General features: G+C 44.9%; 1 protein-coding gene and 2 pseudogenes across 3 annotated transcripts; all 3 read right to left on the bottom strand.

The window, feature by feature from the left end:
• Positions 1–39,402: 39,402 nt before the first annotated feature.
• Positions 39,403–40,080, bottom strand: LOC307096533 (claudin-34-like; the record flags this gene model as incomplete). Its single annotated transcript, XM_079766181.1, has 1 exon — positions 39,403–40,080. One exon carries the CDS (start codon positions 40,078–40,080, stop codon positions 39,403–39,405), a length of 678 nt encoding a protein of 225 aa, XP_079622307.1.
• Positions 40,081–47,797: 7,717 nt separating this feature from the next.
• LOC307096532 (claudin-34-like) lies at positions 47,798–48,532 on the bottom strand (annotated as a pseudogene). Its single transcript has one exon. The product of its transcript is annotated as a claudin-34-like (transcript).
• Positions 48,533–53,964: 5,432 nt separating this feature from the next.
• On the bottom strand, positions 53,965–56,959 carry LOC307096531 (claudin-34-like; annotated as a pseudogene). The gene is made up of 2 exons: positions 56,257–56,959; positions 53,965–54,008 (listed from the first exon to the last, which is right to left on the bottom strand). The product of its transcript is annotated as a claudin-34-like (transcript).
• Positions 56,960–72,089: the final 15,130 nt, after the last annotated feature.

Below are 72,089 nucleotides of genomic sequence, written 5' to 3'. Positions count from 1 at the left end.
TCCTGTTAACCAGTTTTCCAAAATTCAAAGATTTAGTGTCCATTTGTGATAATTGGGTTTGTGACATTTCAGGAGAAATGTCCTAAACTGTTATTGCAGCGTTTGTCTGAGATGAAGGTGAGTGTCCCTGTTTTTCCCACTAAGGTGATACTGAGAAGCGTTTGCTAGTTTGTATTTTGCCATATATGAGGATGTTCATACTCTTCTTTCCCAGGACAAAACTACCGAATGGGAGCATAAGCCTGTTTTCTAATTAGAAATGGAAACAGTGATTTTTAATTATTCATTATTCAACATGTGTTCCTTAAATACTCTTAAAATAGAGCATATTATTTTGATCAAAAGATCATTTTATAAGTGAACTCTAAGAATTGTATGGTAACTTTGATTTATATGATACTTTTTTCTGATGTCTCATGTTTTTAATGTTTTTACATTTTAATTGTTAACTATGACATTGCACGTTTAAAAGCTTTTACTGACATGACACTTATGTGAAGATGGGTTGAGACTGTTTTCCTTGTCCCTTTAAGAACTCTTTTTGCATTTACTTTATCTGAATTTTCTGCACCCCAAATCATTTTCTTTGGCACATGTATGAAATGCTGCTTGAGTTAATGATTTTCCAATAACTCTGTGCACTGTACTGAAGACATGTAAAGAACCAATTTTATCATTTTGGGCTAACCTGCGTGCTTATGACAATGATACTGCTTAGTAAAGATTTATACACAATAACCCCACTTGACCATTTAACAAATGTTGACCATACTCAAATAGGATGATGTTATTTAAATACAGATGATGGTGGACATACAATTAATCTCCACAGAAGTGACTCCAGGGGATCCCTTCCACTTAAAAGGGATCCATCTTCAAGAACTTGGGATCCCCCTCCTACAAGACCTGCCCATTCTGTTCCAAGGCGAAGCAATACTAGGATGGGAAGTCAAGGTAAATGCTACAGTCTCTTATGGACTAGCGTAATGAGCTATTTGAACAGGAATGCTGCACTTTAATTTCAGGAAGCCAAATGGAAAGTGAGTGGTGGATGGGCATCTGTACTGAACACTACCTTATTGTGTGATTGTCAGGAAATAATTCCTCAGCTTCTAATTAGTGAGGCAAGAAGTAGGTAACACCAGATTTAGGATTGCATTCCTTTTATCCCATGTTGATACAGTGTCCTTTCTATATTTATTGTTTAATATTTTAAGAAAAATGATTTAGTATAATAATGTTATATTCAATAAACATTAATATCCCTAGAAAAACTATATTAAGTGTAATAAATTTACATGCAATAAACATTAATATTTGAAGAAATATGATTTTAAATATAATAATATTTGAGACACAGTGCATGAATTTGTCCATGGGTGGTGTCCGGCCGGCCACCTCTGATCTCTGGGCCAGCCAGGGGTAGGGGCTGCGGGCTGTTGGCTGGTCGGCCCCACCCCGATTGAGTTGGGGGTCGCAGATCAGGGGAGTGCCTGGCAAGTAGGAGGCACCACGGGTAGCTTGTCAGTAGTCTTGGCCCAGATCGGTGTTTGGGGGGCCGATTTAAGGCAGGGCTAGCCAGAAGGAGTGGCCACCAGAGGTTTGCCTGCCAGTCCTGCCTCCTTGTCGAACTTCTGGACTAACTCCTGGTTGAGGGGACTATATGCATATTAGCCATTTATCATACAGCATTACATGCAATAAAAATTAATATGTTAAGAAAACATGGTTTTAAATATAATATTACCAAAACTATACTAAGTAGCATATCACAAAAGTTGTAGGAAATATTAAAATCTGGAAACAATAGGATTTCTTATATTATATTCTAAATTATTTCCTATTACTCTGACTCTATTTTGGTTCATCATTTTATGTTGTTCATTATATTCTACAAATGAGTGAGATCATGTGATATTTATCTTTTTTCCGACTGGCTTGTTTCGCTTTGCATAATGCTCTCCATGACTATCCAGGCTGTTGCAAATGGTAAGAGTTCCTTCATTTTTACAGCAGCATAGTATTCCATTTTATAGATGTACCAGAGCTTTTTAATCCACTCATCTGCTAATGGGAACAGACTTTCTAAAGCTTAGCTATTGTAAATGGTGCTGGTATGAACATAGGGTTACATACATTTTTCTTGATTGGTGTTTCCAATTTCTTGGGATATATTTCTAGAAGAGAGAGTAGTAGGTCAAATGGGAGTTCCATTTTTATTTTTTTGAGAAAAAAATATTAAGTTTATTCCTTAATTATTTTGTTTTCCACAGTGGTTGCAGCAGTCTGCATTCCCACCAGCAGTGCCCGGGGGTTCCTTTTTCTCTGCATCCTTGACAGCACTTGCCCTTTGTTGATTTGTTAATGACAGCTATTCTGACAGGTGTGGATGGTACCTCATTGTCATTTTCATTTGCATCTCTCAGACTCTGAGCATGTTTTCATAGGTCTATTTGCCTTCTGTAAGTCCTCTTTCAAAAAGTGTCTATTTAGGTCCATTGTCCATTTTTTATTGGACTGTTTATCTTCCTTTTGTTAAGTTGTATGAGTTCCCTGTAAGTTTTGGAGATAAAACGCTTACTGGAGATAACATTGCAAATATGTTCTCTTATGCAGTGGGCTTTCTTGTTTTGTTGATGGCTTTGCTGAGCAGAAGCTTTTTATTTTGATGTAGTCCCATTTGTTTATTTTCTCATTAGTTTCCATTGTCTTGGGCTTTGTATCAGTAAAGATATTGCTAAGACATCCATGTGATATTTTGCTGCCTATGGATTCTTTTAAGATTTTTATAGTTTCCCATCTTCCATTTAAGTCCTTTATCCACTTTGAGTTTATTTTTGTATATGGCATAATTAGGGGTGTAGTTTCATTTTTTGCAAGTAGCTGTCCAATTTTCACAACACCATTTATTGAAGAGACTGTCTTGCTCTGCCCTCTTTTGTCAAATATAAATTAAGCATAACAGCTTGGGTGGATTTCTGGATTCTCTGTAACAGTCAGTTTTGAGAGCCAATAGCTTTGTAATATAGCTGAATATCTGATATTGTGATACATCCAACTTTGGACTTCTTTCTCAGGATTGCTGTGAATTTTTGGATACTTTGTTCTAGGTGTGTGAAGTATTTTCTTGTTACCTTAATGGGGAGTGCATTGAATCTATAGATTGCTTTGGATAATATGGCCATTTTAATGATGTTGATTCTGCCAATCCATCAACATTGTGTATTCATTCTCATTTGTTTATGTCTTCCTGTGTCTCTTTTTTCAATGTTCTGTAGTTTTCCAAGTACAGTTCTCTTACTTCCTTCCTTAAGTTTATTCCAAGGTATCTTAATTTTTTTTGTTGTTGTAATTGTGAATTGGATTTTTTTTTTTTTTTGGTTTAGTTTCTCTTTCTGTGAGTTCATTATCCTACATAATAAAAGGGAAGTATGCAAATACATCACTCCACTACGCCCACGATTGGGCCAGCAGGAGGCGCGGGGGCGGGACTTGGGGTGCCAATCGCGCTGGCAGGAGGAGCTGGGAGCGGAGACTCGCGAGTGATCCCTGGCAAGCCAAGCTGGCTTGGGCTGGGGGATCTCAGGCCGCCAGGCCTTGCCCCCAAGCCGAGCCAGCTTGGGCTGGGGGTGCCTCAGGCTGCCAGGGCCTGCCCCCAAGCGCAATGGCTCTCAAGCCAGGCCGGTTTGGGCTGGGGTCTCAGGCCGTAGGCCACGCCCCCAAGCCGCGTGATGGCTGGCAAGCCACACCTGCTTGGTCTGGGTGAACTCAGGCCTCCAGGCCTTGCCCCCAAGCCGCGCGATGGCTCTCAAGCCCCGCTGGTTTGGGCTGGGGTTTCAGGCCGCCAGGCCTCGCCCCCAAGCCGAGCCAGCTTGGGCTGGGGTCTCAGGCTGCCAGGGCCACGCCCCCAAGCCGCACAGGCTTGGGCTGGGGTCTCAGGGCGCCAGGCCTCGCCCCCAAGCCGAGCCAGCTTGGGCTGGGGGTGTCTCAGGCTGCCAGGGCATGGCCCCCAAGCGCGATGGCTCTCAAGCCCCGCCGGTTTGGGCTGGGGTCTCAGGCTGCCAGGGCCACGCCCCCAAGCCGCACAGGCTTGGGCTGGGGTCTCAGGGCGCCAGGCCTCGCCCCCAAGCCGAGCCAGCTTGGGCTGGGGGTGTCTCAGGCTGCCAGGGCATGGCCCCCAAACGCGATGGCTCTCAAGCCCCGCCGGTTTGGGCTGGGGTCTCAGGCTGCCAGGGCCATGCCCCCAAGCCGCGGGATGGCTGGCAAGCCACACAGGCTTGGGCTGGGGTCTCAGGCCGCCAGGGCCACGCCCCCAAGCCGAGCTGCTTGGGCTGGGGTCTCAGACCGCCAGGGCCTGGCACCCAAGCCGCATGATCCCTGGCCGAGGCGGCTGCCTGGGCTGGGGTCTCATTCCTGCAGGGCCGGGCACCCAACTGCATGATCACCCAGCCAGCAGCAACGGCAGGGTGGTGCACCCCCACCAAGCTATCTTCAGGCCAGTGAAGGCAGCCTGGGCTGGAGACGCACACCCCCACCGGACTATCCACAGACAGGCTGAGATGGCAGCCTGGGCAGGGGTCTCAGCTTGGCTGGACTGAGGCAGCAGCCTGGGCTGGGGTCTCAGCCTGGCCAGGGCCCCATCCCCTGCCAGCGGTGGCAGCCTGGGGTCCCAACCATTGAGTCACATCAGCCAGGCAGATATGGAGGAACCTTAAATGTTTCTTTTTTTTATAATATATATTTTATTGATTTTTTACAGAGAGGAAGGGAAAGAGCTAGAAACATCTATGAGAGAGAAACATTGATCAGCTGCCTCCTGCACACACCCCACTGGGTATGTGCTCCCAACCAAGGTACATGCCCTTGACCAGAATCGAACCTGGGACCCTTGATTCTGCAGGCCAATGCTTCATCCATCCGCTGAGCCAAAACAGGACTGTCCAATATGCTAAAGAAAAAACCCTATCTAATAAAGAGGGAATATGCAAGGGAGGGCATTTGGGGGTGACCGGGGTATCAGGGACTGGCAGGGAAGTGGTTAGGGGGTGATCAGGCTGTCAGGCATAGTGGTTAGGGGCAATCAGGAAGGCAGGCAGGCGAGTAGTTGGGAGCCAGCAGTCCTAGATTGTGAAAGGGATGTCCGACTGCCTGTAATACTGGCTTGGTGGTGTTGTACTCCTTTAACCTTTATTTGTCTGGAAAGTTCTTTATTTAACCATCTATTTTGAATTACAGCCTTGCTGGATATAGTAATCTTGCTCTCAGATCCTTGATTTCCATTACCTTAGTTACTTTATGCCATTCCCTTCTGGCCTGTAGGGTATCTGATGAGAAATCAGGTGTCAGCATTATGGGAACTTCTTTGCAGTAACAGATTTATTTTCATTTGCAGCCTTGATTCTCTCTTTGTCTTTACGTTTTGGCATTTTTAATATAATGTGTCTGGGTGTGGGCCTGTTTGGGTTCTTCTTGATTGGGGTTCTCTGTGCTTCCTGCACTTGTGTGACATTTTCCTTTACCAGGTTAGGGAAGTTTGTTTTCTGCCACTGTTTCTTCAAACACCTTCTCTATGCCTTTCTCCCTTTCTGCCACATTGGGCACACCTACTATTCTAATATTGTTACGTTGCAAGTAGTCCTACATCTCCTATAAACTGTTCTCCTGTTTTTTAGTTGTTTTCTTTTTTTTTCTTTCTGGTTTTCTGATTGAGTGATATTTTTAAGTCTGACTTCCAATTCGCTGATTTCATCCTACGCTTCCCCTAATCTGCTGTGTATTTCTTGCCATGTGTTCTTTATTAGTGTAATGTCATTTTGTATCTAGGACTGTTTTTTATCATATATCTTTTTTTCATTCTGTTGAGCATTTTTTCCATCATTCCTCTAAACTCTAAGTCAGGTAAATTTCTTATCTCTGCTTCATTTGTCTCTTCTTCTGGAGAAACCTCTAGTTCTTTCATTTGGAGTTTGTCTTTTGTTTTGTTTTGTTTTTCCTCATTTTGGCTTTCTGTTTGGGTTTGTGACAATGAGTTATGAGTTAGGTAGGTCTTCGACACTTCTGACTCTCTAGTGCAGGACAGTGTTAAGGACTGTTTCTCACTAATTAGGTCAGGGCAAGACTCAAAGTCTCCAGAGACTGCCTCTGTGTACAGACTGATAGGATTCCAGCTTGAATTATCCCCTTGGAGGCAATCATCCTCAAGTGTGGTGAGAGTTTTTTTCAACAAGGTGTGGCAGTCACTTTGCCCGGAAGCCAATTGTCATTTTTAATACCTTAAATGGCCTCAGGGCACAGTGTTTTCCAATAGGGTTTTTCACTTGTCTTACCCCCAGACAAGGCAAATGTTTGTGTGGGAAAGATGTTCTCCTCTGCATGAGGGAATGGCTCCAGTAAGGAAAGTTGTGGTGTCTGTCTTCTGAGTTCTATCCCCCTTTTACCCAGTCCTGGCTTCTACACTCACAACTCCAGTCCACTTCACCCTCCCTTTCCCAGGGCACAAGGTGTTTGTCTTCAGAGGGAAATTTGTGTATTGGCCCTTTAAGAAGGTGCCTCAATTTCCAGCCATCTCTCTCTGCCAGACAGAACCCTGCAGCTTTTCACAGACAGATGTTATGTGGATACGCTCCTAAGTTCTGGTGCTCTCTACTGGAGGGCCCAGCTTGGGGATTAGACCCCAGAATTCTCAGTGGCAACCCCCACAGCTGAGATATCTCTTTGGGACTTCAGTTGCTGTTTGTTAATATCTTGCCAGCCCTTTCTTCCCTCCTCCCCTTCTACCAGTGTGTATATGGTCTCTACTTTAGGTCCTCGGTGTCAGGGTTCTCTCCTGTGACTTTTCCGTTGGTTATTCAGGGAGTTTTTCTATGTTTTAGTTGTCCTATCAGTTTCTTCCTGGGGCCATGTCCCTGCAGCATCCACTTTCTCTGCCACCATTTTTAATCCTCTTCAGATTCCCTCTTAATTTTAAAGTTCCTGCTAAATTTTTGTCCAATAGGCTTCTTTTTCACTTGGTTTCAGGATGGAGTTTTGCATGAAGGCCCTAATGTCCTGTGAGTGCACATTCTGAACAATAGCACCATCAGGAAATGTGTTTTGAGGCATGATCAATAGGCATATAATAACGGAAACTTGCTATGTCTCTTCCTGTTTCTTTCTGTGTTTGAATCATGATGCCGACAAACTAAGGCTCTTGTTTCTAGTAGAGTGTGGAAGGATACACTCTTGATTTCAACACGTGGTCTTCTGAGGAAACCTTGATAAAATGGTGTCCTTCCCTAAAACATATTAGGATGTTCAATAATAAGGCCTGAACCCTTTGTAAGGACAAGACATTATTATTGGTTGAATGAAAATTCTAAGAAGCCCATAAATAAATAAAGATATATTGTGTGCTTCCAAGAATTGTATACTTGCTGAGGAAATATGTACACTAAATAACTAATCTTAATCAATAGAATATAAGTATTTTTCAACAGGCTGAAAGTGAACAATGTGGGTTCAGATGGTGTGTTTTTAATAAAAATGAGGGTGGAAAGGCACACTGGAAAGAATCAGGCATTGCAGGTTGCCAAATCACAGTATGCAACTAGTTGTGGAAAATAAGGTGAAAGTGACTCTTAGAATTAGTACAGAGATGTATTAAATTCTAACATAAATCCCTCACATTAAAATTATGTTGGAAAATTGAAAGTACTGAGAGCATCAGTGTAGTTAAAAAAAATATGCCTCTGCACTTGAATATAGATAAGCAGCCTATCCATTTCAATTCTAGATGATCTAGTAGGCAAAGAAAATTAGTGAAAGGTTCACTTTGGGGAATTAAGGGTAAGAATTAGCACTGAAGCATAGTAATATTTATTGGAGATATAAAATTTCTCATAATTTGAAGGAAGTTCAGTGCTCTTCACATGAGCCGTTAAATAATACAGCTAAAGAGCAGTATAATCTATATTGCCATCATTACCAAAATTAAGGCTATACCTTTAAGTCATTCAGCATTAGGAGGGAGCCATGTTAAACTGGTAATAAATTATAAAATTACTAGAGTCCCAGTGCACGAAAGTCAAACACCAGTGGGGTCCCTCAGCTTGGCCTGTGCCCTCTCGCAATCCGGGACACTTTGGGGGATGCCAGAATGCTGGTTTAGGTCTGACATCTCCTGAAGGGTATAGCAGTGCGCAAAACGGCAGGCGGCAGGGAGGAACCGAGCTAGAGCCAGGTGCCTCGCTATTCCTGCTCATCCCAGCCCCACTGCACCTGTCATCCCTGCTCAGCAGCACTGTCGCATAAGTGCCTCTTCTGCCACAGCTGCACTCTCCAGCCTTGAGCTCGGCTTCTGGCTGAGTGAAGCTCCCACTGTGGGAGCGCACTGACCACCAGCGCAGAGATCCTGAATTGATCTTCGGCCCCCTGGCCATCAGTGCACATCATAGCGACCAGTCATAAGGGCCACTTAGGCTTTTATATATACGTATATATATGTGTGTGCGATTAATTGGGCATGTGCTGGCCCAATAAAATGATATCTTGCCCGTATTACAATACTAGTGGCCTGGTGCAGGGATTCGTGCACATTGAAAGGAAATTAATTAGAGGAAATATTTTAATATCGCTATTTGCCCTTTATAATAGAAATGTCAACAAAATTCACGATTTACAGTGACAGATTGAAACACACGCGTGCAATTGGCGCCAGCGAAAGCTTTATATGTATTGCGCATGCACAAGTCAACTTAGCCTTATGTATATAGAGAGAACAAACTTGCTTAATTAAACCTGCTCTCTGATTTAGCTAAACTTTTCCCAGCCCAGTAAAGCACGCTGACTTCTCTTTCAGGTAATTGTCAGCAACACAGCAGTAAATATTAACACAAAACAGATCATTAATGTAGGTCATGCAGGGAGAACCAATGGTAAAATATTTAACTGCAGCAGTGTTTGACTACATTCTGCGCAGTGAGAAACCCTCAAGTCATTTCCAAGTTCCAACATTTCTTACTTATTTTTAGTCTGGTCAGGTTTCTAAGCTTTCTCAATCTCCATTTTCTTGCTAATGAAGAGAAAATAGGATTCCACCGAGTCTCCTATCTACCTATTCCAGGATTTCTGTGAGGACCAAATGAGATGAGGCACTGGAGAATGCTTCACAGACATTTGGTTAGTGTAAACTGTATCCGACTGGCCATAAAGCAAGTCATGGTCCTGGGATGCAGAAACTGCAAGGAGGTTAGTTGCTAGGAAAAGAAAGGTGGGCATTGCTATTTGATGTCATTACCCAAACAGACACTTAGCATATAAGCTGAGTGTGTTTTTGTATGTGTGTGTGTGTGTGTGTGTGTGTGTGTGTGTGTGTGTGTGTGTCAGTATGTATATGTATATATATACATATATACATACACATATATATACACACACACACATACATTGTTCCCCTCTTTCTGTTAAATTACAGCAGGAAGGTTTGGGATAGGGGGTGAGATAACAGATCAACCTAAGAACTTGTATGCATGCATATAAGCATAACCAATGGTTAGGACATGTATGGGAGTGAGGTGCACGGGCAATGGGAAGACATGTACACATATAATATCTTAATCAATAAAAAATTGAAAAATTAAAAAGTTAAAAAATAAATAAAAGTGTTTCCCTCTTTTATCCAATAGCACGCTGCAGCTGTTAACTTGGACACAGTTAATTCCGTGTTTTTTACCGTAGTGATCGTGATGGCTGTGGGAGCAGTCCTGGTAGAGATTATCTGAATGTCGAACTGGAGGCTCTTATGGACATTTATATGAGAGTTATGGTAAGTGTCCAGATATACTGTGTGTATGTGACAGGATTGGATTTAATCAGCCGCCTTGTGTTACTCTATTTTTACTTCCATTTGCCAAAGGGAGTACTATATGCAGTATGGCTGTTGCATTATCATGGATTACTTGTATTCTTTTTTTAGTATCTTATTTGGAACAGTACACACTTTCAGGGATGAGGGATCACAGTCATTTATCTTCCTTATTAAAGAAACAAACTTCTACGTTTTCTTTTTTTGGATTTCCTCACCTGAGGATATTTTCTCCAATTGAACTTGGGAAAGTGGGACGGAGGGAGTGGGGATGAGAGAGAGCTACATCAATGTGAGAGAGATACTTTGATGTTTTCCTCATGTACAATCCTCAACCTGGTCCAGGAAGGGACGCTGCAACCCAGGGGCATGCCCTTGACCTGCAAACAAACCCAGGATCCTGCAGGTCCAAGGCTGGTACTCTTCCCACTTATGCATACCAGTAAGGGGATATTTTACCATATTTTCATAAGAAGGAGCGGTTGACAGCATGAAGCATAGGAACAATACAATGGTTAGAATTTCAGCCTGTTTTCAGAAAAATGTGCATTCATATTTATTCACAATCAATTAATTGAGTTGAAACATTATTCTTCAGCTGTATTTTAAATAAATATAAGCCCCATTGCCTACCTCAGCATTACTGATATATTTTCAGCACAAGCAGATAAACTTATATGTTTTCCTCATATTTAAGACTTTACTAAGGTCATGTCATACCGATGTAAAATTATTCAATAAGAGGTTCAAGTATTGTTATTTTGTCACTGGTTTGACAGGAGGCTCAGGTGGAACACCTCCAGCATGAAGGTCCCTTCTGACTTACGGTGGAAGCAGTTGCTGAGATGATTATTATAGCCACAGAGGAGATGTTTATGACGGGGGACATGATAATTATTGCAGCAGAAGAGGGGACACCTCTGTAATGGGTCCCAAGCCTGGTGCTGGCGGAGATCATAAGATTCACCATCTACGCAAGAGAGAGTGAATCATGTTGTACAATAGCTCAACTTATCGGGCTCCTCTGGGAGAGTCAGGAGAGAAGCCCCTGTGACAGAGGAAGTAGACACTGAAATTAAAAATGATGCTAAGGTATGGACGGCATTTAGTTTGTAAAGGAATTGTCTTCTGTTAATTAAGAATGACCAAAAGCAAATGGTGAGTTTGGGGAAGAGGCAAGAAAACAGGTCCCTTTATGAAGTTTCTGCCTAGGATGCAAACTTTGAATTATTCAGGGTTATTTCATAAGTGTTGATTTAAATTGCAATATACTTTAACTGTTTAATATGAAGGTCTGCATTGTTAAAAAATTCAGAATAAAGTTTTCCACCAAATGGAATATCCTGTAGGATTGTACTACAAACAGCAATGTGTATGGAGAGTTGCATTCTTGACTCTAAATCTCCCAATGTGTCTTTGACCATATGTGCATACCAGATTTTGAACAAACTGCATACAAAATGACGCAGTGTGCTACTTCTTTATGGCATGCTGCCCTGTTTTCCAGTTAGGCAGGGTAAACAAATTACATATTTTCTTTGGAAAACCTAAATGGAAAAAAGGATTGAGGCATCTCCAACAAGGCTGCACGACAATTGTTTGCCTCCTTCCTATGAGATTTTGTATGTCCTCAACCTTTAAAGGAATAGGTTAAGAAGGAAGAAAAATTACATACAGAATGATATAAATGTTTGAAGAAGTCTAAATGTAAGCATCCTTTTGCTTATTAAAATGACATCAGCATCTTTCTGAAGTGCGAATAAGATTGAAACATAAATTTTCACTTAAACCGAACCAGTTAGCTTTCCTGACTATACCTCTGAATGAAATGAACAAAAGTGACCCTAGGTAGTGATATGTATTTTACTGTAGAACTACTCATGCTCTTTCTCTTCAACTATTTGACATTTAATGTACCACAAAGGGTATGCTCTCCTAAACATCAAGTTACCTTGAAGCCTCAGTATTTTTATCAGTGAATGTAAAAAAACATCATGATGGGAAAGGTTTTTAAAAACTCACCTCTTGGCCTGTTGAGTGTAGAGTTATCAACAAGCCTTCCAACTTGAATTTTAAAAATTACCACAAAAATGTGTGGTTTCTTAAAATTATTTTTATTAGAATACTGTATGTGAAATTCATTGAAATATTTGGAAGCTGGAACCACAGTTGTTTAAAGACTTTAAAGTCTAGCATGTCAGATTGGGGGGCAGTGAGGGAATAAGCCCTATTCAGTTTGGCTCAGTGAGCCCCTTTTTCATTGCCACCTGGTATGCTGCTGGATTGGTGAAACACTTAATAAAGCCACTTGGACGTCACATTTACTCAGCAGAATTTTACCAATGTAGGTTTGAATTGATAACGTATTTTGGTGCAGAGAAATACAAGAAATCAAAAAATACAAAACTTCCCAGTATAGAATCGAACACATTATATACAATCCTCTTGTCAAGTGGACCAGAAAGGAAGATTAAGTAGAAGAAAGAAAAGCATAAAAATTCTGACCATGACAAAGGGCTCCTTCTTGTATTTCTTAAATGGATATTGTGGATATCAAACTAAGCTATTTACATACTTTTATTTTTACTGTTTTCAGAGAGGAAGGAAAGAGAACCGCCAATGGTGAGAGAAAATCATGGATTGGCTGCCTCCTACAAGACACTTACTGGGCTTGGAGCCCACAACCCGGGCATGTCCTGGACTGGTAATTGCACCCTAACCTACTGGTTCACAGATCAAAACTCAACCCCTGAGCAAACCAGGCCAGGCTTTGGCTCTTCTCTATTCAGAGTATTCCTTTTGACATCTGTTTCCCCCAGTTGTCCTAAATCCAACCTGCCTGATTGCTGTGCAGATGGGTGGACTCTGGATACATTCAATAGTAAGCAACCTACTATGTGTGCCTTACTCTCCCTGCTTGCTTTTTGATGGCCTAGAAACCCCCATCCATAGGGCCTTCATGTACAGGATCCCTGTGCACCACCAGTCACCAACTACCCAAGGCCCTTGTATGCCCATCTTCACAAATGATGTCTCTATCTAAACATGCACTTTCTAAGCCTCATTGCCTTGGCACTGTGCCTTTTTGAATATTTTGATGGAAAAGTCCAGATTCCAATAAAGAATTTTGCTGGATTTCTCAGGTGTAGTCTCCAGAACAAATAAAGTTTCAAGTGCAGGACACCCTGTTGAGAGACAACATGCAGCAATGAGTTTTCTTTTGTTTTGTGTTGTTTTAATGTGGTAGGCTTTAAAATTTATTCTTTAGAGAGAGATGAATGGAGAAATACAGACAGACAGAGAAGCATTCATGTGAACCAGAAATATTAATGGTTGCCTGGGGACCAGACCGGCCACCTGGACATGTGCCCTGACCATAAATCAAACAGGTGACCTTTTTGATGCACAGGACAATGCCTAGCCACACTGGCCAGGGTGCACTGTCTTTCACTTTTCTTCCTTAACTTGCATCTGGTAGCTAATAATCACTATTAATGCTAATAACAGTGGCCAATTCTATAACAGGACATGCTGACAAGGGCTTTACATAAGTTAGCCCCCCAGGTGAATCTCACCACAACGTAATGGGACACGGTCACTATGTGTGGTGAGGAACCAACACCAAGATCATGCGATATTTAGCCCATGCCCTTCCTCCCCCAGAACCTACCCATTTTTATACTTTTCCTCAAATTTTAGAGGTTCTGATTCCCATCATGGACACTGTTCCCTGTCAAGCGGGGATGGGATGACAAGATGCAAGTTGGAGAGAGAGAGAGAGTGTCTGATATAAGAGAGAAGCATTTTCTGATCCTTGATCTCTGATACTCTTTTGGGGTTTGGGCGGCTCACTGTCTACTATAGATATTACAGCATTTTCTCTCTCCACTAGAAGTAGCAGAGTGTGCCTGGCTGGTGCAGGTCAGTAGACCTATGATCCAAGAGGACGTAGTTCAATTCCCAGTTGGGGCAGTCTCCTGAGTTTAGGCCTGGATCCCAGGGGGGTGGGGACATGCAGGAGACTGCCAACCAATGATTGTATCTCATTATTGAGGCTTCTATCCATCTCTCCCTCTCCCTTTCTCTGAAATTAATAATGAATATACTTAAGAAATGGTAATATATGCTCCCAAGCTGATGGGCCCAAACTAGAAGAGGGGAAGGAAGAAGAAAATAAAGTAACAACAATAAAAAGAAAGAAGGGCCAGGTGCTGTGTGTGGCAAGCTAGGAAGCTGCTTACACCCAGCAGAGAGCAGCAAGCACGTGAGTGGCTGGCACTGAATGAGAGGCAGTAGAAGGAGAAAAAGCATGACTGAATCCCTCATCTACAGGGAGACAAGATGCACAAATGCAGCCCTGCCCCAGGGCCTGGGTGTGTAATCTTCTCCCCTGGTTTTCCTCTGGCAGGCCACTCAGTGAGCCAAATGAGACAGCCCTGGGCCAGAATGCAGTGGCATGTGGGCAGGGAACCTGTTTCTTGCTGGGTAGCTGACTCTCCGTTGATTATGGGATCCAAACGCACATTATGACATCTCCATTTCACTTGATTGTATTGCCCCTTAGGGTGGTCCTCCATACCACCAATTCCCCAGAGTTACCTTCACCTGTGTCCACCTACGTTCTCTCCTGGAACTGGCTTGGGGTTGGCCACACTTCAGACCCAAAACCCAGGGACTGTCACTGGCTCGTGTTGATTTACCACCTCCTTGATGGATGAGAAGGAGTGTCATGTGGGGAGAGTCTTCTCACATTATGACCTAGCCTCCACAAAGGGTTTCATATTCTTAGTATGGGACATGGATAATAAGCAAAGGTTTATGCCAGCTTAATATTGTGCTGAAAGGAATGTAACTGTTTTTACTGGCCACAAGTATTGGACTGTAAGCAGGGTCTAGATCCAGGGGGATAGCAGGTGTGGATTTGTGAGTTCAGGCCTCTGACTAGCTGGTAGGATGATGTCCCTTTGAGTACTGGGGTCTGACTTGTGCACAGGGAAGCTCTACCATGGAGCGGCCAAAGGCCAGTGATGTAGGCTCCCAGTGCGGAGGAGTGTTTAAGTCCATGGCCGCTAGGAAGTTGTAGTTCTGTGGTGATCACAGGAAGCCACTTGTTCCAGTTTCTGTGGATGCACCCTCTGTGGGCTTAACCACTGAATAGTCACAGAGGTAAGGGAGGAGCTACTAGTGCCCCAGAAAGAACCACCAAACCGGAATGGATAAAATGGTGATGTGATCTACTGGAGCCAACCTCACCAAGCCTAGTATCTGTGCATCACAGATGCTCATGTCCTCTTATTTAACCAGTAACTGAAGATGAGAGAATCAGGTTAACATATCATAGAGGACACCAGATGGTTCACATTCAGTTCTCTTTATTACTGACATTTATTAATAACTATTCAAGCAAAGGTAATCCCCGCATCTACCTCCCAAGCCAGAATCCCTCCCCCCCTAGAGATTCAGGTGCATATCTCTAACTCCTTAGGACCCATCTCCCCAAAGAAACCATCTGTCCCCCTGTCAGCATTTCCCCACATCACTGAGTAGTTGTCTGAAACTGGCTGCTGGGATCCTTTAAGATACACTTATGTCTGGGCTTCAGTGTCCAAGAGCCCAGAGTAAAGCCTAAGAGATGTGTACTCAGCTAGACAGACATGTATCAGTGTCACAGAATGGGGTTTGTGTTATAGAAAGTTGTACAGCCACAGTGAGGACAGGGGTAAGCACAGAACCAGACCATGCTGGACCGCCCAACTCCTGAAGCATATGCTTCAGCTAAGCATGCACCTGAGCAATTCGACCCAGGCGGATGGTGCTGCTCCTTTCCTCATAACTCTCCAGGGGGGGCTGCGTACAGCACACAATTCAGCTTGCTCAGCGCGATGGTGTAGCGAAGCAGGTCCTCCAGGATGGTCATGGAGATGGCATTTTCACAGAAGCTTAGGGTCATGAGCTGAGAGCAGTGGCTCAGGGCAGGCAGGAGGTTCATGAACTTGGGGTCCATGATCCCACACTCATCCATGTTCAGGTCCTGCAGGGTGCGGGAGGCTCTCTCTAACAGAAATAGGAGGAGCCCAGAACTGAGGTTGGTCAAGTTGAGCCTCCTTAAATTCAGGACTTTCAGCTGGCAGATGTTCAGGTGATGGGATAAATGTCTCAATTCACATTCTAAAGCGGGCAGTTAATGATGTACAGAGTCTCCAAAGGGGTCTTCAGGCAGCTGGGAGACATAGAACAGTTAGATGAGGGGGATGGACCTGGGGAGCAGAGCATGGTGAGGACGAGCCAGGCCTTAAGGCAAAGAGGTCCATTTCACCAAAGCCTAAAGTTTTCCAGATAATGATCAAACCCAGGATGTTGCCCAGTGAAAAGAGTCATTCAAGTCAGTGCAAATTTGAGTGGAATCCTTTCTCCATCTCTTATCTGCTCTGAGATGGATTCAACTGGATGAGACCTCACACACTCCATTTGTTCATCTGTTATGTGGAGCACATCATACACCCCCACCCTCATACACACAGGTGTTGTGAGCATGAATGATGGGAGGTAAAGTTGGTGGGAGCTCAGAAAGAAGCCTGACCCAATGTCTCAAGCAGGAAGCAACCAGTGAACTTTAGTATTGGAGACATGACCCGAAATCCCTTCAATTTGGGCTCCCTTCCAGCCACAGCCTGGGTACCTGTCTCCCTCATCTCTTAGCCCATGAAGCTACTGGCATAATTGCAAAAATGGCTAATCTGGACAAGGTTGAGCAACATCCGCGGGGACTGCCACCCTGCAGGAACTTAGTCCACTGCATCGTCTACAAACTACCTATCCCTTTTCATGATTCCTCCCTCCAGAATCCTGCATTTACCAGGCATTCCCTTAGCAGGAGCCTTTGGCAAGCCTTGGCAGACAGGTGATTCAAGGGAGGTTTGGATTGAAAGGCTGCCATCACCAAATCGGTAAGTGGGGACCTTAACCCCTGAAACCTCACCTCTGATGGGCTTTCCTCTCTTTACTGCCCTCTCCCCTTAGTTCTATTGCATAATATTCCTTTAGACAATCCTTATAAGGATTCCCAATCTACCATCACTGGCCCGAAACCCCCATTACTTCCATTCCCAGCAAGGAGTCTCGTTAATAGCATCTTTCTGAGTTCATACATCCTACCTTAGTCTGTGGGGGTGTTACTTGACAACATGCAAGGGGACAGAGGAGTGAACAAGACATTGACTGTATGGACCCTCTAGTGACTCAGGCTCTCTATCACTGATGATGGACAGCACATAGGAGGTCCCTTCACTGTGGACTGAAATGAGAAGTGGCTCGCGCTGGTCTGCAGAGAAACCTCACCACACCTCACCTGATGTTCTGGTCTAGGCGGCCTTTGAGGAAGGAGACAGCATCCAAATAGAGCTCCTGGAGGTAGAACTGGCTGAGGAACTGAGAGGTGACCAGGTTAACACACTACTCCTCCTGCTCCAAGGTGGTGTGAGAAGACATAAAGACATGGGAGAGGAGGAGCCGACGCAGATTGAACTTCAGGCCCAGGTAAGGAGCGAACTTCCTCAGAGTGGACAGCCTTCAGGTACAATTTACGTCCAAATCCTGGACAGAGTCTAGCTGCACCATATCCAGGATGTTAATGTTTTGCTTCAACACGGCATAAACTGTCAGCTTCTTACAGCAAAGGTGCAGCAAACCTCTCGTCTCGCTGACTTTCTTAATAAGGTAGCTGAGGGACTCATCAAGAACACCTTTCTTAAGGCAAAGGTCTACTTACACCTCCATGGGGGCCAAGGGTGGATTTGGCCCTGCCCTTAAGCTGTCCACTTTCCCCCTCTTCCTCATTGATGTGGGACCTCAGGCTCCAGCAGTGAGCAAACATCAGCTCTTGTTCTGGCCCACACGATTCAGAACTCCTGATGAGCTCCCTTCTGTAAATTCAGCATCTGCATTTTCCACCTCCTGTGGAGAAAACAGGAAATAGACTGGGGTGCATTAAGATAACAGGGAATGAGACCCTGACCATGAGTCTGGGAATCTGGGCACCTGGGCCAGACACCAAATGTGCCTGTTACTCCATACCCCAGGAATCAGCTGCTCCTTGCACTACTGGGACCCTTCATGGTCCCCATTTCTGGTACCTTTGGGTGCCACCAGGAAGGGTGGGCTCATGTCCCTTCGGTCACCCTCTGCATCTTCATCAGCCCTATATACGTGATGCCTGTTGCAGATGACGCCAGCAGTGGCTCCAAGGCCTCCCTGAGCGCTCCCTTTGGCCCTGTACGCTCCCATATTCCAGATGTAACTGCTAACATCCCCAGGGCCCAACCAGGCTACTGAATCCCCCTCACCTGGGTCGAGTCTCCTGGGCAAGCAGGGCATGGAGCCCATGGAGCACAGTCTGAACGATATCATGGTAAGGCTGCCGATGGTTCATCAGAGCCCCCAGAGGGAGGCAGGGGAAGGGCCAATCCTGCACCTTGGCCTTCAGGACTTCACTGTGCTTCCCTGCCAAGGCTGCTGTGAACCAAGGTGGGAAGAGCTCCATAGGCAGTCACTCCACAGCATCAATAGCCGAGGCTTCATCCCTCAGCAGGCTCTGGCATGCCAGGTCCAGGAGTCTGCGTGGAGCCTGGAAGTTCATCCTGATGAAGTGGCTCTTAAAGACATCCTGGGAAATGGCCGGAGCAAGGCATCTTCTCAGGCTGAGCATGAGCAACCTGGTCCTTCTCCCTTCAGAGGAACCAGCTGATGGCAAAAGGCACTGCTCTGACAACAATTGGAGCATCCCAATGAACCCCAATCCCGTTTTCTGCTTAGGGGCTACAAAGCCACTCAGCCCTGCCTCTCCTTGACTGGTGGCAAGACAAGCACCTTGCCAGACACCAAGGAATGGTGAGATGTCCACTGGACCCCTCCCACATCTACCCACTGCCTACCTGTAATTCTGCTGTGCAATGAGTACTGAGAAACCAAAGAGATGGTCCCACCCTTTTCAGGAAAAACCTTTCTAATTATCGCTGAAGGACTGAGAGCACCTGGAGTAGGCAGCAGTGCCTGGCCAAGCACCACCTCTTGCTAAACTCCAACAAATAAAACAGATGGGGAAGATTAAGGAACACCCACACAATGCGTACCTTCTGGCCTTGGAGACATTTTAAATTAGAAAGAGTAAAAGCAGCACAAAAGATTTCTAAAGCATGGGGTAGCTAGCAATGAGAAAAATAACCATAAATTTTGAGATGTTCAGTTTATTGGGTGTCCCTTAATCCATGACCACAGAGGGCTCACATGTCACAACTAAGCCTCCCCTGAAAAGAGACTGCAAGCCCTGGTCAGTGTTGCTCAGTTGGTTGAGCATCCCCCCTTGCACACAAAGTCGCTTTCAGGCTCCATTCCCAACCCCCAGTAGGGGGTGGGAGGAGCCCACTGATGGATGTTTCTCACATCAATGTTTCTCCCTCTCTTTCTCCCTTCTTCTCTTTCTAAGCATCACTTGGCTTTTATTAAAGAACTCCCTTAAGACCTGCTGTCAGACACACAGCCTGGCCAATAAAATTACAAATAGAATTTTGCCAATTTGGCCTACAATACATTCCTTAGGAATATTCAACTTTCTGATAGCAGGGAAACTTGCTCTGTAAACCTCTATGAATGGCACACATCAGAACAGAAATCAAAACATTTTGGATTACGGCTAATCTGCATCTAGATGCAAAGGCAAAATCTGCTCATTTGTAAGGAAAGAAATGCCAATTCTCTGTGGGACCTTGGCCTGCATGTCCTTGAGGACCACCTTAGGCTCCTGATTCACGAGAGTGGACATGGTGCAGGAAGCCCTCTGCTCAGACCTGGGCATGACTCTCATGCTCTAGCTTCTGATCCCTCCTGAGCCTCCTCAGAAACTATTATACCCCATCTGGCCACACCTTCTTTTGAGGTCCTAGCTGAAATGGCAATTTCCAACTGAAAGCTGAACCTTATTACTAGAGATCTCCAGGCAGTTAACCTGATTGGGTTTTGCACTCTTCACACCTCCAACTGAATCCTAGGTCCATTCTTGAAAGGAAAAGAAAATGAAACCAACATGGAAGTAACTTGATGGGTTGTTGGTACCACATCTAGATTCCCTAATGTTCATGTTAACACACGATTAGGCAGACAAGGTATCCTCTCAAGAGAAAAAGGAATACAATGCAACTGTATTGAGTACCAAATAGTCCCTGACACTTGATGTTACCTCAATTGCACATCCATGCCCATTCAAAGAGGAACAGAGGGAAAGTTGGTCTTCCAAATTTTGAGGATCAAGCCTTCCCCAAAGGAGGTAGGGCCCAAATCACATCTAGGGATTAATCAGGAGAAGGGAGGGGCTGCAAGTTTGTAATGAGACCAACGGAATCACCCAAGATAAGGTGCACACTTGGGAAACTCAAAGGCTCTGACTGGATAAACTTGAGAACTTAAAAGGCTGGTGGTATAGAAGAAAATATGGTGCATCCCTTAAACCCAAGCTGGTGTGGAGTATAGGCAGGAGGTTCAATCACCCTCCCTCTGTGGAGGTAAAGGGCATTTCCTCCAGAAGAGCCAGATGAGCTCAACAAACTGGCTTGAGAAAATTAAATGTAAAAATGTGGGCTGTGCAGAGGCCAGAGGAGAGGTGTGGCAGGGGAACCTGGGAAGTGACTTATTCAATTCTGAAAGCCATTAAGGGGCGAGAGTCCTGGGCTCTTTGGAATCTTGGAGGCACAGAGAAAAATACACGTGGGCCAAAACACCTATGTTTCCTTATCAAGGAGCTGCTCCCAGAGGGCATTTTCTTTGGTTCAGGCCTCCTTTTTCACATCCCGACCTTCCACAGGAAACATATTAGGCCCAGGCAAGTTCCAGGGGCCTGGCCCTAAACATGACTGGCAAAGTCTGTATGGATAACTAATGTTTGCTCAACCCTATAAAACAACCCATGCAAATTGGCTTCAAAAAGGTACTTCTGGGTCCAGGCCTAAAACTCTCACTCAGATTGGGAGGGAAGAGTGTCCTCTCTCAGGATTAAGCACAGTGCACAGATACACCTTCGCATTCAAATGTTTTCAAGCTGTATTTGTATTTGACATGTAAGGATCTGCCAAATTTTTGGGATATCCCATGCTGCACTGAGTCACACATTGGATCTTTTGAAATTGAGAGAGGCAGACTGTATATATATATATATATATATATATATATATATATATATATATATATATATATATAGAGAGAGAGAGAGAGAGAGAGAGAGAGAGAGAGAGAGAAAACTTTTCTTCAGGCTCTTATCTACCCCCTGCAATGTGATGCCCAAAAATCTCTCATATTCCAGGGAGAGGGACCATGCGAGAGATTACCAAAGCGGTGTTCACCAGAAACTTTCAGACTGGTTGATTAGATTTCTGGAAGAGCTTCAAACTGTAATGTGATTAGGAAGTTAATCTGGAATTGTATTATGGGCTCTCAGAATGAGTGGTTCCACCTGGGGAATGTATTTCTCTTTAACACTGACATTGCATGCACCAGGCAGAATCTGGAAAATTGTAGGGGTTCAAGTTCAGGCAGCTTCTATGAGATCCCAGTGCCCCGGAGATACAAGGAGGTAGGAGGGACCTCTTAGAATGTCCTAGAAACAAAGTCTCAGCTGAACATGCCTTCTTCCTGAGCAAGAACCACTCCTCTTCCCACCCACATGCAGAGCATGCTTTCCCAGGGCATGATCTGTGGCACTGGAGGCAGGGGCACATTTGCATCAAGGGCTTTCCTTCCTGCCCAGTATTGGACAGGCCCCGCTGACTCCCAGCACCCATACATGAATCTGGGGGATGTTTTTACCACATCCTGGTCACCTACCACCTGCCCTCATTATGGCTGTCTCTTATGTGCAGCCCAGAGCAGTCTCTGTGCACATGATTCCTACTGGAATCCAAAGGCATATGCTCTTTCAACAATTTCTTTTTTTGGAGTGGGACGGTGGTCCTTAGAATGTGTTCCCAAGGCTGGGAGCCCTCTTTATGCATTCCTGGAATGTCAGCCAACCTCTCATGATCCTGATGCTGGGGACACACACTGTTGACAGAAATCAGGAGTTCCCCCCAATTCATCTGAGCTGTTTTGGAGAACATTGCATGCTACAATGTGCAGAAGGAAAAACAACATCCCAGCTTCTATCCTGGATCCAGAGAGGCACCGAGGAGGCTGGAGGATGCCCTTCCTAGGTTCCAGAGGAAGTCCTGCCTTTGTGGACATTCACAGGCCCTGGAGATCAGCCCTCATGCATGGGCTTTTCCACATTCAGCTCCGTTAAGCCAGCCTTTGAGCAGACAAGCATCCACCACACTGGACATCTCAACGTAACTGACACATTCCTAGAAAAATGCAAGCTTCCAAAACTCAATCAGGAAGAATAAAAAAGATGGCTTCACAGTGGAATTTTACCAAACATCCAAGAAGAACTAAAATCAATGCTTCTCAGACTATTCCAAAAAATTCAAGAGAGAGGCATACTTCTAAGGTCTTTCTATAAAGCCAGCATTACCGTAATACCAAGACCACAGAAAGACACCACAAAGAAAAAGAATTACAGGCCTATATCCCGGAAGAACATGGATGCTAAAATCCACAACACAATTCCAGCAAAATGTATCCATCATTACATCAGAAATATCATACACCATGAACAAGTGGGATTTATTCCAGGAATGCAAGGCTTGTACAGTATCCACAAGTCAATAAATGTGATACATCACATGAACAGAGACAAAAATCACATAATCATATCAATCAATGCAGAAAAGGCATTTGACAAAGCCCAAAACCCTTTCCTGATAAACACGCTCAGCAAAGTGGGACTAGAATGATCATAATAACAGCCTTATATGACAAATCTATGGCCAACATCTTACTCAATGGGTAATAACTAACACCATTTCCCTTAAGAACAGGAACAAAACAGGGATGCTGCTTTCACCACTCCTGTTCCACACATTAGTAGAAGTGCTAGCCACAGTGATCAGACAAGTAGAAGAAATAAATGGCACCCAAATTGGAAAAAAAAGTAAGTAAAATTATCATTATTTGCAGATGACCTGATACTGTACATAGAAAACCCTGTAGACTCCATCAATAAGTATTAGACTTAATAAATGAATTTGGCAAAGTAGCAGGATACAAAATGAATGCCATAAAATCTATGACATTTTTATACACCAATAGTAAACTTACAGAAGAGAGAATTTTTAAAAAAAATCCCATTTACCATCCCATCAAATAATTAAGACACCTAGGAATAAACTTAAGTAGGGAGGTAAAAGACCACTACTCAGAGAACTACAAGATGCTGAAGGAGAGACAGAATATGGCTGCTGACAGGAAGGCAGACTGCAAGATAGTATGTGAGTGAGAAAACAAAGGGAGAGTGTGTGGTCCCACGGGGAGTGTTTGTTGGTGAGTTGAGGGACAGCTATACTTCAGGAGACTGTGGGGGACTGCTGGACAGGGCTTCCCTGAATGGGCAGTCCCCTCTGCTGCTGGGTTCCCTCCCAGAGTGACCAGCTCAGATGCGGAGACCATGCCAACTTGAAGGGGAAAGTGGATGTTAACAGAAGCATGAAAAGCCCAGGGAATCTACAACTATGGCACCCACCTAACAGCTGTGAACCTGAGAATACAGGTCCCCAATTGGCGCAAGCAGGTGGATTCAGAGGAGCTCTACACTCCCTCACACAAAGGTCAGATTTTGCCTGGGATAAGGTGAGGTTCATTGTCCCAGCAGGAGAGAGAAACTCCTACACAGCGGAAGCTGGAGAACCTGGGGAAGTCTGTGCCTAGAAAAATCCGTGGCCCTTGGGGCTGGCATGATCCCTTAATGTGGAAGGGGGTCCTCAGAGCTGTTAACAGAAGGGAACTCTAAAAAGCAACCCATTTTAATCTGGACACAAAAGGACAGCCTAAAAATTTCAAAAGTGTGCCAGCTGCTTAGAACCAAGAGGAAAAAAGACTGCACAGACTTGAGCGCAGCCCTGGAGTTTGCACACTTACTCTGGCTCCTTTTTTTTTTTTTTTTTTTTGCCTTTGAGTCCTTGCTTCTGATTACTAAGTCCAAAACATAGGATCACCCAATTGGGGACACCCAAAGAGACTGCAGGGGAAAGTTGTTTTTCTGGAACCTGGGGATCAGAGCGGGGAATAACCATCAGAGAAACAGCTCTGGGGCAACCCACTCCCACAGACAAGTATTAAGTGCCACAGGGAAAACAAAATCTAAACACCAGCTAGAGAGAACCTATAGTCCTGGAGGTCAATCTAGAAACACTGGCACCCAGGGGTTGAATAACAAATGGACTCTTGTGTAAACACAAATAAAGGAATACAAGAAAAAGACATGTACTGCCTGCTTAAAACTCAGGACTGGCTTACAACATGGAGGAGCAGTAGAAATCAGGGAACTTCAACACTGTCCTCACTAGAAAACATGCGTGCCAAACAGAACAGTAGAGGAAGTGAATGACCTTCACTACTGCACATTTTTATTTTTTTTTTATCTTTTACTTAAGAAACTATTTTTTTTCTATTGTCTTCACTTGATTTTACCTTTTTTAATTATTACATTTTTATTTTCCATCAGTATTATAACTACTACTATTTTTTTTCTTTTTTTTAAGTGTCATTTTATTTTCTCTTCATTTTACTTTGGGATTATTGTTCTACATTCTATTTTCATCTTTCCTTTAGCATCATTTTATTCTATCTCAACTTTACCTTTATGCCATCACTCTCTTCCTCACTTTCCCCTCTCGCTGTCCTGTTTCTCTTACCCTATTCCTGTTTTATATTTTCCCTATCACTTCATTTTACCCCTGTTAAAATTTCACCCTACTTATATTCCAATACCCTGCTCCAAGTCCATACACACCTCTCTCTTCTCTTTCTTCACTATCCAATATTTTTTCTTTGTTGTTGGCTTGATTGTTGATTATATCAATTTTATGCATGTTTGTGAGATTGTTTTGCTTATTTCTTTTTTGTTTTTGTTTTATGCTTCTGTTTTCCCTGCCTACACTTAATATTAGTTATTGTTTGTAGTGTGCATTCATCTCCAGGTACTTGTTTGTTGCTTTTGTTGGATTAGTGGCTGTTCTATTCAAGTTTTCTCCCAATATGTATATATAGTTTGTTCCCCTCTTCTTTCTCATTCTCATTGTTTTCTCTGTTACTTTTTTATTCTTTTCCCAATTTCATTTTTGCATTCCTTTTCTTTTCTCTCTTCTTCTTTCTCTCCTATCCTGCAATTCACCTTTCCCTGTTTGTCACCTTTATTTGGGGTTATTAATATCATGAATACATTTCTGTTCAGTGCCTTGTGTATTGTACCTGGTTGTGTTGTATTTTGTTTCTTTAAATGAATGCAGGAGAGAAAGAACTACATAACCATACACCTGGATATGTGAGATCATGGGGAGCCAAAGAAAAAACCCACATATGAAAGAAAATTAGGCATCACCAGAAAAGGATGTAAACGACATAGAGGAAAGCAACCTGTCAGAGAAAGAATTCAGAGAAATGGTCATAAGGTGGCTGAAAAGAATGGAAGACAAATTTGACAATATGTGTAAGAAACAAGAGGAAATGAAGAAAAACCAAGAAGAAATGAAAAATGACATTGCTTCTGTAAAGAACTCAATAAAAAGCATCAAGAGTAGACTAGAAGAAGCAGAGAACCACATCAGTGAGCTAGAAGACAAGGTAGGAAAAAATACCCAAGTAGAGAAGCTTCTAGAAAAAAAAATTAAAAGCAGGAGGAAAGCCTAAGGGAACTTTGGGAAAGCACAAACAAAATAACATCCACATATAGGGGTTCCAGAAGAAGAGGAAAATTAGCAAGGAATAGAAAACCTGTTTGTAGAAATAATGATGGAAAACTTTCCTGATATAGGGAAGAAAAAAACCCACACAAATCCAAGAAGCTCACAAGAGTCCAAAGCATAATGAACCCTAAAAGAATGACCACAAGGAATATTGTAATTCAATTGGCTAACACCAATGACAAAGTAAGAATCTTAAAAGCAGTCAGAGAGAGACAGAAAGTTACCTACAAAGGATCCCCCATCAGAAAAGCAATTGATTACTCAACAGAAACACATCAGGCCAGAAGGTAATGGAATGAAATATACAAAGTCATGCAAAGGAAGGGACTGAATCCAAGAATACTGTGCTCAACAAGGCTATCAATCAAAATTGAAGGTGAAATCAGGAGCTTCACAGACAAAAATCAAATAAGGGAGTTTATTACCACCAAACCAGTAATGGAAGAAATGCTAAAGGGTCTGCTGAAAAACAAAAAAAGAAATAGGAACCGAAGAAGAAACACAGGGGTTAAGAATAAAAATGGTAACTAACAAGAACCTATCAATAAAAACTATAAATGTAAATGGATTAAATGCAGCAAACAAATACATAGGGTAACAGATTGGTTAAGAAAACATGACTCATATATCTGCTGTCTACAAGAAAGCAAAAAAAAAATATGCACAGACTGAAGGTAAATGGATAGAAAAAGATTTTTCAGGTAAATGGAAATGAAAAAAAAAAGCTGGGGTAGCAATACTTATATCTGACAAATTAGATTTCAAAGTGAAAGACATAAAAAGAGATGAGGAAGGGCACTTCATAATACTAAAGGGAGCAATCAGGCAAGAAGAAATAAGTCTGGTAACCATATACACACCCAATACATAAGCATGCAAATACATAAAAAGACTCATGGAGGATATCAAGGGGGAGATTGACAGCTATACAATCATACTAGGAGACTTTAATACTCCACTATCACCATTGGGCAAATCCTCTAACCAAAAAATCAGCAAAGAAACATCAATCCTAAATGACTAATTAGACCAGATGAAATTAATTGACATCTTCAGAACATTTCACCCCAAAGCCACAGAATATACATTCTTCTCAAGTGCACATGAGTCATTTTCAAAGATAGACCAACTATTGGGTCACAGGCAAAGTCTCTTCAAATTCAAGAAAATATAAATCATATCAAGCATCTTCTCAGATCACAATGGCATAAAACTGAAAATCAACTACAATAAAAACAATCCAAAAAAATCAAACACATGGAGAGTAATCAGCATGCAATTAAACAATAACTGGGTTATCAGAGAGATCAAAGAAGAAATAAAAACATCATGACAATGAAAACACAACAATCACAAATCTATGGGACACAACTAAAGCAGTCTTGAAGAAAAGTTCATAACTCTACAAGCCTATAGTAAAAAAAAAAGAAACAATGGTAATACATCACCTAACCTTACAACTCAAAGAGTGAGAAAAAGAGCAACAAGAAAAGCCCAGTGGAAGCAGAAGGAAGGAAATAATAAAGATCAGAGTGGAGATAAAAGATATAGAGACAAAAAAAAATACAAAAGATCAACTAACAAGAGGTGATTCTTTAAAGGAAAAGCAGGATTGATGAACCTCTAGCCAGGCTTATCAAGAAGCAAAGAGAGAGGACCCAAATAAACAAAATTAGAAATGAAAGAGGAGAAATAACAACAGACACCACCGAAATACAAAGGATTGTTAAAAAATACTACGAACAACTCTATTTCAAAAAACTGGACAACTTGGAGGAAATGGACATATTCCTAGAAAAATATAACCTTCCAAAACTCAATCAAAAAGAATCTAAACAGCTCAATAGGCCAATAACTATGGAAGAAATTGAAGCCATCATCAAAAAGCTTCTAGCAAACAAAAACCCCGGGCCAAACGGATTCACAGGGGAGTTTTACCAAACATTCAAGGAAGAACTAAAACCTACCCTCCTCAGACTATTCCAAAAAATTCAAGGGGAGTGAACACTTCCAATCTCCTTCTAAGAAGCCAGCATCACCCTAATACCAAAACCAGATAAAGACAACACATTGAAAGACAATTACATGCTAACATCCCTCATGAACATAGATGCCAATATTTTCAACAAAATTCTAGCATACTGGATCCAGTAGGACATCGTAAAGATCATACACCATGACCAAGTAGGATTTATCCCAGGAATGCAAGGATGGTAAAATATCCTCAAATCAATAAACATGAGATATCACATAAACAAATTGAGAGATAAAAACGACATAGTTTTATCAATTGATGCAGAAAATGTATTTGACAAAATTCAACAACCTTTCTTGATAAAATATCTCAACAAGTTGGGAATAGAAGGATAATACCTCAACATAATAAAAACTATATATGATAAACCCACAGCTAATATCATACTCAATGGGCAAAACTAAAGCCATTTCCCCTATGAACAGGAACAAGACGTTGATGCCCACTCTCACCACTCCTGTTTGACATAGTACTGGAAGTATTAACCACTGCAATTAGACAGAAGAAGTAATAAAAGGAATCCAAATTGGACAAGAAGAAGTAAAGGTATCCTTATTTACAGATGACATGATATTGTACATAAAAAACCCAAAAGACTCCATCAAAAAACTAATAGACTTAATAAATGCATTGGGCAATGTTGCAGGATACAAAATTAATGCCAAGAAACCTATGGCATTTCTATACACCAATAGTTAACTTACAGAAAGAGAGACTAAAAAAGCAATCCCATTTACCATCTTACCAAAAAATTAAGATACCTAGGAATAAACTTAACTAAGGAGGTAAAAGAACTATACGTGGAAAACTACAGGACAATGAAAAAAGTGATAGAGGAAGAAGTAGACAGATGGAAGAACATATCATGTTCATGGATTGTTAGAATCAACATAATTAAAATGCCCATAATACCCAAAGCTATCTATAGATTCAATACACTCCCCATTAAAATACCAACCGCATATTTAACAGATCTAGAAAGAACTCTGCAAAAATTCATCTGGAATAAAAAAAGACCCCGAATAGCCACAGCAATCCTGAGAAAGAAGAATAAATTAGGAGGTATCTCAATACCAGAAAGAAAAAGAGTTTTTGTACAATGCGAGAAAATCGCTTAAAGACAGCTGTAACCACATTGGAGCACAATGTTTGAAGCAGTAGGAATTTGATGAAAATCAGCACTAATGTACACCAAATAGAGAGAAGACAAGTGAAAGTCACTTTGAATGAGAGGAAAGAGTCCAGAAAGTTGAATATAAAAGTCTGTGAAATAATGAAAAAGAGGAATATGCACAATATAGCACAGTGATAGAAACCAATGTGAATTCACTGAAAAGCAGCAGTAAACGACAAAATACTTATAAACAAGTGAAAATCTCTTTTGAAAATGAGAAAAGACTCTAGAACGGTTTTTGAGCACAAGGAGAAATCTGAGCTGAAGAGCAATACCCACATTAAAGCACACTTTTGAAAATATTTTGAAATCAGTGAATAGCACTTGTAATCTCTCCAAGAAATCACCGAGAATCATGAAAAGCTGCAGTAAACTGTAGGAAATACTTAGAAAACAAGTGTATATCATTGAAAACAAAACTAACTTCTCTATATGAGGAAAAAATACAGAAAGGAGTTTGTAAAATGGGGGGATGTCCAAGAGATAGAACAGTAAGCATACTATAACTATGATAGAAACCACTCTGTATTGACAAACACAGAAGTAAATGATACTAAATCTTGGGAAGACAAATGTACACCTTCCTCACCTTTAGGAAAGTGTGAATAAAGGTATTTGTACAATGCGGGAGAATCAAATGAAGCTGTAACCACACTAGAGCACAGTGACAGAAGCCCTAGGAATTCTCTAAAAATCAGCAGTGATGTATACCTAATAGAGAGAAGACAAGTGAAAGTCACTTAGGAATGTGAGGAAAGAGTCTAGAAAGGTGTTTGTACAATGTGGTGATATCCATGAAAGAGAGCAGAAAGCAGAGTATAGCAGTGTTAGAAAATTCTGGGTACTCACTGAAAAGCAACAGTAACTTATATAAAAGTGTTGCAAAACAAGAATAAATCATTACCCATTGTGAGCACAGAGAGTAGAAAGAATTTGGTACAATGCAGGAAAATCCCATGAAAAGAGCAGAAAACACACTGTATCCCAATCTATGAAATCACTGAGAAATTATGAAAAGCTGCATTCAACTGTAGAAAATACTTAAACTGTTCACAGAGCAAATAAAGGGATTACATAGACACCCCCCTCCCAAGAAATCTCAGGGCTCTCTTAACTAGGGTAAAAAATAAAGCACAATGGTTACCCAGCCAATACAGAAGGCAGGAGGAGGATGTCTCAGAGGTACAAATGGTAGCAACTGCCAGGATGCAACAGAGATGAGGAAACCAAACATTCTTATGTTTCCATGGCTCCCAGGGCTGGCCTGCAGGCGCACCTTAAAGGGCCAGAGCCATGGAACAGGTCTTCAAGAATTGAAGTTTTTCTATTGTAGAATGTCCTTTTTGAGGTCTTAGACCAAATAGTCACTGTAATCCATCCGTGAGTTAAGTAGAAAAACTGGAAATAGAGCCGTGTTGATGGGGAGCAAGTCTCATGATAGGGAGCTAGTTCCAGGCCACCGGGTGGCCTCCCTGAACAGTCCTTGGACCAGGACCTTGGGGCAAAACTGACTTGGGCCCTGGCTGTCACCTGACTCTGCTTCCAGTTGGACCTTACTTTGGGAGGATCCCAGGGAGGAGAAAGAATGAGAGAAATGCTACCTCACTCAGGCGCCCTTGCTGTGTACTGCCCTGATGGGAAAGGTGCAGGACACATTCTCTTGCCTTATTCCTGTGAAAAAATAATAAAGTGAGTACCTTAAAGAGTCATTCCCAAAGAGCCCTTGACAAGGTCTTGGAACTGAAAATGGCCTTTTCTATTGTGGTGAGTCCTTGCAACTATTTCCTAGAGCATCCTGATAATACTTCACCCCCATAAACTGCTCATTGTGGATTTGCAAAGCTATGAAACCAGGAATTGCACACTTATGAGAGCTGTGGGTACACTTGGCTGTCCGGGGAAGCTGGTAAGAGAGGGTAAACAGCCCACTCAGCAGCATCAGGATGGCAGCCAGAACCACCACAGGGACGGTGCTGCCCATCTCCTGCTGGTCGGGCCTGAAGGGGATGTGGAAGGATGGCGGGAAGCATATGCCCTCTTCATTTATCACAGAGTGGTAGTCCATATCACAGCAATGAAGATAAATGTGCCAGCTATGATGCTCAGGACTCCGGAAGCCAAGAAGAGATTGCAGGTGTTTTCCTTCTGAAGATGCGCCATGAACACTCTCTGCAGGCCCATGACCATGAGAACTTTACCCTGGAGAATGAGGAGGCTGGTGGCCAGCAGCAGGTGCTAAGCGATGTGAATATTCAGCTGCAGGTAGGTGTGACTGTAGGTGTAGAGGTGACACGCTATGACTTTGCTCTGGAGGCTGTTGGACTGGTAAGTGCAGACCTTCCACATCCCTACACAGGCCATCCCCGGGGAGGGTGTGGAGCTCTTCTCCATGTAGCAAACCTGCCACTCGGCCAGTCCCATGCAAGTCATGGAGAAGATCCATCCTAAGGTGGTGACAATGAAACCCGCTACTTGGCAGTTGGCACTGTGGACCAGCGAGGTCATGGCATTGTATCCTGGGGAACTATAAACCAATAGAGAGGGTCATGATGGTGGGACCCACCTGTCTGGTACCGCCCCCTGGGGATGAGCGAGGCTGTATTAGAGAGGGAAATTCCATATTTCAGAATGGAGATACTTGACCCCCATGCTCTGTTGGGGAAGGGTCCTTGGGCAATTTTTACTGAAAGCCTTAAAATATGCAGACTTTCACCGTGCAGGGTATGTAAGTGGTTAGAGCGTCTTCCCAACAGGCTAAAATTGCTAGTTCGATCCCTGGTTTCTTTCTGGTCAGTGCACATACAAAAAGCAACCAATGAAAGCATCTGTAAGAGGATGACCAAGTTGATGTTCTTTCCTCTCTCCCTCCCCCCTTCCCTCTCTCCCTCACTCTCTCCCTCCTTCCCTCTCAACCTTTCTCCTTCTCTCCTTCCCTCCTTCCCTTTTTCCTTTTTTCCTTTCCTCCCTTTCTTCCCCCTCTCTGTCTCAAAATTCAACAAAAATATATTCAAACTTTCAAAGAGGCAGTTCCACTTATGGGCATTTGTTGAAAGACCCAATTAATATTGGCTACAAATATTTTACAATAGAGATGGGCATCACAGCACTGCGTGACTTTGAACAATGAGAAACCATTGTTCAATTGTTCAATGTCATGCAGTGCTGTGATGCCCATCTCTATTGTAAAATATTTGTAGCCAATATTAATTGTAGCCAATAATATTTGTAGCCAAGTAGGGTTTGGTGAAATAATGTATGCTACAACCATACAATGGAGCTCCATACCAAACTTACAAGGGCAGCCAAGTCGCACATGGTGTGGTGTTTGTTGTCTGGCCCTTCTCACCTCGCATAATGTTTTCAAGATTCATCTGTATTGTAGCTCCTGGGAGCAGATCATTCCTTTCAATGGCAGAGCCGTCTTCCATTGTATGGATGTACCACAGTTTGTTTATCCCTTCGTCAGTTTTTGGACATTGAGATTAATTTAAATTTTGGCTCTTACAAATTCCATTGCTGTGAACATTTGAGCCTAAAATTTGCATGGTGTATGTTCTCATTTCTGGAGTGTAGATAGGTAGGAGTGAGACCTGTGCGTGGCTCATGCTGTAACTGTGTGTGTTTAACTTTGAACAAAGTACTAAGCTGTCTCCCCAAGTGGCTGCACTTTTGCAGTGAATGTAGGAACTGCCTGTTGGGAGTTTTTTACATTCTCACCAACTATACATTCAGGTTGTAATTTCTCCGCACCTTCTTCAACTTTTAATAGTTTTAATTACACAATGGAATACTAAGCACCTATCAAAAACAAGGATCTCTTGCCCTTTGAGACAGCATGGAGGGACCTGGAAAGTATCATGCTAAGCAAAAGAAGTCAGTCAGAGAAGGACAAGTATCCCATGATCTCACTCTAATGTGGAATCTAATGAGTAACATAAACTGATGAACAGAGTGGATCCCCAGACAAAGAAGCATGGAACAGAGGGCGGAGTCTTGGAAGAAAGGCAAGGGGAAGTGATTGGGTGGGAGGTAATTAACTGAGGAACTTGTTTGCATATGCAGAATGCATGAACACAGACAATAGGGTGCTGAATTCCTGAAATGTGGGACAGGATGTGCTGGAGGGGGTTGATGGGTGAAAAGGGGGACATATGTAATCTTTCAACAATAAAGATTAACAAAACACACTGATGAACAAAATAGATCCAGAGACATGGAAGCATAGAACAGAATGCCAAATCTCTGAGGGATGGGGTGTGTGTGTGTGTGTGTGTGTGTGTGTGTGTGTGTGTGTGTGTAGAAGGGGGTGGGTCGATGGGATGAGATTAACCATAGAATGTATATGCATAACACATGGATATAATCAATAGTTCAGTGAATACCTGGGGTAGGTGCAGGGTTGCGGAAGTTAATTGGACAGGGAAAAAGGACATCTGTAATAATTTTAACCACAAAGAGAAATTTAAAAGTATTTTAAATAAAAAAAATAAAATGTAATGTGACCAAAGGGAAGATGTCAACAATATACCAAGTCAAGCAGCATGTTAAAAACTTGTACAGACAATGGGATCAGAGGGACGGTGAGTTTTAAAGCTATTAATGTTGTGCAGAATCACATTCATATAGAAAAGTGCACCAAATCTAAGTGTACAGCTCAATGACCTGTCAAGGGGTAAATACACCTGTTGCCACCCCTCAGCTTAAAGGACGTAATATCTCTGGTTTCTTTCTTCTCTTTAGTTTCCCGCCTCAGCAGGTATCCCCAAACACCCTGGTTCCCTTCTGCCTGTTTCTGAAGACAGGAATTGTGCCCAGGGCATTCCTGTGTAAATGGCTTCCTTTGCGCCATGACCTGAGGCTATGATTTCAGAGAGAAATGGAGAGGAAGAGAGAGAGATAGATGCATCAATGAACAGAGAGATTTATGGATGGGCTGCCTTCTGAACATCCCCTACGATGGATCAAGCCCTCATCTATGGCATGTGCCCTGACTGGGATTTGAACCATGACTTCCTGGTTCATAGGTCCACACTCAGACACTGAGGCACAGTGACCAGTCTGATTTTTTAAATAATCTGTGGCTGTTCAAAACTTTCAGTTATTTATCATGAGCATAATATTTTGAAATAAAAACAATAAAAAAAAAACTTAGGAAGCAATGGAGGATTAATTCTGTCACACAAATATGTTTCAATACTTAGTATTAAAGTAATTAATTCCCTGTAGTACCCAGCAGACATGAGAGGATAAGAGAATTAAGTATCATGGGAAAAGGTCATGGTGCGTTGAATTTAAAATGAAAATAAGATTCCTGATTGAGGTGGCTTAGCTGGGTGGGCATTGTCCTGTGCACCTAAAAGTTGCCGGCTTGATTTCTGGTCATGACACATATGTGAGGTGCCAGCATGGTCCCTTTTAGGGGTCATGCAGGAAGCAGCTGAAAGATGTTTCTATTCTCCCTCTACCTTCTTCTCTCTCTAAAATTCAGTTAAAATTCATAATACAAAATTAAAAATAAATAAAATGAGGATAAGAAAATTATAAGAGTGTAGCAGGATCTTATTTTTGCCCATTCTGAAATACACTGGGAAGATAAAACAAGATGGCATCTGCTGGGATTACCAGGGATATTTCTATATTTTAAGTTGGAGATAAATGGGGGCATGTACAGCAATACAAGAACAGAAATGAACAAAGGGTGAACAGGAGTGGGCATCGAAGCCAGTGCATGGAGAGCTTTGAGGGGTTCGGGCTTTATTGTGAGGGACCCCCAGTGGGAGGGACAGGAGGAGAGAATGCCCAAGCTGATAGCAGAAATTCCTTCTCATGGCCAGATAATCATGGAAGATGCCTTATTTATAAAGATCATTCTTTTGAGCCAGATAACCCTGAACAACTTATGTGGAAGGACCACTTTAAATGGCATGGTGGGCCTCATTGGTATGTCTCAGTTGTTGATAGTCAACCTCTGAACCAGGAGGTCAAGGTTCAATTCCTGATCAGTTGGATACTCTATTCTCAGTAGGACTGGTGCAGTAGGCAGCCAATCAGTGTTTTTCATCATTAATGTTTCTTCTCCCTCTCCCTGTCCCTTCATATCTCTCTCTCTGAAATCAATAAAAATGTGTTCTTAAACTAGAGAAGTCTTAAGTAAAGGATAAACAATTAAAGTGGCCTACCTTCACCTCTCTGCAGGACTGCTGATGACAGTTAACCTGTTCACAGAGCAAATAAATGGATTACATAGACATCCCTTACACCAAGAAATCTCAGGGCTCTCTTAACTAGGGTAAAAAATAAAGCGCAATGGTTACCCAGCCAATACAGAAGGCAGGAGGAGGACTTCTCAGAGGTACAAATGGTAGCAACTGCCAGGCTGTAACAGAGATGAGGAAACCAAACATTCTTATGTTTCCATGGCTTCCAGGGCTGGCCTACAGGCCTGTGACAATAGGCTCCTTAAAGAGTGAGAGTCACTGAACAGGTCTTCAAGAGTTGAAATCTTTCTACTGTATAAATGTCCTTTCTAAGGTCTTAGACCAAATAGTCACTGTAATCCATCCAAGTCTTAAGTAGAAACCCTGGAAGAAGAGCCACGAAAATGGGGAGCAAGTGTTATGATAGGTAGCCAGGGCCAGGGCAAGGGGGCGAGGGGGCGTGCGATACCGGATCAGTCCTTGGACCAGGAACCTGGGGTGAAACTGACTTGGGTCCTGGCTGTCACCGGACTCTGCTTCCAGTTGGACCTTACTGTCTCCCTGGAAGAGTTCCTGCTAGGAAATTACACGGGTCAAGTGAGCTGGGGATGCAGGTGGGCAGGAGAAGAAAGGGCCAAAGGGGGTGGCAAACAGGGAGAACAAGGAAGAGAAAGGGCAAAGTGACTCCTGAGTCAGGAAACAGTCAGCTCACGGGGTGGACACTGTGACAGGCACCTGCTGGTGTCCCTGAGCCCAGGCGCTGCCTCTGCTGGGTCTCCCTCCTCAAGTGCTCTCACAGGGACCCCTCCCTGCCTGGCGTTCCAACAGAGGCCCGGCACTGTCCCACACTGACCCCCCACCCAAAGGCCACATGGCAGCCTCTAGCTCCTGGGCACCTTGGAAGGATTCCCAGGGAGGAGGAAGAATGAGAGAAATATCACCACCCTCAGGCGCCCTCGCTTTGTGCTGCCCTGATGGGAAATGCACAGGGCACATTCTTTTGCCTTATTCCTGTGAAAAAATAATTAAGTGAGAACCTTAAACAGTCATTCCCAAAGAGCCCTTGACAAGGGCTAGGAACTCTTTTCCCAGATTCCCCAGAGCACACCCCGCCATGGTGGCCGCCTCACCTGCTGTGTCTGAACCCTTATGACCTGTCCACTTGCTCTCTGTTGACAGTGAAGGCAAAGAGGGGTCAAGAGACAGCTTTCCACAGCCCCAGAGGTGCAATCATTCTCCTTTTGGACCAGCAGGAGGCAGGCGCACTTCCCTCAGAAGGGTATCATGTTCCAGAAACTGGTCCTCATCAGAAGCATGTCTCCCAAGAGCTTCCTTTTTCAAGTAACCACAGGTTTGACTCACTTAAATAACACACGTCCTGTTTCAAACTTATATGTCCTGTCAGTCTGTTAACAAGGCCTACTTCGGGGACAGATTTCATGGGGGGAAACATGGTGTTTACCTAGGAACCATATCCCAGCCTTCCAGACCTGCAAGGAGAATGGGTAAGACTTGACTGCAGGCCAGCCCTGAAAATCCCATGGAACCCAAAGGCTCCTTTCAAACCCCTGGGATGGGGGCCAGGGACTCTCACTCAATGCAGAGGCTGTGACTTCCTCCCAGTTCTAAGGACATTGTGCAAATCACAGCAGACAGAGAAGGGGCATCTACCACTTTACATTTGCTCTATCAGAGGGAAGAGGGAAGAATCCCTTGCCCATTGCCAAAGGATCCAATGAATATTCTGGGGTCCACAGGCAATGTCTTTGGAACACATGTTTAAATAACTGATATACTTATGCTCAAGGGGAAATTTTGTCACACACTCTGCTCTCAGAGACTTAAGTATTCCTTGAGAAGAAAGTCATTTCACGTCAGCCCTTGGATTTCTCTGCTGTAGCTCTCACATTAAAGTGAGTCTGTCTCAATTTAAACCTATTAATGACCTCCCCCAGTTAATTGTTGACTTTTAAGTCAGTCCTTTGAAACTTCTGAGGTGCTGTGAGCAATGAAACAGAGGGTGTGGGTAAAGTGTATGTTATGGCCCCGCAGTACTTGACTAGATATATTAGAAGCACTTCTCACATGAAAGATATCTAGTTAATATGACCTGAAAGAAGCCATCAGTAAGAGAGTGAGCTGAAGTTGTCTCTCCTGAAATACCTATAAACATGATTTTGGATTGTAAAGACATGAGGATGTTAGTAGAGGAGCGCGGGGGGGGGGGGGTAGGGAGCTTACAACTTACCCAGGAAGTGAGTTGGACCACCCATGAAGCATGGAAGAGAAATGTGTTGTGGTTGTTTTTTTTTCACACAGGGTATACCTATGGAGTGCGGTTCTGAGGGCAGTTACCTAGATTTGTAGAAAGAAGACCTATGCTGACTCGGAATCCAGTTAAGCTTTAAGAGATAGGTAGCAATTTTAAACACAGGACAATTGGCTCATTTTATTCAGCAAACCAAAATCTTTTTACAAAAATAGCAAAGAAGGTGTGGAAGGGGGAATGCTTTCCATTGAGCCTTAAGAGGCAGCCTGAACATCTTATGCAATAAAAGAAATAAAATTGTACAATTATTTTTGTAAATATATTATTATTTATTTCAGAGAGGTGTGGAGAGGGAGAGAGAGAGAGAGAAACATCAATGATGAGAGAGAATCATTGATAGGCTGCCTCCTATATGCCCCCACTGGGCATCCAGCTCAAATCCCGGGTATGTGCCCTTGACCAGAATAGAACCTGGTACCTTTCAGTCCGCAGTCCGATGCTATATCCACTAAGCCGAACCAGCTAGGGCTGTACAATTATTTTTAAAGCTTTAAAAATCTAATAAGAGTTTGATAATAACAACAAAAGGTTGTTAACGTTAAAGGTGTACTGTCATTTTGCAGGGAAATGTCCTTTTTTTAGACACTACTTTTGAAGTGTATAAGGATGAAGAAATGTGATGTCTGGGGTTTGCTTTAGGTCTTCAGAGAAAGAAAAATAGATGAAAAGAAGGGAAGGAAGGAGAGAGAAAATGATTATGGCGGAATCGTAATAACTTCTGAGTCTGGTAATGGAAGGCGGATTCCTTCCACTATTTTGCTTTTGCACATTTGGGAAAATTGCCTGTACAGGTGGAGTGGAGAGGTGTTAGGGCCATGGCATAGAAGGTCTGGTTGGTTGTTTGTAGTGGCAGTTTGAGAGGGAGCTGTGAGAGTCTGAGCAACTCTCATTTTCACACAATAGGTATATAACCTTGATTATCTATACTAATAATAGAAAAATATGTAAATTGACCGTACCACGGAGATGCCCACAGCCAATCAGAGATGAGCATGCAAATTAACCAGGGAAAGATGGCCGGGCCTATGGGCAGAGGGCACATCCACAGGCATCGAGCGGCTGGGAGCAGGGCGGGATGCCTGCCCTTTCTCTGTAGTGACTCGGGGGGCATTCCAGCTCCTAGGAAGCTGAGGGCCTATGCACGCATGTGCTGAGCAGCCTGGGGTAGGGTACGATGCCAAGCGGCCGTGGTCCTGGGGACGCCACTGTATTGGCTGGTCCTGTCAGCCCTGCCTGGGGGTGGCTGGAGTTCACAGTCCTCTTGGTTTGTGCAGCCCGTGGACTGGAAGTGGAAACCAAGAGCTCGCGGAGCACCAGGAATTCTGGGAATCGTAGGTATGTTGGCTGGCGCATTGCGGGATCTCCAAAACACTAGAGCAAAGTGAGCCTCGAGCAAGTTACTGTTGTGGGTAGGGGATGGAGGGAAAGCAAAGGTAAGAGGCATAAGTAAAGTCACAGTGTTGAGGAAATATTAAAGGGAAGCTATCCTGTGACTTCTAGGAAATCTCCACAATTGGACCAAAGGGAAATAAAAAGGAAAGGACCTCTATTATGCTGTGATCACCAAACCAAACTGGGTTGGGGTCTCAGAAAATCCGCTCATATGATTACAAAGACAGACAGAAATTCCATGATTGGAGAGGGATCCCCTGAAGGTTCCCAGATTGGAGAGGGGGCAGGTGGGCTGAGGGACCCACTCCTTGTGCACAAATCTTTGTGCACCGAACCCCCAATAATTAAGACATGTGGACAGTGGTGTGCTTTTTTTTTTCTTTCTTTTTTTTTTTTTTATGGAAGTTCATTAAACAATCAAGGATCTCAATTTGGACATAAACAAATGACCACTTTCTGCTCAAAATGGCCTTTTCTATGGTCGTGAGTCCTTGCAACTATTTCCTAGAGCATCCTGATAATACTTTACCCCGATAAACTGGGCATTGTGGACTTACAAAGTTTGGAAGTGGGGATTTCTCATTTCTGAGACCTGGGGGTACACTTGGCTGTTGGGGGCAAGCTGGTAAGAGAGAGTAAACAGCCCACTCAGCAGCAGCAGGATGGCAGCCAGAACCGCCATGGGGACGGTGCTGCCCATCTCCTGCTTGTTGGGCCTGAAGGGGATGTGGAAGGATGGCGGGAAGCATATGCCCTCTTCATTCATCACAGAGTGGTAGTTCCAGATCACAGCCATGAAGATAAATGTGCCAGCTATGATGCTCAGGACACTGGAAGCGAAGAACAGATGGCAGGTGTTTTTCTTCTGAAGATGAGCCAAGCATACTTTCTGCAGGCCCATGACCGTGAGCACTTTCCCCAAGAGAGCCAGGAGGTTGGCAGCCAGCAGCAGGTGCTGAGCGATTCGAATACTTATTGGCACATAGGTGTCACTGTACGTGTAGCGATGACATGCTATGGCTCTGCTCTGGAGGCTGTTGGACTGGTAAGTGCAGACCTTCCACATCCCTACACAGGCCAGCCCCGGGGAGGGGGCGGAGCTGTTCTCCATGTACCAAACCCGCCACTCCGCCAGGCCCATGCAGGTCATGGAGAAGATCCATCCTGTGGTGGTGACAATGAAACCCACTACTTGGCAGTTGGCACTGTGGACCAGCGTGTTCATGGCCATGTATCCCGGGAAACTGCAAACCAATAGAGAGGGTCATGAGCGCGGGACAAACCGTCCTGGAACTGCCCCCTGGGGATGAGCAGGGCTATATTGGAGAGGGAAATGCTATATTCCTGAATGGAGACACTTGACCCGCATACTCGGCTGGCGAAGGGTCCTTGGGCAATTTTTACTAAAAGCCTTAAAATATGCAGACTTTCACCCTGCAGCATACCTACCTGGTTAGAGCGTCTTCTCAACTGGCCAAAATTGCTACATGGATCCCTGGTCAGTGCACATACAATAAGCCAGCAATGATTGCAACAGTCAGTGGAACACCAAATCAGTGTTCCTCCCTCCCTCCTTCCCTCCCTCTCACTCTTCTTCATCTTCTCTCTCTCTTCCCACTCCCTGTCTCAAAAATCAACAAAAATACATTCAAACTTTCAAACAGGCAGTTGCACGTATGGGCATTTGTTGAAAGACCCAATTAAGATTGGCGACAAATATTTTACAATAGAGATGGGTATCACAGCGCTGTGTGACATTGAACAATGGGAAACCATGTCAATGCCAACAGTAGCGTTTGTTGAAATAATGTATGCCACAACCATACAATGGAGCTCCATACCAGACTTACAAGTGCAGCCCAGTTGCACTTGGTGTGATCTTTGGTGTCTGGCCCTTCTCACCTCGCATGATGTTTTCAAGGTTCATCTGTATTGTAGCTTCTGGGAGCAGATCAGTCCTTTCAATGGCAGAGCCGTCTTCATTGTATGGATGTACTACAGTTTATTTATCCCTTGTCAGTTAGGGGACATTTAGATCCATTTTAAGTTTTGGCTCTTACAAATTCCATTACGGTGAAGATTAGTGTCTAAAAGTCTGCATGGGTGTATTTTCTCATTTCTGGAGTGTAGATAGGTGGGAGTGAGACCTTGCATGGTTCATGCTGTAACTCTATGTGTTTAACTTTGAACAAAGTACTAAGCTGTCTTTCTAAGCGGCTGCCCTTTTGCAGTGAATGTAGGAACTGCCTGTTGGTAGTTTCATACATTCTCACCAGCTATATATTCAGATTCTAATTTCTCCACACCTTCTCCAACATTTAATAGTTTTTCATTGCACAGTGGAATATTAGGGACCTATCAAAAAGAAGGATCTCTTAGCCTTTGAGACAGCATGGAGGGACCTGGAAAGTATCATGCTAAGCAAACTTAGTCAAAGAAAGACAAGTATCCCATGATCTCACTCTAATGTGAAATTTCATGAATTAAATAAACTGATGTACAGAGTGGATCCAGAGACATGGAAACATGGATAGAGGGAAGAGTTTTTGAAGAAAGGCAAGGGAAAGTGGTGGTTGGGAGGTAATTAACTAGGGACCTTGTATGCATATGCAGAACCTATGAACACAGACATAGGGTGCTGAAGCCCTGGGGTGTGGGACAGGATGTACTGGAGAGGGTTGATTGGGGGGGCAGGAATGGGACAGGTGTAATCTTTCAACAATAAAGATTTTTAAAAAAAACATTGATGAAAAATATATATATCCAGAGACATGGAAGCATAGAACAGAATGTTAAATCTCTGAGGGATGATGTGTGTGTGTGTGTGTGTGTGTGTGTGTGTGTGTGTGAGTGTGTGTGTGAGTGTGTGTGTAGAGGGGTGGGGCAATGGGATGAGATTAACCATAGAATGTATATGCATAACCCATTGATATAGGCAATAGTTCAGTGAATGCCTGGGGAGGATGCAGGGTTTAGGGAGTTAATGGGACAAGGAAAGGGGACATCTATCATACTTTCAAACACAAAGAGAAATTTAAAAATAAAATAAAATGTAATGTGATCAAAGGGAAGATGTCCACAATATACCAAGTTCAAGCAGCATGTTACAAACTCGTACACACAATGGGATCAGAGAGATGGTGAATTTTAAAGCTATTAATATTGTGCAGAATCACATTCATATAGAAAATTGCACCAAATCTAAGTGTACAACTCAATGACCAGTCCAGGGGTAAATACACCTGTCACCATCGCTAGGCTTAAAAGAGATAATATCTCTGGTTTCTTGCTTCTCTTTAGTTTCCCACCTCAGCAGGTATCCCCAAACACCCTGGTTCCCTTCTGCCTGTTTCTGAAGACAGGAATTGTGCCCAGGGCATTCCTGTGTAAATGGCTTCCTTTGCTACATGACCTGAGGCTATGATTTCAGAGAGAAAGTGAGAGGGGGAGAGAGAGATAGATGCATCAATGAAGAGAGAGAATTATGGATGGGCTGCCTTCTGAACATCCCCTGCTGGGGATCAAACCTGCAACCTGGGCATGTGCCGTGACTGGGAATTGAACCATGATCTCCTGGTTCATAGCCCCATGCTCAGCCACTGAAACACACTGACCAGGCTGATTGTTTAAATAATCTGTGGCTGTTTGAAACTTACAGTTATGTGTTATGAGTATAATTTTTTGAAATAAAAACAATAAAAAAAACCTTAGGAAGCAATAGAGGATTAATTCTGATACACAAATATGCTGCAATACCTAGTATTAAAGTAATTAATTCCCTGTAGAACCCAGCAGACATTAGAGGAGAAGGGAATTCAGTATCATGAGAAAAGTTCATGGTGGGTTGAATTTAAAATGAAAATAAGATCCCTGGTTGATGTGGCTTAGCTGAGTGGGCATTGTCCTGTGCACCAAAAAGTTGCCGGTTTGATTTTCGATCACAACACATATCTGAGGTGCCAGCATAGTCCCTGTTAGGGTGCATGCAGGAAGCAGCTGACAGATGTTTCTATTCTCCCTCACCCTTCTTCTCTCTCTAAAATATCAATTAAAATTAATGATACAAAATTAAAAATAAATAAAATGAGGATAAGAGAATTATAAGAGTGTAGCAGGATCTTATTTTTGCCCATTCTGAAATACACTGGGAAGGTAAAACAAGATGGCATCTGCTGGGATTACCAGGGATATTTCTATATTTTAAGTTGGAGATAAATGGGGGCATGTAGAGCAATACAAGAATAGAAATGAACAAAGGGTGAACAGGAGTGGGCATCGAAGCCAGTGCATGGAGAGCTTTGAGAGGTGCGGGCTTTATTCTGAGGGGCCCCCAGTGGGAGGGACAGGAGGAGAGAATGCCCAAGCTGATAGCAGAAATTCTTTCTCGTGGCCAGATAATCATGGAAGATGCCTTATTTATAAAGATCTTTCTTTCGGGCCAGATAACCCTGAACAACTTGTGGAAGGAACACTTGAAATGGCATGGTGGGCCTGGTTGGTGTGTCTCAGTTGTTGATAGTCAACCTCTGAACCAGGAGGTCAAGGTTCAATTCCTGGTCAGTTGGATACTCTATTCTCAGAAGGAGTGGTACAGTAGGCAGCCAATCCGTGTTTTTCATCATTGATGTTTATTCTCCCTCTCCATGTCCCTTCCTCTCTGTCTCTGAAATCAATAAAAATATGTTCTTAAACTAGACAAGTCTTACATAAAGGATGAACAATTAAAGTGGCCTACCTTCACCTCTCTGCAGGACTGCTGATGACAGTTAACCTGTTCACAGAGCAAATAAATGGATTACAGAGACACGCCCACACCACAAGAAATCTCAGGGCTCTCTTAACTAGGGTAAAAAATAAAGCACAATGGTTACCCAGCCAATACAGAAGGCAGGAGGAGGACGGCTCAGAGGTACAAATGGTAGCAAATGCCAGGCTATAACAGAGATGAGGAAACCAAACATTCTTATGTTTCCATGGCTTCCAGGGCTGGCCTGCAGGCCTATGACAATAGGCTCCTTAAAGGGCCAGAGTCACTGAACAGGTCTTCAAGAGTTGAAGTCTTTCTACTGTAGAAATATCCTTTTTAAGGTCTTAGACCAAATAGTCACTGTAATCCATCCAAGTCTTAAGTAGAAACCCTGGAAGAAGAGCCACGGAATTGGGGAGCAAGTGTTATGATAGGTAGCCAGGGCCAGGGCAAGGGGGCGAGGGGGCGTGCGATACCGGATCAGTCCTTGGACCAGGAACCTGGGGTGAAACTGACTTGGGTCCTGGCTGTCACTGGACTCTGCTTCCAGTTGGACCTTACTGTCTCCCTGGAAGAGTTCCTGCTAGGAAATTACACGGGTCAAGTGAGCTGGGGATGGAGGTGGGCGGGAGAAGAAAGGGCCAAAGGGGGTGGCAAACAGGGAGAACAAGGAAGAGAAAGGGCAAAGTGACTCCTGAGTCAGGAAACAGTCAGCTCACTGGGTGGGCACTGTGACAGGCACCTGCTGGTGTCCCTGAGCCCAGGCGCTGCCTCTGCTGGGTCTCCCTCCTCACGTGCTCTCACAGGGACCCCACAGAGGCCCGGCACTGTCCCACACTGACCCCCAACCCAAAGGCCACATGGCAGCCTCTAGCTCCTGGGCACCTTGGAAGGATTCCCAGGGAGGAGGAAGAATGGGAGAAATATCACCGCCCTCAGGCGCCCTCGCTTTGTGCTGCCCTGATGGGAAATGCACAGGGCATATTCTCTTGCCTTATTCCTGTGAAAAAAATAATTAAGTGAGAACCTTCAACAGTCATTCCCAAAGAGCCCTTGACAAGGGCTAGGAACTCTTTTCCCAGCTTCCCCAGAGCACACCCCGCCATGGTGGCCGCCTCACGTGCTGTGTCTGAACCCTTATGACCTGTCCACTTGCTCTCTGTTGACAGTGAAGGCAAAGAGGGGTCAAGAGACAGCTTTCCACAGCCCCAAAGGTTCAATCATTCTCCTTTTGGACCAGCAGGAGGCAGGCGCACTTCCCTCAGCAGGGTATCATGTTCCAGAAACTGGTCCTTATCAGAAGCATGTCTCCCAAGAGCTTCCTTTTTCAAATAACCACAGGTTTGACTCACTTAAATAACACACGTCCTGTTTCAAACTTATATGTCCTGTCAGTCTGTTAACAAGGCCTACTTCGGGGACAGATTTCATGGTGGGAAACATGGTGTTTACCTAGGAACCATATCCCAGCCTTCCAGACCTGCAAGGAGAATGGGTAAGACTTGACTGCAGGCCAGCCCTGAAAATCCCATGGAACCCAAAGGCTCCTTTCAAACCCCTGGGATGGGGGCCAGGGACTCTCACTCAATGCGGAGGCTGTGACTTCCTCCCAGTTCTAAAGACATTGTGCAAATCACAGCAGACAGAGAAGGGGAATCTACCACTTTACATTTGCTCTATCAGAGGGAAGAGGGAAGAATCCCTTGCCCATAGCCAAAGGATCCAATGAATATTCTGGGGTCCACAGGCAATGTCTTTGGAACACATGTTTAAATAACTGATATACTTATGCTCAAGGGGAAATTTTGTCACACACTCTGCTCTCAGATACTTAGGTATTCTTTGAGAAGAAAGTCATTTCACGTCAGCCCTTGGATTTCTCTGCTGTAGCTCTCACATTAAAGTGAGTCTGTCTCAATTTAAACCTATTAATGACCTCCCCCAGTTAATTGTTGACTTTTAAGTCAGTCCTTTGAAACTTCTGAGGTGCTGTGAGCAATGAAACAGAGGGTGTGGGTAAAGTGTATGTTATGGCCCCGCAGTACTTGACTAGATATATTAGAAGCACTTCTCACATGAAAGATATCTAGTTAATATGGCCTGAAAGAAGCCATCAGTAAGAGAGTGAGCTGAAGTTGTCTTTCCTGAAATGCCTATAAACATGATTTTGGATTGTAATGACATGAGGATGTTAGTAGAGGAGCGGGGGGGGTGGGGTAGGGAGCTTACAACTTACCCAGGAAGTGAGTTGGACCACCCATGAAGCATGGAAGAGAAATGTGTTGTGGTTGTTGTTGTTTTTTTCACACAGGGTATACCTATGGAGTGCGGTTCTGAGGGCAGATACCTAGATTTGTAGAAACAAGACCTATGCTGACTCGGAATCCAGTTAAGCTTTAAGAGATAGGTAGCAATTTTAAACACAGGACAATTGGCTCATTTTATTCAGCAAACCAAAATCTTTTTACGAAAATAGCAAAGAAGGTGTGGAAGGGGGAATGCTTTCCATTGAGCCTTAAGAGGCAGCCTGAACATCTTATGCAATAAAAGAAATAAAATTGTACAATTATTTTTGTAAATATATTATTATTTATTTCAGAGAGGTGTGGAGAGGGAGAGAGAGAGAGAAACATCAATGATGAGAGAGAATCATTGATAGGCTGCCTCCTATATGCCCCCACTGGGCATCCAGCTCAAATCCTGGGTATGTGCCCTTGACCAGAATAGAACCTGGTACCTTTCAGTCCGCAGTCCGATGCTATATCCACTGAGCCGAACCAGCTAGGGCTGTACAATTATTTTTAAAGCATTAAAAATTCTAATAAGAGTTTGATTATAAGAACAAAAGATTGTTAACGTTAAGAGTGTACTGTCATTTTGCAGGGAAATGTCCTTTTTTAGACACTACTTTTGAAGTGTATAAGGATGAAGAAATGTGATGTCTGGGGTTTGCTTTAGGTCTTCAGAGAAAGAAAAATAGATGAAAAGAAGGGAAGGAAGGAGAGAGAAAATGATTATGGCAGAATGGTAATAACTTCTGAGTCTGGTAATGGAAGGCGGATTCCTTCCACTATTTTGCTTTTGCACATTTGGGAAAATTGCCTGTACAGGTGGAGTGGAGAGGTTTTAGGGCCATGGCATAGAAGGTCTGGTTGGTTGTTTGTAGTGGCAGTTTGAGAGGGAGCTGTGAGAATCCGAGCAACTCTCATTTTCACACTATAGGTATATAACCTTGATTATCTGTACTAATAATAGAAAAATATGTAAATTGACCGTACCACAGAGATGCCCACAGCCAATCAGAGATGAGCATGCAAATTAACCAGGGAAAGATGGCCGGGCCTGTGGGCAGAGGGCACGGCCACAGGCATCGAGCGGCTGGGAGCAGGGCGGGATGCCCGCCCTTTCTCTGTAGTGCCTCGGGGGGCATTCCAGCTCCTAGGAAGCTGAGGGCCTATGCACGCATGTGCTGAGCAGCCTGGGGCAGGGTAAGATGCCAAGCGGCCGTGGTCCCGGGGTCGCCACTGGATTGGTTGGTCCTGTCAGCCCTGCCTGGGGGTGGCTGGAGTTCACAGTCCTCTTGGTTTGTGCAGCCCCTGGACTGGAAGTAGAAACCAAGAGCTCACGGAGCACCAGGAATTCTGGGAATCGTAGGTCTGTTGGCTGGCACATTGTGGGATCTCCAAAACACTAGAGCAAAGTGAGCCTCGAGCAAGTTACTGTTGTGGGTAGGGGATGGAGGGAAAGCAAAGGTAAGAGGCATAAGTAAAGTCACAGTGTTGAGGAAATATTAAAGGGCAGCTATCCTGTGACTTCTAGGAAATCTCCACAATTGGACCAAAGGGAAATAAAAAGGAAAGGACCTCTATTATGCTGTGATCACCAAACCAAACTGGGTTGGGGTTTCAGAAAATCCGCTCATATGATTTCAAAGACAGACAGAAATTCCGGGATTGGAGAGGGCTCCCTTGAAGGTTCCCAGATTGGAGAGGGTGCAGGTGGGCTGAGGGACCCACTCCTTGTGCACAAATCTTTGTGCACCGAACCCCCAATAATTAAGACATGTGGACAGTGGTGTGTTTTTTTTTTTCATTTTTTTTTTATGGAAGTTCATTAACCAATCAAGGATCTCAATTTGGACATAAACAAATGACCACTTTCTGCTCAAAATGGCCTTTTCTATGGTCGTGAGTCCTTGCAACTATTTCCTAGAGCATCCTGATAATATTTTACCCCAATAAACTGGGCATTGTGGATTTACAAAGCTTTGAAACTGGGAATTTCTCATTTCTGAGACCTGGGGGTACACTTGGCTGTTGGGGGCAAGCTGGTAAGAGAGGGTAAACAGCCCACTCAGCAGCATCAGGATGGCTGCCAGAACCGCCATGGGGACGGTGCTGCCCATCTCCTGCTACTTGGACCTGAAGGGGATGTGGAAGGATGGCGGGAAGCATATGCCCTCTTCATTCATCACAGAGTGGTAGTTCCAGATCACAGCCATGAAGATAAATGTGCCAGCTATGATGCTCAGGACACTGCAAGCGAAGAACAGATGGCAGGTGTTTTTCTTCTGAAGATGAGCCAAGCATACTTTCTGCAGGCCCATGACCTTGAGCACTTTCCCCAAGAGAGCCAGGAGGTTGGCAGCCAGCAGCAGGTGCTGAGCGATTCGAATACTTATTGGCACGTAGGTGTCACTGTACGTGTAGCGATGACATGCTATGGCTCTGCTCTGGAGGCTGTTGGACTGGTAAGTGCAGACCTTCCACATCCCTACACAGGCCAGCCCCGGGGAGGGGGCGGAGCTGTTGTCCATGTACCAAACCCGCCACTCCGCCAGGCCCATGCAGGTCATGGAGAAGATCCATCCTGTGGTGGTGACAATGAAACCCACTACTTGGCAGTTGGCACTGTGGACCAGCGTGTTCATGGCCATGTATCCCGGGAAACTGCAAACCAATAGAGAGGGTCATGAGGGTGGGACAAACCATCCTGGAACTGCCCCCTGGGGATGAGCAGGGCTATATTGGAGAGGGAAATGCTATATTCCTGAATGGAGACACTTGACCCGCATACTCGGCTGGCGAAGGGTCCTTGGGCAATTTTTACTAAAAGCCTTAAAATATGCAGACTTTCACCCTGCAGCATACCTACCTGGTTAGAGCGTCTTCTCAACAGGCCAAAATGGCTACATGGATCCCTGGTCAGTGCACATACAATAAGCCAGCAATGATTGCATCAGTCAGTGGAACACCAAGTCAATGTTCCTCCCTCCCTCCTTCCCTCCCTCTCACTCTTCTTCATCTTCTCTCTCTCTTCCCACTCCCTGTCTCAAAAATCAACAAAAATACATTCAAACTTTCAAACAGGCAGTTGCACGTATGGGCATTTGTTGAAAGACCCAATTAAGATTGGCGACAAATATTTTACAATAGAGATAGGCATCACAGCACTGTGTGACATTGAACAATGGGAAACCATGTCAAGGCCAACAGTAGCGTTTGGTGAAATTATGTATGCTACAACCATACAATGGAGCTCCATACCAGACTTACAAGTGCAGCCCAGTTGCACTTGGTGTGATCTTTGGTGTCTGGCCCTTCTCACCTCGCATAATGTTTTCAAGGTTCATCTGTATTTTAGCTTCTGGGAGCAGATCAGTCCTTTCAATGGCAGAGCCATCTTCATTGTATGGATGTACTACAGTTTGTATATCCCTTGTCAGTTAGGGGACATTTAGATCCATTTTAAGTTTTGGCTCTTACAAATTCCGTTACGGTGAAGATTAGTGTCTAAAAGTCTGCATGGGTGTATTTTCTCATTTCTGGAGTGTAGATAGGTGGGAGTTAGACCTTGCATGGTTCATGCTGTAACTCTATGTGTTTAACTTTGAACAAAGTATTAAGCTGTCTTTCTAAGCGGCTGCCCTTTTGCAGTGAATGTAGGAACTGCCTGTTGGTAGTTTCATACATTCTCACCAGCTATATATTCAGATTCTAATTTCTCCACACCTTCTCCAACATTTAGCAGTTTTTCATTGCACAATGGAATATTAGGGACCTATCAAAAAGAAGGATCTCTTAGCCTTTGAGACAGCATGGAGGGACCTGGAAAGTATCATGCTAAGCAAACTTAGTCAGAGAAAGACAAGTATCCCATGATCTCACTCTAATGTGAAATCTCATGAATAAAATAAACTGATGTACAGAGTGGATCCAGAGACATGGAAACATGGATAGAGGGAAGAGTCTTTGAAGAAAGGCAACGGAAAGTGGTGGTTGGGAGGTAATTAACTGAGGACCTTGTATGCATATGCAGAACCTATGAACACAGACATAGGGTGCTGAAGCCCTGGGGTGTGGGACAGGATGTGCTGGGGAGGGTTGATTGGGGGGGCAGGAATGGGACAGGTGTAATCTTTCAACAATAAAGATTAAAAAAAAAAACATTGATGAACAATATAGATCCAGAGATATGGAAGCATAGAATAGAATGCTAAATCTCTGACGGATGATGTGTGTGTGTGTGTGTGTGTGTGTGTGTGAGTGTGTGTGTGAGTGTGTGTGTAGAGGGGTGGGGAATGGGATGAGATTAACCATAGAATGTATATGCATAACCCATTGATATAGGCAATAGTTCAGTGAATGCCTGGGGAGGATGCAGGGTTTAGGGAGATAATGGGACAAGGAAAGGGGACATCTATAATACTTTCAAACACAAAGAGAAACTTAAAAATAAAATAAAATGTAATGTGACCAAAGGGAAGATGTCCACAATATACCAAGTTCAAGCAGCATGTTACAAACTCGTACACACAATGGGATCAGAGAGATGGTGAATTTTAAAGCTATTAATATTGTGCAGAATCACATTCATATAGAAAATTGCACCAAATCTAAGTGTACAACTCAATGACCAGTCCAGGGGTAAATACACCTGTCACCATCGCTAGGCTTAAAAGAGATAATATCTCTGGTTTCTTGCTTCTCTTTAGTTTCCCACCTCAGCAGGTATCCCCAAACACCCTGGTTCCCTTCTGCCTGTTTCTGAAGACAGGAATTGTGCCCAGGGCATTCCTGCGTAAATGGCTTCCTTTGCTCCATGACCTGAGGCTATGATTTCAGAGAGAAAGTGAGAGGGGGAGAGAGAGATAGATGCATCAATGAAGAGAGAGAATTATGGATGGGCTGCCTTCTGAACATCCCCTGCTGGGGATCAAACCTGCAACCTGGGCATGTGCCGTGACTGGGAATTGAACCATGATCTCCTGGTTCATAGCCCCATGCTCAGCCACTGAAACACACTGACCAGGCTGATTGTTTAAATAATCTGTGGCTGTTTGAAACTTACAGTTATGTGTTATGAGTATAATTTTTTGAAATAAAAACAATAAAAAAACCTTAGGAAGCAATAGAGGATTAATTCTGATACACAAATATGCTGCAATACCTAGTATTAAAGTAATTAATTCCCTGTAGAACCCAGCAGACATTAGAGGAGAAGGGAATTCAGTATCATGAGAAAAGTTCATGGTGGGTTGAATTTAAAATGAAAATAAGATCCCTGGTTGATGTGGCTTAGCTGAGTGGGCATTGTCCTGTGCACCAAAAAGTTGCCGGTTTGATTTTCGATCACAACACATATCTGAGGTGCCAGCATAGTCCCTGTTAGGGTGCATGCAGGAAGCAGCTGACAGATGTTTCTATTCTCCCTCACCCTTCTTCTCTCTCTAAAATATCAATTAAAATTAATGATAGAAAATTAAAAATAAATAAAATGAGGATAAGAGAATTATAAGAGTGTAGCAGGATCTTATTTTTGCCCATTCTGAAATACACTGGGAAGGTAAAACAAGATGGCATCTGCTGGGATTACCAGGGATATTTCTATATTTTAAGTTGGAGGTAAATGGGGGCATGTAGAGCAATACAAGAATAGAAATGAACAAAGGGTGAACAGGAGTGGGCATCGAAGCCAGTGCATGGAGAGCTTTGAGGGGTGCGGGCTTTATTCTGAGGGGCCCCCAGTGGGAGGGACAGGAGGAGAGAATGCCCAAGCTGATAGCAGAAATTCCTTCCCATGGCCAGATAATCATGGAAGATGCCTTATTTATAAAGATCATTCTTTCGGGCCAGATAACCCTGAACAACTTGTGGAAGGAACACTTGAAATGGCATGGTGGGCCTGGTTGGCGTGTCTCAGTTGTTGATAGTCAACCTCTGAACCAGGAGGTCAAGGTTCAATTCCTGGTCAGTTGGATACTCTATTCTCAGTAGGAGTGGTGCAGTAGGCAGCCAATCCGTGTTTTTCATCATTGATGTTTATTCTCCCTCTCTCTCTGAAATCAATAAAAACATGTTCTTAAACTAGACAAGTCTTACATAAAGGATGAACAATTAAAGTGGCCTACCTTCACCTCTCTGCAGGACTGCTGATGACAGTTAACCTGTTCACAGAGCAAATAAATGGATTACAGAGACACCCCCACACCACAAGAAATCTCAGGGCTCTCTTAACTAGGGTAAATAATAAAGCACAATGGTTACCCAGCCAATACAGAAGGCAGGAGGAGGACGTCTCAGAGGTACAAATGGTAGCAACTGCCAGGCTATAACAGAGATGAGGAAACCAAACATTCTTATGTTTCCATGGCTTCCAGGGCTGGCCTGCAGGCCTATGACAATAGGCTCCTTAAAGGGCCAGAGTCACTGAACAGGTCTTCAAGAGTTGAAGTCTTTCTACTGTAGAAATGTACTTTCTAAGGTCTTAGACCAAATAGTCACTGTAATCCATCCAAGTCTTAAGTAGAAACCCTGGAATAAGAGCCACGGAATTGGGGAGCAAGTGTTATGATAGGTAGCCAGGGCCAGGGCAAGGGGGCGAGGGGGCGTGCGATACCGGATCAGTCCTTGGACCAGGAACCTGGGGTGAAACTGACTTGGGTCCTGGCTGTCACCGGACTCTGCTTCCAGTTGGACCTTACTGTCTCCCTGGAAGAGTTCCTGCTAGGAAATTACACGGGTCAAGTGAGCTGGGGATGGAGGTGGGCGGGAGAAGAAAGGGCCAAAGGGGGTGGCAAACAGGGAGAACAAGGAAGAGAAAGGGCAAAGTGACTCCTGAGTCAGGAAACAGTCAGCTCACTGGGTGGGCACTGTGACAGGCACCTGCTGGTGTCCCTGAGCCCAGGCGCTGCCTCTGCTGGGTCTCCCTCCTCAAGTGCTCTCACAGGGACCCCCACAGAGGCCCGGCACTGTCCCACACTGACCCCAAAACCAAAGGCCACATGGCAGCCTCTAGCTCCTGGGCACCTTGGAAGGATTCCCAGGGAGGAGGAAGAATGAGAGAAATATCACCGCCCTCAGGCGCCCTCGCTTTGTGCTGCCCTGATGGGAAATGCACAGGGCACATTCTTTTGCCTTATTCCTGTGAAAAAATAATTAAGTGAGAACCTTCAACAGTCATTACCAAAGAGCCCTTGACAAGGGCTAGGAACTCTTTTCCCAGCTTCCCCCGAGCACAACCCGCCATGGTGGCCGCCTCACCTGCTGTGTCTGAACCCTTATGACCTGTCCACTTGCTCTCTGTTGACAGTGAAGGCAAAGAGGGGTCAAGAGACAGCTTTCCACAGCCCCAAAGGTTCAATCATTCTCCTTTTGGACCAGCAGGAGGCAGGCACACTTCCCTCAGCAGGGTATCATGTTCCAGAAACTGGTCCTCATCAGAAGCATGTCTCCCAAGAGCTTCCTTTTTCAAATAACCACAGGTTTGACTCACTTAAATAACACACGTCCTGTTTCAAACTTATATGTCCTGTCAGTCTGTTAACAAGGCCTACTTCGGGGACAGATTTCATGGGGGGAAACATGGTGTTTACCTAGGAACCATATCCCAGCCTTCCAGACCTGCAAGGAGAATGGGTAAGACTTGACTGCAGGCCAGCCCTGAAAATCCCATGGAACCCAAAGGCTCCTTTCAAACCCCTGGGATGGGGGCCAGGGACTCTCACTCAATGCAGAGGCTGTGACTTCCTCCCAGTTCCAAGGACATTGTGCAAATCACAGCAGACAGAGAAGGGGCATCTACCACTTTACATTTGCTCTATCAGAGGGAAGAGGGAAGAATCCCTTGCCCATAGCCAAAGGATCCAATGAATATTCTGGGGTCCACAGGCAATGTCTTTGGAACACATGTTTAAATAACTGATATACTTATGCTCAAAAGGGAAATTTTGTCACACACTCTGCTCTCAGAGACATAAGTATTCTTTGAGAAGAAAGTCATTTCACGTCAGCCCTTGGATTTCTCTGCTGTAGCTCTCACATTAAAGTGAGTCTGTCTCAATTTAAACCTATTAATGACCTCCCCCAGTTAATTGTTGACTTTTAAGTCAGTCCTTTGAAACTTCTGAGGTGCTGTGAGCAATGAAACAGAGGGTGTGGGTAAAGTGTATGTTATGGCCCCGCAGTACTTGACTAGATATATTAGAAGCACTTCTCACATGAAAGATATCTAGTTAATATGGCCTGAAAGAAGCCATCAGTAAGAGAGTGAGCTGAACTTGTCTTTCCTGAAATGCCTATAAACATGATTTTGGATTGTAATGACATGAGGATGTTAGTAGAGGAGCGGGGGGGGGGGGGGGGGGGTAGGGAGCTTACAACTTACCCAGGAAGTGAGTTGGACCACCCATGAAGCATGGAAGAGAAATGTGTTGTGGTTGTTTTTTTTTTCACACAGGGTATACCTATGGAGTGCGGTTCTGAGGGCAGTTACCTAGATTTGTAGAAAAAAGACCTATGCTGACTCGGAATCCAGTTAAGCTTTAAGAGATAGGTAGCAATTTTAAACACAGGACAATTGGCTCATTATATTCAGCAAATCAAAATCTTTTTACGAAAATAGCAAAGAAGGTGTGGAAGGGGGAATGCTTTCAATTGAGCCTTAAGAGGCAGCCTGAACATCTTATGCAATAAAAGAAATAAAATTGTACAATTATTTTTGTAAATATATTATTATTTATTTCAGAGAGGTGTGGAGAGGGAGAGAGAGAGAGAAACATCAATGATGAGAGAGAATCATTGATAGGCTGCCTCCTATATGCCCCCACTGGGCATCCAGCTCAAATCCCGGGTATGTGCCCTTGACCAGAATAGAACCTGGTACCTTTCAGTCCGCAGTCCGATGCTATATCCACTGAGCCGAACCAGCTAGGGCTGTACAATTATTTTTAAAGCTTTAAAAATTCTAACAAGAGTTTGATAATAACAACAAAAGGTTGTTAACGTCAATGGTGTACTGACATTTTGCAGGGAAATGTCCTTTTTTTAGACACTACTTTTGAAGTGTATAAGGATGAAGAAATGTGATGTCTGGGGTTTGCTTTAGGTCTTCAGAGAAAGAAAAATAGATGAAAAGAAGGGAAGGAAGGAGAGAGAAAATGATTATGGCAGAATCGTAATAACTTCTGAGTCTGGTAATGGAAGGCGGATTCCTTCCACTATTTTGCTTTTGCACATTTGGGAAAATTGCCTGTACAGGTGGAGTGGAGAGGTGTTAGGGCCATGGCATAGAAGGTCTGGTTGGTTGTTTGTAGTGGCAGTTTGAGAGGGAGCTGTGAGAATCCGAGCAACTCTCATTTTCACACAATAGGTATATAACCTTGATTATCTGTACTAATAATAGAAAAATATGTAAATTGACCGTACCACGGAGATGCCCACAGCCAATCAGAGATGAGCATGCAAATTAACCAGGGAAAGATGGCCGGGTCTGTGGGCAGACGCACGGCCACAGGCATCGAGCGGCTGGGAGCAGGGCGGGATGCCCGCCCTTTCTCTGTAGTGCCTCGGGGGGCATTCCAGCTCGGAGGAAGCTGAGGGCCTATGCACGCATGTGCTGAGCAGCCTGGGGCAGGGTAAGATGCCAAGCGGCCGTGGTCCCGGGGTCGCCACTGGATTGGCTGGTCCTGTCAGCCCTGCCTGGGGGTGGCTGGAGTTCACAGTCCTCTTGGTTTGTGCAGCCCCTGGACTGGAAGTGGAAACCAAGAGCTCGCGGAGCAGCAGGAATTCTGGGAATCGTAGGTCTGTTGGCTGGCGCATTGCGGGATCTCCAAAACACTAGAGCAAAGTGAGCCTCGAGCAAGTTACTGTTGTGGGTAGGGGATGGAGGGAAAGCAAAGGTAAGAGGCATAAGTAAAGTCACAGTGTTGAGGAAATATTAAAGGGCAGCTATCCTGTGACTTCTAGGAAATCTCCACAATTGGACCAAAGGGAAATAAAAAGGAAAGGACCTCTATTATGCTGTGATCACCAAACCAAACTGGGTTGGGGTCTCAGAAAATCCGCTCATATGATTTCAAAGACAGACAGAAATTCCGGGATTGGAGAGGGCTCCCCTGAAGGTTCCCAGATTGGAGAGGGTGCAGGTGGGCTGAGGGACCCACTCCTTGTGCACAAATCTTTGTGCACCGAACCCCCAATAATTAAGACAGGTGGACAGTGGTGTGTGTTTTTTTTTGGCGTTTTTTTTAATGGAATTTCATTAACCAATAAAGGATCTCAATTTGTACATAAACAAATGACCACTTTCTGCTCAAAATGGCCTTTTCTATGGTTGTGAGTCCTTGCAACTATTTCCTAGAGCATCCTGATAATACTTTACCACGATAAACTGGGCATTGTGGATTTACAAAGCTTTGAAACTGGGAATTTCTCATTTCTGAGACCTGGGGGTACACTTGGCTGTTGGGGGCAAGCTGGTAAGAGAGGGTAAACAGCCCACTCAGCAGCATCAGGATGGCTGCCAGAACCGCCATGGGGACGGTGCTGCCCATCTCCTGCTACTTGGACCTGAAGGGGATGTGGAAGGATGGCGGGAAGCATATGCCCTCTTCATTCATCACAGAGTGGTAGTTCCAGATCACAGCCATGAAGATAAATGTGCCAGCTATGATGCTCAGGACACTGCAAGCGAAGAACAGATGGCAGGTGTTTTTCTTCTGAAGATGAGCCAAGCATACTTTCTGCAGGCCCATGACCGTGAGCACTTTCCCCAAGAGAGCCAGGAGGTTGGCAGTCAGCAGCAGGTGCTGAGCGATTCGAATACTTATTGGCACGTAGGTGTCACTGTACGTGTAGCGATGACATGCTATGGCTCTGCTCTGGAGGCTGTTGGACTGGTAAGTGCAGACCTTCCACATCCCTACACAGGCCAGCCCCGGGGAGGGGGCGGAGCTGTTCTCCATGTACCAAACCCGCCACTCCGCCAGGCCCATGCAGGTCATGGAGAAGAGCCATCCTGTGGTGGTGACAATGAAACCCACTACTTGGCAGTTGGCACTGTGGACCAGCGTGTTCATGGCCATGTATCCCGGGAAACTGCAAACCAATAGAGAGGGTCATGAGGGTGGGACAAACCGTCCTGGTACTGCCCCCTGGGGATGAGCAGGGCTATATTGGAGAGGGAAATGCTATATTCCTGAATGGAGATACTTGACCCGCATACTCGGCTGGCGAAGGGTCCTTGGGCAATTTTTACTAAAAGCCTTAAAATATGCAGACTTTCACCCTGCAGCATACCTACCTGGTTAGAACATCTTCTCAACTGGCCAAAATTGCTACATGGATCCCTGGTCAGTGCACATACAATAAGCCAGCAATGATTGCAACAGTCAGTGGAACACCAAGTCAATGTTCCTCCCTCCCTCCTTCCCTCCCTCTCACTCTTCTTCATCTTCTCTCTCTCTTCCCACTCCCTGTCTCAAAAATCAACAAAAATACATTCAAACTTTCAAACAGGCAGTTGCACGTATGGGCATTTGTTGAAAGACCCAATTAAGATTGGCGACAAATATTTTACAATAGAGATGGGTATCACAGCGCTGTGTGACATTGAACAATGGGAAACCGTGTCAAGGCCAACAGTAGCGTTTGGTGAAATTATGTATGCTACAACCATACAATGGAGCTCCATACCAGACTTACAAGTGCAGCCCAGTTGCACTTGGTGTGATCTTTGGTGTCTGGCCCTTCTCACCTCGCATAATGTTTTCAAAGTTCATCTCTATTGTAGCTTCTGGGATCAGATCAGTCCTTTCAATGGCAGAGCCGTCTTCATTGTATGGATGTACTACAGTTTGTATATCCCTTGTCAGTTAGGGGACATTTAGATCCATTTTAAGTTTTGGCTCTTACAAATTCCGTTACGGTGAAGATTAGTGTCTAAATGTCTGCATGGGTGTATTTTCTCATTTCTGGAGTGTAGATAGGTGGGAGTTAGACCTTGCATGGTTCATGCTGTAACTCTATGTGTTTAACTTTGAACAAAGTACTAAGCTGTCTTTCTAAGCGGCTGCCCTTTTGCAGTGAATTTAGGAACTGCCTGTTGATAGTTTCATACATTCTCACCAGCTATATATTCAGATTCTAATTTCTCCACACCTTCTCCAACATTTAGCAGTTTTTCATTGCACAATGGAATATTAGGGACCTATAAAAAAGAAGGATCTCTTAGCCTTTGAGACAGCATGGAGGGACCTGGAAAGTATCATGCTAAGCAAACTTAGTCAGAGAAAGCCAAGTATCCCATGATCTCACTCTAATGTGAAATCTCATGAATAAAATAAACTGATGTACAGAGTGGATCCAGAGACATGGAAACATGGATAGAGGGAAGAGTCTTTGAAGAAAGGCAAGGGAAAGTGGTGGTTGGTAGGTAATTAACTAAGGACCTTGTATGCATATGCAGAACCTATGAACACAGACATAGGGTGCTGAAGCCCTGGGGTGTGGGACAGGATGTGCTGGAGAGGGTTGATTGAGGGGGCAGGAATGGGACAGGTGTAATCTTTCAACAATAAAGATTTAAAAAAAAACATTGATGAACAATATAGATCCAGAGATATGGAAGCATAGAATAGAATGCTAAATCTCTGAGGGATGATGATGATGTGTGTGTGTCTGTGTGTGTGTGTGTGTGTGTGTGTTTGTGTGGGAGTGTGTGTGAGTGTGTGTGTAGAGGGGTGGGGCAATGGGATGAGATTAACCATAGAATGTATATGCATAATCCATTGATATAGGCAATAGTTCAGTGAATGCCTGGGGAGGATGCAGGGTTTAGGGAGTTAATGGGACAAGGAAAGGGAACATCTATCATACTTTCAAACACAAAGAGAAACTTAAAAATAAAATAAAATGTAATGTGACCAAAGGGAAGATGTCCACAATATACCAAGTTCAAGCAGCATGTTACAAACTCGTACACACAATGGGATCAGAGAGATGGTGAATTTTAAAGCTATTAATATTGTGCAGAATCACATTCATATAGAAAATTGCACCAAATCTAAGTGTACAATTCAATGACCAGTCCAGGGGTAAATACACCTGTCACCATCGCTAGGCTTAAAAGAGAATGCCTGGGGAGGATGCAGGGTTTAGGGAGTTATCTCTGGTTTCTTGCTTCTCTTTAGTTTCCCACCTCAGCAGGTATCCCCAAACACCCTGGTTCCCTTCTGCCTGTTTCTGAAGACAGGAATTGTGCCCAGGGCATTCCTGCATAAATGGCTTCCTTTGCTCCATGACCTGAGGCTATGATTTCAGAGAGAAAGTGAGAGGGGGAGAGAGAGATAGATGCATCAATGAAGAGAGAGAATTATGGATGGGCTGCCTTCTGAACATCCCCTGCTGGGGATCAAACCTGCAACCTGGGCATGTGCCGTGACTGGGAATTGAACCATGATCTCCTGGTTCATAGCCCCATGCTCAGCCACTGAAACACACTGACCAGGCTGATTGTTTAAATAATCTGTGGCTGTTTGAAACTTACAGTTATGTGTTATGAGTATAATTTTTTGAAATAAAAACAATAAAAAAACCTTAGGAAGCAATAGAGGATTAATTCTGATACACAAATATGCTGCAATACCTAGTATTAAAGTAATTAATTCCCTGTAGAACCCAGCAGACATTAGAGGAGAAGGGAATTCAGTATCATGAGAAAAGTTCATGGTGGGTTGAATTTAAAATGAAAATAAGATCCCTGGTTGATGTGGCTTAGCTGAGTGGGCATTGTCCTGTGCACCAAAAAGTTGCCGGTTTGATTTTCGATCACAACACATATCTGAGGTGCCAGCATAGTCCCTGTTAGGGTGCATGCAGGAAGCAGCTGACAGATGTTTCTATTCTCCCTCACCCTTCTTCTCTCTCTAAAATATCAATTAAAATTAATGATACAAAATTAAAAATAAATAAAATGAGGATAAGAGAATTATAAGAGTGTAGCAGGATCTTATTTTTGCCCATTCTGAAATACACTGGGAAGGTAAAACAAGATGGCATCTGCTGGGATTACCAGGGATATTTCTATATTTTAAGTTGGAGGTAAATGGGGGCATGTAGAGCAATACAAGAATAGAAATGAACAAAGGGTGAACAGGAGTGGGCATCGAAGCCAGTGCATGGAGAGCTTTGAGGGGTGCGGGCTTTATTCTGAGGGGCCCCCAGTGGGAGGGACAGGAGGAGAGAATGCCCAAGCTGATAGCAGAAATTCCTTCCCATGGCCAGATAATCATGGAAGATGCCTTATTTATAAAGATCATTCTTTCGGGCCAGATAACCCTGAACAACTTGTGGAAGGAACACTTGAAATGGCATGGTGGGCCTGGTTGGCGTGTCTCAGTTGTTGATAGTCAACCTCTGAACCAGGAGGTCAAGGTTCAATTCCTGGTCAGTTGGATACTCTATTCTCAGTAGGAGTGGTGCAGTAGGCAGCCAATCCGTGTTTTTCATCATTGATGTTTTTTCTCCCTCTCTCTCTGAAATCAATAAAAACATGTTCTTAAACTAGACAAGTCTTACATAAAGGATGAACAATTAAAGTGGCCTACCTTCACCTCTCTGCAGGACTGCTGATGACAGTTAACCTGTTCACAGAGCAAATAAATGGATTACAGAGACACCCCCACACCACAAGAAATCTCAGGGCTCTCTTAACTAGGGTAAAAAATAAAGCACAATGGTTACCCAGCCAATACAGAAGGCAGGAGGAGGACGTCTCAGAGGTACAAATGGTAGCAACTGCCAGGCTATAACAGAGATGAGGAAACCAAACATTCTTATGTTTCCATGGCTTCCAGGGCTGGCCTGCAGGCCTATGACAATAGGCTCCTTAAAGGGCCAGAGTCACTGAACAGGTCTTCAAGAGTTGAAGTCTTTCTACTGTAGAAATATCCTTTTTAAGGTCTTAGACCAAATAGTCACTGTAATCCATCCAAGTCTTAAGTAGAAACCCTGGAAGAAGAGCCACGGAATTGGGGAGCAAGTGTTATGATAGGTAGCCAGGGCCAGGGCAAGGGGGCGAGGGGGCGTGCGATACCGGATCAGTCCTTGGACCAGGAACCTGGGGTGAAACTGACTTGGGTCCTGGCTGTCACCGGACTCTGCTTCCAGTTGGACCTTACTGTCTCCCTGGAAGAGTTCTTGCTAGGAAATTACACGGGTCAAGTGAGCTGGGGATGGAGGTGGGCGGGAGAAGAAAGGGCCAAAGGGGGTGGCAAACAGGGAGAACAAGGAAGAGAAAGGGCAAAGTGACTCCTGAGTCAGGAAACAGTCAGCTCACTGGGTGGGCACTGTGACAGGCACCTGCTGGTGTCCCTGAGCCCAGGGCGCTGCCTCTGCTGGGTCTCCCTCCTCAAGTGCTCTCACAGGGACCCCCACAGAGGCCCGGCACTGTCCCACACTGACCCCCAACCCAAAGGCCACATGGCAGCCTCTAGCTCCTGGGCACCTTGGAAGGATTCCCAGGGAGGAGGAAGAATGAGAGAAATATCACCGCCCTCAGGCGCCCTCGCTTTGTGCTGCCCTGATGGGAAATGCACAGGGCACATACTTTTGCCTTATTCCTGTGAAAAAATAATTGAGAACCTACAACAGTCATTTCCAAAGAGCCCTTGACAAGGGCTAGGAACTCTTTTCCCAGCTTCCCCAGAGCACACCCCGCCATGGTGGCCGCCTCACGTGCTGTGTCTGAACCCTTATGACCTGTCCACTTGCTCTCTGTTGACAGTGAAGGCAAAGAGGGGTCAAGAGACAGCTTTCCACAGCCCCAAAGGTTCAATCATTCTCCTTTTGGACCAGCAGGAGGCAGGCGCACTTCCCTCAGCAGGGTATCATGTTCCAGAAACTGGTCCTCATCAGAAGCATGTCTCCCAAGAGCTTCCTTTTTCAAATAACCACAGGTTTGACTCACTTAAATAACACACGTCCTGTTTCAAACTTATATGTCCTGTCAGTCTGTTAACAAGGCCTACTTCGGGGACAGATTTCATGGGGGGAAACATGGTGTTTACCTAGGAACCATATCCCAGCCTTCCAGACCTGCAAGGAGAATGGGTAAGACTTGACTGCAGGCCAGCCCTGAAAATCCCATGGAACCCAAAGGCTCCTTTCAAACCCCTGGGATGGGGGCCAGGGACTCTCACTCAATGCAGAGGCTGTGACTTCCTCCCAGTTCCAAGGACATTGTGCAAATCACAGCAGACAGAGAAGGGGCATCTACCACTTTACACTTGCTCTATCAGAGGGAAGAGGGAAGAATCCCTTGCCCATAGCCAAAGGATCCAATGAATATTCTGGGGTCCACAGGCAATGTCTTTGGAACACATGTTTAAATAACTGATATACTTATGCTCCAAGGGGAAATTTTGTCACACACTCTGATCTCAGAGACATAAGTATTCTTTGAGAAGAAAGTCATTTCACGTCAGCCCTTGGATTTCTCTGCTGTAGCTCTCACATTAAAGTGAGTCTGTCTCAATTTAAACCTATTAATGACCTCCCCCAGTTAATTGTTGAGTTTTAAGTCAGTCCTTTGAAACTTCTGAGGTGCTGTGAGCAATGAAACAGAGGGTGTGGGTAAAGTGTATGTTATGGCCCCGCAGTACTTGACTAGATATATTAGAAGCACTTCTCACATGAAAGATATCTAGTTAATATGGCCTGAAAGAAGCCATCAGTAAGAGAGTGAGCTGAAGTTGTCTTTCCTGAAATGCCTATAAACATGATTTTGGATTGTAATGATATGAGGATGTTAGTAGAGGAGCGGGTGGGGGGGGTTGAGGTAGGGAGCTTACAACTTACCCAGGAAGTGAGTTGGACCACCCATGAAGCATGGAAGAGAAATGTGTTGTGGTTGTTTTTTTTTCACACAGGGTATACCTATGGAGTGCGGTTCTGAGGGCAGTTACCTAGATTTGTAGAAAAAAGACCTATGCTGACTCGGAATCCAGTTAAGCTTTAAGAGATAGGTAGCAATTTTAAACACAGGACAATTGGCTCATTTTATTCCGCAAACCAAAATCTTTTTATGAAAATAGCAAAGAAGGTGTGGAAGGGGGAATGCTTTCAATTGAGCCTTAAGAGGCAGCCTGAACATCTTATGCAATAAAAGAAATAAAATTGTACAATTACTTTTGTAAATATATTATTATTTATTTCAGAGAGGTGTGGAGAGGGAGAGAGAGAGAGAAACATCAATGATGAGAGAGAATCATTGATAGGCTGCCTCCTATATGCCCCCACTGGGCATCCAGCTCAAATCCCGGGTATGTGCTCTTGACCAGAATAAAACCTGGTACCTTTCAGTCCGCAGTCCGATGCTATATCCAATGAGCCGAACCAGCTAGGGCTGTACAATTATTTTTAAAGCTTTAAAAATTCTAATAAGAGTTTGATTATAACAACAAAAGATTGTTAACGTTAAAAGTGTACTGTCATTTTGCAGGGAAATGTCCTTTTTTAGACACTACTTTTGAAGTGTATAAGGATGAAGAAATGTGATGTCTGGGGTTTGCTTTAGGTCTTCAGAGAAAGAAAAATAGATGAAAAGAAGGGAAGGAAGGAGAGAGAAAATGATTATGGCAGAATCGTAATAACTTCTGAGTCTGGTAATGGAAGGCGGATTCCTTCCACTATTTTGCTTTTGCACATTTGGGAAAATTGCCTGTACAGGTGGAGTGGAGAGGTGTTAGGGCCATGGCATAGAAGGTCTGGTTGGTTGTTTGTAGTGGCAGTTTGAGAGGGAGCTGTGAGAATCCGAGCAACTTGAAATGGCATGGTGGGCCTGGTTGGCGTGTCTCAGTTGTTGATAGTCAACCTCTGAACCAGGAGGTCAAGGTTCAATTCCTGGTCAGTTGGATACTCTATTCTCAGTAGGAGTGGTGCAGTAGGCAGCCAATCCGTGTTTTTCATCATTGATGTTTATTCTCCCTCTCCATGTCCCTTCCTCTCTCTCTCTGAAATCAATAAAAACATGTTCTTAAACTAGACAAGTCTTACATAAAGGATGAACAATTAAAGTGGCCTACCTTCACCTCTCTGCAGGACTGCTGATGACAGTTAACCTGTTCACAGAGCAAATAAATGGATTACAGAGACACCCCCACACCACAAGAAATCTCAGGGCTCTCTTAACTAGGGTAAAAAATAAAGCACAATGGTTACCCAGCCAATACAGAAGGTAGGAGGAGGACGTCTCAGAGGTACAAATGGTAGCAACTGCCAGGCTATAACAGAGATGAGGAAACCAAACATTCTTATGTTTCCATGGCTTCCAGGGCTGGCCTGCATGCCTATGACAATAGGCTCTTTAAAGGGCCAGAGTCACTGAACAGGTCTTCAAGAGTTGAAGTCTTTCTACTGTAGAAGTATCCCTTTTAAGGTCTTAAACCAAATAGTCACTGTAATCCATCCGAGTCTTAAGTAGAAACCCTGGAAGAAGAGCCACGGAAATGGGGAGCAAGTGTTATGATAGGTAGCCAGGGCCAGGGCAAGGGGGTGAGGGGGCGTGCGATACCAGATCAGTCCTTGGACCAGGAACCTGAGGTGAAACTGACTTGGGTCCTGGCTGTCACCGGACTCTGCTTCCAGTTGGACCTTACTGTCTCCCTGGAAGAGTTCCTGCTAGGAAATTACACGGGTCAAGTGAGCTGGGGTTGGAGGTGGGCGGAGAAGAAAGGGCCAAAGGGGGTGGCAAACAGGGAGAACAAGGAAGAGAAAGGGCAAAGTGACTCCTGAGTCAGGAAACACTCAGCTCACTGGGTGGGCACTGTGACAGGCACCTGCTGGTGTCCCAGAGCCCAGCTGCTGCCTCTGCTGGGTCTCCCTCCTCAAGTGCTCTCACAGGGACCCCTCCCTGCCTGGCACCCCCAGCAGAGGCCAGGCACTGTCCCATGCTGACCCCAAGCCCAAAGGCCACATGGCAGCCTGTTGCTCCTGGGTACTTTGTGAGGATCCCATGGAGGAGAAAGAATGAGAGAAATGCCACCTCCCTCAGGCGCCCTCGTTGTGTGCTGTGCTGATGGGAAAGGTGCAGGACACAATCTCTTGCCTTATTCATGTGAAAAAATAATAAAGTGAGAACCTTAAACACTCCTTCCCAAAGAGCCCTTGACAAGGGCTTGGAACTGAAAAGGGCCTTTTCTATTGTCCTGAATCCTTGGAACTATTTCCTAGAGCATCCTGATAATACTTCACCCCCATAAACTGCTCATGTTGGATTTGCAAAGCTATGCAAGTGGGATTTTCACACTTCTGAGAACTCGGGGTACACTTGGTTGTCGGGGGGAAGCTGGTTAGAGAGGGTTAATAGCCTACTCGGCAGCATCAGGATGGCAGCCAGAACCGCCACAGGGATGATGCTGCCCATCTCTTGCAGGTCGGGCCTGAAGGGGATGTGGAAGGATGGCAGGAAGCATATGCCCTCTTCATTCATCACAGAGTGGTAGTTCCAGATCACAGCCATGAAGATAAATGTGCCAGCTATGATGCTCAGGACTCTAGAAGCCAAGAAGAGATTGCAGGTGTTTTCCTTCTGAAGATGAGACACGCACACTCTCTGCAGGCCCATGACCATGAGCACTTTACCCAAGAGAGCCAGGAGGCTGGCGGCCAGCAGCATGTGCTGAGAGAGGCGGATATTGAGCAGTAGGTAGGTGTCACTGTAAGTGTAGAGGTGTCACGCTATGACTTTACTCTGGAGGCTGTTGGACTGGTAAGTGCAGACCTTCCACATTCATACACAGGCCAGCCCCGAGGAGGGGGCGGAGCTGTTCTCCATGTAGCAAACCTGCCACTTGTCCAGGCCCATGCAAGTCATGGAGAAGATCCATCCTACGGTGGTGACAATGAAACCCACTACTTGGCAGTTGGCACTGTGGACTAGCGTGTTCATGGCCATGTGTCCCGGGAAACTGCAAACCAATAGAGAGCGTCATGAGGGTGGGACAAACCGTCCTGTAACCGCCCCCTGGGGATGAGGAGGGCTATATTGGATAGGGAAATTCCATATTCCCGAATGGAGATACTTGACCCCCATACTCGGCTTGAGAAGGGTCCTTGTGCAATTTTTACTAAAAGCCTTAAAATATGCAGACTTTCACCCTGCAGCATACCTACCTGGTTAGAGTGTCTTCTCAAAAGGCCAAAATGGCTACTTTGATCCCTGGTCAGTGCACATACAATAAGCCAACAATGATTGCAACAGTCAGTGGAACACCAAGTCAATGTTCCTCCCTCCTTTCCTCCCTCCCTCTCTGTCTTCTTCCTCTTCTCTCTCTCTTTTCCCCTCCCTGTCTCAAAAATCAACAAAAATACATTCAAACTTTTAAACAGGGAGTTCCACTCATGGGCATTTGTTGAAAAACCCAATTAAGACTGGCGACAAATATTTTACAATAGAGATGGGCATCACAGCGCTGTGTGACATTGAACAATGGGAAACCTTGTCAAAGCCAACAGTAGGATTTGGTGAAATAATGTATGCTACATCCATACAATGGAGCTCCATACCAAACTTACAAGTGCAGCCCAGTCTCACTTGGTGTGATGTTTGGTGTCTGGCCCTTCTCACCTCGCATAATGTTTTCAAGGTTCAACTGTATTGTAGCTCCTGGGAGCAGACCATTCCTTTCAATGGCAGAGCCATCTTCCATTGTATGGATATACCACCGTTTGTTTATCCCTTCGTCAGTTTGGGAACATTTAGATCCATTTTAAGTTTTAGCTCTTACACCTTCCATCTCTGAGAACATTTGTGTCTAAACCTTTGCATGGTGTATGTTCTCATTTCTGGAGTGTTAGGTAGGAGTGAGACTGTGTGTGGGTCATGCTGTAACTGTATGTGTGTTCAACTTTGAACAAAGTACTAAGCTGTCTCCACAATCTTGTCTGTTCTCCACCAACTAACCTCCCCTGCTGGTCCAGTCACCCCTAACTGCGCTCCCCTGCAATCCTAATTGCCCCCAACTGCCCTCCCCTGGCGGCCTGGTCTCCCCCTGATTACCACACGTTCATGCCTGGGTCCTACCAACTGCATTCCCCTGCTGGTCTGGTCCCCCCCAACTCCCCTGCCCTGCAGGCATCGTCCCCCCAATGACCCTCTGCTGCAGTCCTGGGTTTCCCCATCTGCCCTCCCTGGCTGGCCTTGATCTCCCAATCACCCTCCCCTGGAGGCCTGTGTCCCCCACGAACTGTCCTCCACTGCCGGCAAGTCTCCTCCAACTGCCCTCCCCTGAAGGCCTGGTCTACCCCAAATGCCCACTTTTGCTAGCCCAGTCACCCCTAACTACCCTCCCTTGCCAGCAATGTCACCCTCAGCTAATCTCCCTGCTGGACTGATGGCCCCTAACTGCCCTCCCCAGCAGGCCTGGGTTTTCCCAAATGCCCTCCACTGCTGGCAGGTCTCCTTCAACTGCCCTCCCCTGCAGGCCTGGTCCCCCCAACTCCCCTCCACTGGAGGCCTGGTCCCCCCCCAACACTCCTCCCCTGCAGGGTTGGTCCTCCCCAACTGCCCAATACTTCTTGCTTGCTCTCCCCCAACTGATCTCCCCTGCTGGTCCAGTCACCCCTAACTGCCATCCCTTGATAGCATTGTAGCCCCCGCTGCAGGCATTGTCCCTCCCAACTGCCCTCCCATATATCCCTGTTCCCCCTCAACAGCCTTCCCCTGCCAGCCCAATTGTCCCTAACTGCCCTCCCTGAAGGCCTAGTTGCCCCTAATTGCCCTCACCTGCCAGCCCAGTCACCCCTAATCGCCCTCCCCTGTAAGGCTGATTGCCCCTAACTGCTCTCTCATGCTGGTCTGGTCGCCCCCAACTGCCCTCCCCTGCAGGCCTTGTCCCTCCCAATTCCCCTCCATTGCAGGCCTGGTCCCCCAAAACTACCCACCCCTTCAGGCATGGGTCCCATCAACTGCCCTCCCCTGCAGGCCTTGTCCCCCTAAACTCCCCTCCCTTGCAGGCCTGGTCCCCCACAACTACCCTTCCCTTCAGGCATGGTCCCATCAACTGCCCTCCCCTGCTGGCCTGGTCCCCCACAACTGCCCTCCCCTGCAGGCTTAGGTCTCCCCCAACTGCCCTCCACTACCAGCCTGGTCTCCCCCAACTGCCCTCCCCTGCTGGCCCAGTCAATCCTAACTGCCCTCACTTGCCAGCATGGTTGCCTCCAACTGTCCTCCCCTGCAGGCCTAGTCACCCCTAACTGCCCTCCCCTACCAGCCTGATTGCCCCTAACTGCCCTTCCCTGAAGACCTGTTCATCCCCAACTACCCTGCCCTTAAAACCCGCTTGTGATGACATGGGGCAGCCATATTGTGACAACGTGGGTGTGAACATTTTGTGATGATGTGACAGTGACCATCTTGTGACAAGAGTTTGACAATGTTGTCACGACATGGGGTGGCCATCTTGTGATGACGTCTGGGTGCCCATAATATGAGGATGTGGGAGTGGCCATCCTGTGGCAGCCATCTTGTGACAACATAGATGTGGCCATGTTTTGATGACGTGGGGCAGCCATCTTGTGACATTAGGGTGGCCATCTTGTGATGATGTGGTGGCGGCCATCTTGTGGCATCCACCTTGTGATGACATGTGGTGGTCATATTGTGATGAAGTGTGGCTGGCTATTTTGTCGTGGCCATCATGTGATGACATGGGGGCGGCCATTGGGTGATAATGTGAGGGTGGCCATCTGGTGATGCAAGGGTGTGAGGATCAACTTGCATATTACCTTTTTATTATATATTATTAGTTTCAGGTTTTATATTAGTTACAGTGTTACAGAGGACCGTAATAATCAAACAATGCAGGAAAATTTGGAGTTACACTTTATTCACTGTGGTGGGCTTAGAGAAAATGAATTCAAATTCTAAGCAAAGCTACAAGCAGAACTTCCCTTTTTATTAAGGAACCAGCCCTCTGTGCAATTAGTGGTTATCTCACTGCTGTCTTTGAAAACAAGCACAGTTCTAAAAATTATGGGCATAACTAGTCTTGACCTACAAGGTCAGACAGCTAAATTTATGGGCATATCTAGTCTCTGGCCTACAAGGTCAGACAGCTAAGTTTATTGTCCTCATTATTCAAGCAGGCTAAAGCAGGCTAGAAAGCAAAGTTATATTTTTAGAATAAGAGGCCGTCTAAGAAAAACAGCAGAAAATTCCAAACAGCAGTTTTTACAAAATAGGGTTTTGGCTTCTCAACAGAATAGTGGTCAGACAATCATATTCTTTACACTGTGTTCTCTGATATTTCCAGTACCCACCTGGCATCATACCATCATTACAACACTATTGACTATACTCCCAATTTAAGTGACAATAGGTCTACAGGTCGCTTGTGTTGCTCACCCTTCCTTTTCTTTCTCACTTCTTCCCTCACTTACTTTATATAGAATTTCAAATGTCCCTGAAAGCTCAGTGAAGGCCCTGGGACATGCTTAATCCTTTTTACAGACCAGGAAATTGAGGCCAATTCCAGTTGCCTGTGCAACTGGACTCAGGATGCAGGGAGCCCTCACAACTGCACTCTCCACCTTTCCTAAGGGACAGCCATGAGGCAAACAGAACTCACATCCCCAGAAGGCTTCTGAGCCTTGTTCTCAAGCACCTCTTCATCGTGGATGCTCCACATTCTTTCCTCTACCTGCCCCCCGCTCCCATTCTTTATGGCCCACACTTCTGTAGAGCAGGTGGTAGACTTTGCACTCTCTATGCAGGCACATGGGAACTGGGGGCAGGAATAGGCTTGCTTTTGTGCCAACGCAGGAGCAGGGGTCACAGCCTCTCAAGTGTGCAGGCCACAGTCATGCCAATTAGCATTAGGAGCTTTGCCGAACCACCACATTGGGGTACCCAGCAATGAGGTGCCCTCTGCTGAGGTGGCGCCTCCCCTCAAACCCCACCTCATGGCTGAGGGCCTGCGCACCTCCGCCCCAGCATCCTTCCATATCAGCATTTCACACCGGACCAACCTGAGTCATGGGGCCACTGCAGAACCTCACTCTCTGCTGGCAAGCAGATCCCCACCTGCCCACCCCTCCCCCTGCACAAGGCCCCTGCAGTGCAACTCGCTGTGGCACAGCTCTATGCCCCTTGGCCTACCTGCCTCCTGGCCAGCAGCTTCGCCAATGCTGCAGCGCTCGCCCTGGAGCCAATCCTCAGGCAGAGGTTTGTCTGCTTGCCTGCGGACCCCTCGGCTGTGGCTCTGAGCTGGATGCTTTGCTGAAGCTACATCTTCCTTCAGGCAATCTCCTCAGACTCCCTGTAGCTTGGCTCCAGCAGCCCCACCCCTCCGTGGCTCCCTGTAGCCAGCGCCTCACTCAGCTCTCCCAGGCTGCCCACCTGTCAGGATGCTGATGGGGCAACCTTCTGAGGGCAGTGGGGTCCTGGGGCAGGGGGTGGGAGAGCAGCTCCAATAAAGTTTAGTAAACCACTGGTCAGCATTGGGATTGGGCTGCAGGCCCCAGGCTAGTCTGCCTGGGTGGAACAAAATCCCGCTTAGACCTGGAGTGCCACCCTGGGGCCCCACAACCCTGCCCACCCTGTGAAAGGTCATGATGTGATGGCGTCCCGGACAAATCTGTGTATCCCTCCATTATACATATATATATATAGATGTGAACTCCATAATACAGGCATTTAAAACTTATCAGCATTCCTGGTTTAGCTAAACCCACATTCTCACTAATTTTGTGTTCACCACTGCTTCTGCATCCAGTTCCTTCATTCTGTCTCCAATAACTTTCTTGTGAAAGTGTCTCTGATTGTAGGTTCTTTATCTGAAAATGTGTTCACTTTGTCCTTATTGTCTTTAAAAATGTATGTTTTTATTGATTTCAGAGAAAGGAAGTGTGAGAGAGACAGAGAAACATCCCCTGACTGGGTATTGAGCCTGCAACAGGGGCATGTGCCCTGATGCTCAACCACGGAGCCAGGGCCTTTGAGTTGTGACAGTATATACAGAATATGTTTGCCTACAGATTTCAGCACGCAAGCAGCTGCAAAGAGTAAAACCTCTTGAAGAAGAGAGCAGGAGAGGAGAATAGGAGCTTCAGACACACTCTGGAAAGCCAAGCCTGTTTTATTTGGATCGCCTGGATGTTTACAACACTATGAAGTGTACACAGGACATTTCTTCAAGAAAGCTCCTGCCAGCCATTGCAGAGGGCGGGCCCTCATTCAGACCTTTGGCCTTGACAGTTTGGGTTTCTCTTGCTCCATGGAACAGCTCTCCGTGGAGAAAATCATGACGCTTATGAGGGAGAAGATGGAGGCCAGGACACCCAGCGGCAGCACGTAGGAGATGCGCTTACTGTGGACCATGTCTTTGTTAACAGGAAACTTAGGTGGAAACTCTAGGGTGGTTTGGCCAGAAAGGTCTGTGATAAAGTTCCAGGCCACCGTGAGCATGAGGCAGAAGCAGCTGAGGGAGAGATGAAGGGCGGCGGTGTTGTAGCAGGTGCGGAAGAAGTATGGGAACCGGGCACAGATCCAGCTGGCCCAGACCGCCAGAGTGCTGAATACCAGGGACACTGGCGCCAGGAAGTTGGCCAGCAGCATCAGGTCCTGGCCATAGTGGATCTCATCCGGAATGCCCCAGCTCTTGTTGAGCCTGGAGAACACGGACACCTCCAGCTTCAGGCCGGACACATTAAGGGTGTCGACCTAAGAAGTTTCCCAAAGTCCAAAGTACATGACAGCGATGGTTGTAGTGTTGAACTCCCACATGCGCCAGGATCAGCTGTTGGCTATCCCCAGGCTGAAGGCCTAGGACAGATAACCCAGGAGGACCGCCAGGCTTTTGAAGAACAAGGGCTTCGCCCCAGGCCACCTGAAGGTGAGGCAGCAGCAAAGAGAAGAAAACAGACAACGTGAGCCATGGGTAGCAATGCTCGCCGTGTCCCCTTGTTCTTCTTGTCCAAACCATATATTTAAGGGGTCCACATACATTTCGGCCTTCTATTAGTGTTATAAATATTTGATGTAAGAGCAAACGATGCGAAGAAATCCAAGACCATGGTGAGAGTTTTAATTTGCAAGGCATTTTTGAAACACAATTGGACAACATCTTTCAAAAGTTGGAATGTTGGTAGCTCAGTGGTTGAGCATCAACCTATGAATCAGGAGGTCATGGTTCGATTTCCCAACAGGCCACATAT

Source organism: Cnephaeus nilssonii, assembly GCF_951640355.1.
Source record: "Cnephaeus nilssonii genome assembly, chromosome: Y".
Classification (NCBI taxonomy): Eukaryota; Metazoa; Chordata; class Mammalia; order Chiroptera; family Vespertilionidae; genus Cnephaeus; species Cnephaeus nilssonii.
The sequence above is the reverse complement of the archived record's forward strand: the minus strand, read 5'-3'. Positions and strand labels throughout refer to the sequence as shown.